This window comes from Punica granatum, chromosome 4, assembly GCF_007655135.1.
Source record: "Punica granatum isolate Tunisia-2019 chromosome 4, ASM765513v2, whole genome shotgun sequence".
Lineage (NCBI taxonomy): Eukaryota > Viridiplantae > Streptophyta > Magnoliopsida > Myrtales > Lythraceae > Punica > Punica granatum.
In genome coordinates, this window is record NC_045130.1 from 30,168,168 (window position 1) to 30,240,106 (window position 71,939).

Here is a 71,939-nt window from a genome sequence, read left to right on the forward strand (position 1 = left end):
ATTTTGTAATCTATTTTTCCTCTTCACCGATTAGTTAAAGTGGTTCGTCGTTTTGTTCTTTATAAGCAAGATATCGGGTTCAAGGCTGGTGGACGAAATAAAAAGTCCTTGATCTAGAGAGATTTGTCCTTTAATGGTGGCTGATTCAACTCAAATTAAGTTAGTGAAATGTTAATAAGCCGATTCGATTTGATTCGAATCGAATCAATTAGGGTATATACCTTAAAGAAGTTCTTCTTCTCGACCCGAGAGAAGTGATCACGCCCAAAATTCTTCCGCTCAAGTATGTCTCCGACTCTCACTGCTCGCTCTTCCCCTCTCGGTGCATCGTGAACCTTCTAGTTTTTGTAGCCACAAAAATTGAAAATAATAAAATCTCTAAAACTCTAGAAACTATAAAATATAAGATAGTTGCACTTGTTATAGAGGCTTTCGTCACTTTCTTTGAATGTCGTTCACGTCATATGTGGCTTCTGCAAGCAAAATTGGATCCTGGTACAGCTCTTCCTGACCCGAGAGAAGTTCACGCCTAACCCTGCGTAAAACCCCATGCTTACTGCTCTGTCCGAGAAAAAAAACTGTAATCTTAATGTAAAATACCCATTTGGGCCTACGCGGACATTGGGCCTGTAAAATACCTACTTGGGCCTACGCAGACATTGGGCCTACGCGGACTTGAGCCCATCTGCAATCCAAAAATTTAAGCTGATAGATTACTGGACCCAAACCTCATATAAGCTTGTGGTTTCTTTCTTAATTTTTCAATGTGGGACAACATCTTAACAAGGGCCCGAGCCGGACAATACCAAACTAGCCTCGAGCTCCACACTCGGGCCTAACTAGAGGTGCACCTTTAGCTACCTCAGAACTGAACCGGACCACTCTTGGGCCTGATTAACATGAGACACACTCTTGGCTACCTCGAAATCGAATCTGGCGTGTTGTGAGCCCACATGAGCACGCGGAAGCATAATCCGCTTTGATATCATGTAAAATACCCACTTGGGCCTACACGGACTTGAGCCCATCTGCAACCCAAAAGCTTAAGCTAATAGGTTACTGGACCCAAGCCTCATATAAGCTTGTGATTTCTTTTTCAATTTTTCGATGTGGGATAACATATCTCAACACTTAATCGAAAGAATAATTCTGTACTAGCAATAGCATAGCCTATGTTGTGGCTAGCTCGATATACACTGCTTAATCTCCACCACCGCAACAACATCTTCCAAAAGTGCAAGAGTTGATGTTTATCTAGTATACCCCTACGAGTGAAATCACAAGGATGATGACATCGACGTTATTTTCCTAACGATCACTCGGCGGAGAGAAGTTTATGTTTACGGCTAGCGAAATAGTAATTCGCTCATGACGAGAAATTCATTAGTCTGGGAATGTTGTTTATCGTTGTGGTAAGGGAAAATCAATTTGTGTTTGGATTTAATTGAACTTAATCGAGGCTCAATTGGGTTTTCAAATACTAAGATTAACACCGGAAGTGTCCTGAACTTGAACTTCAAAAGGGAAAATGTCTTTCTTCCCAAATCTTGTTTAGTGGGTATAAACGCATGCCGCTTGATGAAGATAGGATACCGGTCGAGGACAGTTCAATTGTCCATCCATCGACTGACACATGCATGTACGTTCCTCAAGCTTGGTGAATGTGATTTACATAAAAGTTGATCATATAATTGAATGCTTATTATTCGATAAAGATCTTTGCTAATCTCACTATGGCGATGAAAGATTTTCCACTAGATTTAGCTTTCATCCAAGTGACAGAATTGTTTTAAGTACTATCTTTAAAACGAATGTCCCAGTGCGCAACGCAGAGCGTCAAGACTGTTGCAGAAAAAATTTACGAGCTTAATCGAAGGAGATTCTACTTAATCGGTACCTTTTCAACTCAATTATTGCTATGTTAGACATGGTTCTAAAACTTATCTTGTTTGAAATCAGAGGACAAAAATGGTACTAAATTCATCTACCCGTGAGAGGGAAATATCCATAGAAACTTGACGAAACATTCAATTCGTTCACAAGGTTAGGCAAAACAAAGTATGGTTTCGTCTTCCTTCTTCAAGTAAAGATTCGTTGGACTCAATATCCAAAGTGAAATGTTCATTAATGTTCAAAATCAAGCATAAGGTATGTAGAATTAATGAATTCGACAAATGTTTGTCGACTATGAGTAATCTCATAACGATCGAACACGTTGATTTCTGTAAGGCCACCATGGTAGCTTGCGGCTGAGGACATTCCTTTTCTACTAGTGCTTATCTAATACTCGTCAATCGGATGAAAAACTAAAGCTAGACTACATGAGCTTCATTGTCATACTGAGTTTCTAAGTTTCATTTCGGATGGTAGAATGTAGGATCATATGCTCGTGTTCGTCTAAGTTCCGTTTTGGATCAAGTGAAACATCAAAAGAACCTTGGAATAGTTCATACAGTCGATTTTGCTACATTATCTGTGCTTCAAGACCTCAAGAATGATTTCTGATTAAATTTTGGACAGTTCAGAATCAACATTAGTAAAAAACAATCTGCATGCTTTACAGTACATACCGTTCAATTTTTGACAAAATCATCATTTTATCTGAATGTAATTTTTGTATCGGAATGATGGTTTTGGTTAAACCGAGTAAACTTGCATAGGTTAAATGCATCACGAATGGTCCCAACCTATTTCCAGCCCGACTCAAACCAATCTGAACTACCATTGTTGCTTGTACAGGTAAAATGGCCGAGTGATCTAAGGCGCCGAGCCCGAACTTTAGGAGCTCAAATTCAAATCTCACTTTCTGAGGCTTCAAGGATTTTTCCTTCCATCTTCCTCTTTCAGTTGGTTGATGTCATAAATTGTTCAAAGCTATCCTAATTTGTCAGCTAAGACCTTTGCAATGGCCCTTTTTCCCTTATAATTAATAAAACACAAAGAGAAGAAAAGAAGCATTACATGTACAACAGCAGAGCCCTCTTGGCTCTCTACTTGAGCAGCAGCATTTGTACATCAAAACCAGACGACCTTGTATGTTCAGTCACTCCGAGCTCGCTTTCTTCCTCTTCCTGTATTTACAGATCTCTGGCCTGGATTCCCACTCCTGCCCCTTCGCGTGCCTCCTGTTCGCCTCTTCCCTCCCGCTGTGGACCCTGCAGAAGGGGCAGGACGGGAATTGCCAGCCTTTCTGGTCCTCCTGCCTGTCCCTCTCCTTGGGGGTGATTTCTGGTTATTGAGGAGACTGCTATGAGATTTCACTTTCGGAGTGGTTTTCTCCGATATGATCTCGGTAGTAGTGGAATCTTTTTCGGTGGTGGTGGAATCTTTATTACATTCCCGCGATATTGTTCTGTTGATTGTGTGCCGCAGGAGAAGAGCGGACTTGTTTTCCCTGGTGTTCTTGGCGTAGAAGACCAAGGCATTGTTAGCAAGGAGCAGAAGGTCCCGAAAGAGCTCCATTGAGGATGTGGTTGAGTGGTTCGTTAACTTTGTTTTTATCCTCTCGAGATCTATGTGCCTTCGGATCAGTTTCTTGTACCTTCCCCTCTTCTGTCACAAAAAGTAATTTGCAATAAGAATAATTACTTAATGAATAGTGTAAATGAATCCAACTCCTATACATAGCAATACAGGCGAACCAAGCTATTAGTGCCGACAAGCTGACTGCCCAAATTTGGCACCATAGTTCGGTCAAGTAAGCCAAGCTTGAGATAAGCAGTTCTTCACTCAAGCCTAATTGAGAATGCATAAAGCGAAAAACCTTGATCAAGTTTGAGATGAGTTTCGAACTCATGACTCGAATCAAGCTCGCATTTTGCAAGTTGAGTGAAACTCAGTCCTTACCAGTCAGCTCTATGACATCTGTAGTCCATTCATCATAACACAAAACTAAGGTTGTCTATGGTACACGAAGTAGGAATAAAACCGAATAGTCATGACAATTGTGGTGTATGAACTATGAAGAGTTCCATAATTTAAAATTACCAAATTCTGCATCAGAGTCGAAAAACGTAAAGTAGCAATATAACATTAGCATAGTGAAGCTGAATAGACTGCTACCAGTTACCTGGCCATCAAGCCACTGGAGAAAGACACGGGCGCTCTTGTGCTCTACGACAGAGCTGAAGATCCTCATCAGATCATCAAGTCCCTCCTTCCTCAAACCTCTGCCAAGATCAACTTTATCACATTTAGCGGATCCATTATCGCTTGTTGAGGTCTCCTTGCTCTCGCGAGACTCAGCCACAACATCGATTGGACCGACGAATTCGCTCTCCCCAACACTACCTTCCTTAGCTTCTCGGCCACAATCTTTCCTCTTTCTCTTCCCCCTCTTCTTCCTAATGCACCCTGATACTTGTCCCAGATACAAGTCCCCGAGCATACCAATCCTCGGGTCCCTCCGTTGGTCAAATGACTCAGAAATATTTGGTTTTGTTTCCAATACCTCCTCAGCAGACCAATTCATCGAAGTCTCTTGGGTGAAGCTGCTTGAAGACAGTAAGCCATCCTTCAGTGAATCTCTCCGAAAAGATTCGACTTGGTTTGGTTTTTGAACTGGTTCCAGTGATACTGTCCTGCTCGAGTCATATTCTACCTGGTCGGACTCTTCTTTCTTGGCCATGAGAGTTTTGAGTTTCGACTGCAGAGATCTGATAGAGCCAAACTTTTTAACTACAACAGAAAATTCTATACAACTAATTAAGCTTGTCCTAGAGTATTGAAAAAGCTCTACCGAGCAAAAAATCGGGCTACTGACCCTATTGAGCTTTCTGATCGCTCCAGGGCTTGCCTCAACTCTTCCATTCGTTGCTTTCGTAACTCTTCAAACCAAGCTCTAGTAGTCAACCATAAAAAACAATGATCAGGAAAAATCTCTGTTCTGATAAAGACACTCCCAAATAAGATTCAAATTGCAACCAGATCAATTTAACCAGAAAACAGAACAAAGAAAATACTCGGTAAAAGAAGAAATTTCATCTGCCTTAGGAGATATTAAGCGAGTACTGGGGTCTTGAGTGAGTGATTGCTTGGTAAAACAATAGCATTCCATATCACAAGTACAGGTTTAAGATTCGAAACACGGGGATTGCAAATCATAAGTAGATCAAACCACCTTTTCAAGTATCTCGACTTGACATAACATAACATCTTACGAACTCTCTACGACAATGACCTAATACGAGAGAAAGCCAGACATGCAAAAAATGGTGAAGGAAAGAAAATCCAGTGGAACAACATAAATAGATGAACCCACCCTTTCAGTTTCATGTACCTAGACTCGATATAACATTTTGGTACAACATTTATCAACTCTTTATGACTATGACCTTATACGAGGGAAAGCTAGAAATGCAGAAAATGGTTAAGGAAAGAGAATCATGTGGCACTTACGAGCATCCCGAGAAACGATGTCGCAAATCTTCATACTTCGCTTTGCAGACCTGCTAAACAGCATCAATAGGCAATATTTCAGATTTGCAAACGAACACAGAAATGAACGGCTTACGTATAAGAACTCCACATCCTGGGAAGATTTTGGCATTAGTAGATGTCTTCAGAATAAGAAAAAGCACAATGTACTTCATCTATCAATTCTAGCAATCGCGCTTTGATCAAAGACGAGATTAACGGGCGAAAATCATTTTGAACATCCGTCCATCTCAACTCAAACTTGCCAAAACAACTTGAGTTTTCCTATAGCAAGACTCCTTTCCTTGCCAAAGCTTCTAGTTAGGAACTCTGATTATATATTTTCCTTTGCACTAAAATTGCCTCTTTCCGAGTCGAATTTTTTGCGAGAATTTCCGATACACGCGAATATCAATTATGCCTAAAACATTAGAACTTTGAATCAAATACGTATATCATGCATCAAAATACGAATATGGAAGGTCTCTCGGCGCTAATTCGGCCTACTTTATCGGAAAATAATTGCACAAGAACAATCTGGAGAGCTCCCATTGATACAATTAGGAAATCACAACCACCATGAAATTACGGTGATTTATTAAAATAATTACGACAACATAGAAAAATTAAATATTGATGATAAAATATAGAAGACGTGACCTCGGGGGTGAAATCGAAAGGGCAGAGAATCCGAGACCGGAGCTCAGACGCCACCATCTCCCAATCCCGCGTACCATGCCGAAGAACGGCACCGCCGAGGAGAAGCTCCTCCCACGTGCCCCACCGGCCCGGCGCCGACACCGTCACGCCCACCGCCTCTCCATCCATAAATCCCGGCTGTCGCACAGGTGGGCAGCCCCTAGACGGAAATATCCCCACGACCACCGGCAAAGTCTGCTGTCGGAAACCGGGGAAACAGAAATTATGGGTTGCCGAGAAAAACGGTCAGGAAACCGCAGGGGTGGTTTCAAATTTCTGATTAAGGTCAGTTTTTTGTTTTTTTGGGGATTTTTCGTTTGATTAAATTAATTTATCAATTATGGCTGGGAACTCTGCCATGCGTGAGAGATGGGGTTGACGGATTCCATAAGTTGGTTTGACAGAGAAATCAGAATCATCACAAACGACGAACAAGGAGGAGTAGGAAACGGAAGTTGCAGAAATAGAATGTTACCACATACAAAAGACAATTTCTTTTTTCTTTTTTTTTTCTGGGCAATTAATTTTTCATTTTTATTCGTTTTTTTATGTGCATGCATTTGAAAGTCTAATGATCCGTTTGTTTTCAGGGTTAAAATAACAAAAATTTTAACTTTAACTTTAATTCAACTCACTACACAATAAAATACATATTTTCCAAGTCAAAAATTTTAACTTTAACTTTAACTCAACACGCTACATAACATTTTGTCATTTTCCACAATCAAAAGCAAAGTTACTTTAACTCTGAAATCAAACGCACAATAACATACCCAACCAATCCAAGTTCGAGTCACTTAATTCACTAAATGATAAAACTCTTTTAAATTTTTTACATTTATTAAACTCAAATCGAGACCGTATTTAAAGAAAATAAGAAACGAGAACTAACTAGTCTCGATTCTTTTTATTCTTTTTAATTATTTAATTTTTTTACTCTCAGCTGATTTCCACGGCATACTTGTAGTTTTGACGTTTGTTTTGAATGTTTTCTTGACTGTCTTGAGGAAAAAGAAAAGAAGGAAAGTAATCATATTAGATAAATTAGGCATTCTATATCCCTAAAAGTAATTATTGACCTATCTATTATATTATCCACCAATATTTTGCCTCTGATAAGGAATCGGTTCTTTTTCTTATATATATATATATATATATATATATATATTTTCGATAAAACCGCGGGATGACATATTGTCGAAGACTGCCCCAGGTCCGCCATTGGTTTATTTATGACCATGAATTCCGTTTTATCCTCTGATAATTATATTTCTATTAAGGCTATCTTCGACATAAATTTAAAAAAAAAAAAAACTAAGGCTATCTTCTGGCGTGAATTTTTGGAGCAACTTTGTATCCGATTACCAGAGAAAGCCCACATGCCAAAGAAATAGAAACTAAAAAACATCCTCTAGCTTGTATTGTATCTAAAGACGCGAGGAAATAGCTATGCAGACATAGAACAATGTGATTCTAATGGACGTTCTTGATCTAGACAGTCATGGAAAAGTACCTCTATGTCGGTAACTCTCTCGGTCAGATTGATGCAAAGTTGATATATGCTCAATCCTGTCTCCGGCGGGGAGAGTTGATCATAAGAGACATGAAAACAAGAAGGGAATCTTATATGTATGATGCATTCATATATCAAATTCTAACGTTGATTACAAGTATATAATAATTACAACATATAAAGATGTACATCCCATGATACCATATGGAAATAAATTTTGATTCTATGGTATGTCCTAAACAAAATTGGCAACTAAGTCAGCTATCGTATGTACAGATAAATAATGCCAATTTTGGAAATGAATCCAACTAATTTAAAGTAGAATACCGCCAAGTATTTTTCAGGTCATTAAAATAATAAAATCACAATTTTGTTTTTTTCTTTTCTTTTTTATCTTTCCTTAAATGACAATTTTATCTTTTCTTTTTCACTTTCCTTAATTCTGACGTCAATACGGATATGGTTTTGTACTTTTGTTTGAGGTTTGGCTGAGTGATCAATTGCAGTATAAAATTGGAACAAAGCCACTACATAAACAAAATTGTCGCGTTGATTGTCGTCTATTGACTCCAAGTGGAAATTACCCTCTTCTCCTTTTCCACACTTCTTTTTTTTTCTTTTATGTGTACCATGGCTTTCGAAATCTAACGTGCTCCGACTAATCTAGTTCGAATTTAGTCGGTTCATACTTCTTTTTCTTTTCATTTTGTAAAAGGGTATACTTTTTATATCTAGTCTACTATTATAACATTCTTCTCCCATTTTTTCGATTACAAATGAGGTACAATGAAAAAGAAATCCTAAATAACTAATAGGGGCACAAGTAGTCCCACTAGGTATCGAACTTGTGACCTCCGGGTCAACAGGCGAGAGCGTCCTCCACTGCGCTATACTCTCTTTCAATAATAGGAAAAAAAAAGTAAAATAATATATTTTATAAATTCACCGAGCAAAACATCCAATGAAAAGATAATGCCCCAAACTAGTTACTTTCATAGGTAATAAATTAAGAAAATGCATGAACTTTTGGACAAATTCAGCGGCGAATGCTATAAAACTTAAAGTTATATAAAGAAGAACCAATGGCACATGAAAAGAAATTGGAAAAATTAGAATAAAGTAGAGAGGAACCTGATCAAATCTTGTGAAATGACCAAATTGGTGTAAGACGGGATATTGATACCAAATAAGCATGCACAGTGTGCATATATATATATATAGTCCGGAAAAGTTCTGCAAATTATTTCCTTAATGACTATATGAGGAAATTTCCTATTCATTAATTTTTTTACTACAATTATACTTATATAGTAGGCATAAGTCCCGCGCCTTCCTGCGGGGTAAGCGACTCATGCGATCAATAATTAGTTGAAAATATTAACTTAATTTTATAATAGTTTGTTCAACCGAAAAATATTAATTGTATGCAAATTTTAAGCAATTGTCCAAAAAAATGATCATATTCTAAAGCATGATTGATCTCAACAAAATATAAATAATCTATAACTAAAATTTTGATATCTATTGCACATAAATTGTGATGAAGAGTAATATGTAAGCAAAGAAAGATCCTAAGTCAGATTTCTAACTTCACCAATATATCATCTTTTAAAATATCATGTGCCTTTGTATTTAAAAAATTGAGGATCGTTTCCTTATGCTTGAAAATTATAACCGTTAATATGTATTATAAAATTTTTACTATCTATATGATTGGTAAGTTTACCATTTATTTTATTTATCTTATATCATACTTCATATGAGAAACTTTTTTTTGGTAAATTCATACGACAGACATTCATATTATTTAATGTTCAATAAATAAATAAATAAAAGAAATAATCATAAAAATATATTTTGATATAAATGATAAATTTAAATATCTTTATTGGAAATTGTGGATCTTCTGCCTAGTATTAAGTACCATACCTAATAGAACTATGGTCATTTGTAATATTATGGTTTTCCTTATTAGAATGCGAAAGAAAATTGAAGGTTGAAGGGTTAATTTAGATAATTATTGAAGATAAATATATCATTTATAACATAAAAACAGAAAAAAAAATGATGGTGGTAACTTTTGCATGTTAATATTGTGAAAATAATTTTATTTGGTTATTAAACAAAACTAACAATATTGTGTTTATATTTAGTAGGTAATATTTGAGTATAGGTTCTATTTATCTAAAATTTAATGTACTTTAATTTCATATAAGTATGTAAAATATCATGCACTAAAATAATGAAGAATGAAGTATCAGTATAGGTTGTATTTATCTAAAATTTAATCTATTTTAATTTTATATAAGTACGTAAAATGTCATGCATTAAAAAAAAAGAAGAAGAATGAAGTGATCAAGAGTGCAGGCTTTAGTTTACCCTTACTAGCCAAAAACAAAAGAGAGAAAGATAAGAAAGAGTACGAGCAATAAGAATCGATCTCACGATTTGACATTAAAGAGTCTCCCTCTATTTAAGAAAATGCAAAAATAATAAAGAAAGCGAGAAATTTGATGACATGACACGTGAAAAGGTTAAACAAGAGTTAGTTTATTAAGATCCTCCTATGTATATAGCCAAACAGTAACGCTGTCGGTTCCGTTAGTTAGTTCAAAGATTAAATTGATATAATGACTAGGCAAATTGATATAGTTTCAAAATTAAATGTTTTTCGTTACATTAGTTACATACTAAAAACTTGAGGGTATGTTTCAGCTCTCTTGAGACCAAAAAACCGGACAACTTCCATTTATTTCCAAAGATACGTTAAATACTTATATTTCCAGAAGAATCCAGAAAATTGCTAAAAATAGGAAATTGAAATACGAGTTATTAGGCAAAAAAATAGTAAAAATGGAGATCGGAGCGTGCCACGCGAGCCTCCCGAAGTTGCTGGGCGTCACAAGCACGAACAACACTGGACAGTCTATCGGGCCAACTTCGGAAGAGTGTTTCTATCTCCACAGGACTCGGATTTCTGTGTTCTAGGTGTTTGTGGAAACCTTAAACAATATGCTACAATTTAGAATCAAACGGAAGTAAAAAAATATGGAAAAAATGTCAAAAAACTAGCTCGAATCCTCTGTTCATCATGTTCATAACCGACTTTAGAATGCGATATTTTTCAAACGATTCAACAAAATTCGGTTATGTAAGATCTTGTAGCATCATACTGATTTAAGCAATGAAATTATATAGCAATTCCGGTCAAATAACATAGCTACGATAATCTGCCACTAATGAGCCTTCAAGCTTTCTCTCCTTAGAACCTAACGAGCTACACCTCAGCTTCCGAAGTTGAGGGTCACCCCATCTCCCAAAGCCCTAAAATCAGTCAGATTGAAAGCAGTCGCCCTCAGCCTCGAGAATGGCCGGGCCGTAACAGGGGCGGCCACACCAGCCCCGAGCCATTCGAACAGGGATCTTCTGGGGACATTGCGCTGCCACAAGAAAATCGACCTGAAGGCGACGACCTAGAGGATGGCGAAGAGGCCTTATGGGAGGAGAGGAAGGCAGATGCCCAGAACCTGCAAAGGCCATGGGCTTCAATCATTGCTATGTAGGTTTGGAGGAAAAGGGCAGAAGATTGGGATGAGGGTCTGTTTCCGTTGTGGTTGCTACCGGTGGGGATTTGGAATTGAATAGTGGGGGTGAGGGGATTTAAGCATTAACGAAAGGATCTGCTTTGGTTTGTGCCGAAGAAGAAGAATGAGAATGAGAGGAGGAAGAAGAAGAGTAAATAAAGACAAATGGGTTAAATATTTTGGTAGGACTAATTTGATGTAGCACGAGGACTAAATTGATGTAACAATTTGCACCATTCAACACTGTCAGTATTAATACTTAACGATATGACCAAATTGATGTGGCAGGGGACCAAATTGATGTCGCATTAGGACTTGATTGATACAACCACCCCACATAATGATCAAATTGATGCAACTGTAGCATAACTGATGTAACTGCATAAAGTCAGGGACTAAATTGATGTAACCGTGCAAAATCGAAGACCAATTTGATGCAAGAGTACAAAGTTAGGGACGAAATTGATGCAAAAGTGCAAAGTCGGTGACGTAAAAAATAAGTCTGGGACGAAATTGATATAACTTATGAAAATCATGACAAAATTGCCTACTTACTTTAAAAGAATACAAGTTGCTCTAATAAAAAATTTAGCCAAATCCTTTTTTCTTTTTTTGGTAATTGAACTAAAGCCCTCTTTAATCCCGGATGACACCTCACTTTGTCTTTCACCCAAAAAACCCCACTTAACCAACGTGGATTAGTTCAAGTGATTTGACGCTTATTTCTGTTAAGCAAGGTCTCGAGTTCGAATCTTATTAATGGAGAAAATCTACGTTGCAAGAACTTTACTCCTTAGTGAGCGACCCAGCTTGTCTTAATTAGTCGGGGTCTAATTGTGCTTCCAAATACTATGATTCACGCCAAAAAAAAACCTCACTTTCTCCATTGCTAGTTTCATTTAAGGCAATAATTGTGAAATCGTTTTTTTTATTTTCGTGTTTTCCCATCCACGTCCCTCTTGGAAAATGCACAAAAGAACTTTGTTTTCGGGAAAAAAAAATAGAAAGGAAAACAACACGGTGAAGAAATTTGTGACTTGTGTATCTCAATCAGCTGAACAAATGTCAATATACACATGAATTACACACATATTCCTAGGAATAACACAGACAAAACCGAACACCAAAAAAAGCACTTGGTCTTCCCTTACGATCTTCCCCGTCATGGACCGCAGGCTCCTTCCCAAACAACCTGACCAGAATGGGCATTCAACCACATGGCGTGCCGTGCGGAAAAGGTTGGGAAGCAAATTCTCGGTTCCAAACAGCCTGACCAGAATGGGCATTCAACCACATGGCGTGCCGTGCGGAAAAGGTTGGGAAGCAAATTCTCGGTTCCAAACATCGAATGTGACAGCTGCCATGCATATGTAATAAGGTATGGGTCGAGGAGAAACCAACCGAGCCACTGTTGCCCTCCAGGTGAAACTATAGCGTGCATTCAAAAACTGACCCAAGATTCCGATTAAGGGACGAACTCTTTGAGAGAAACATAAAATGATAATATTTTCGATTTAGGGGGTGACATAAAGATTTTCGTCAAAAATTGGATCATAATATATAAATTTTCTTATAATGTCAAAATTTTAACTGGGAGGAGGCGACTGTCCCCTCGGTCCATCCCCGCTTGCATTGACAAATTAATACATACATTACTTATGTGTGTGTGTTTCAGCACGGATGGTATACATCATGTACTCATCATGATCCGCCCGTTTACGGTGTTTTAATTAGGCCTACGAAATTATTAGTTAATATAATGTTTGATTGTCGCTGCCTCTACATCTATCGTCTCCTTTATTGTCTCCGCATTATTAAGCTGGGAGAGAGAAATTTTAACTGTTGTGCAATCTATTTAATTAATTATTTACCTTCGGTATCACACATGTATTATAATGGAGAAGCTATTGAATGATATTATCTCGGATAATTGTTATAATTATTCTTCATTAAAGAATTTTTATTGGTTTTTACTCATCACATCATTTGAAGTAGGATCATCTAAAATTTTCTCTTTATAATGAGATGAAATCCACTCAGTTAGGGGTCCAATGTAGTCATGAGAAGTTAGTTAGTAAATGGGCCGATAAACAGAAATATAACTAGTAATTTTTATTATGTATGCTGCAATTGCACATGTTCGTCAAATAAAAGCAAAATAGATGTCCGGGGGCTTAGTCCCAAGAATAAAAGTTCCATCACATAATGATCTGCTTAATCACAATTGAGCAAATGGATGAACCTCCAAATCTATGCTAAAAACCCTAACAAATAATCACAACAATTGAATGTAAACAGATGAACCTATAAATCGATCTATCTATAGCTAGAAACCCTAACCATTAATGGAAATATGTACCGTAGACTGTCACTTGGGGTTGATGTGCAGCGTGGAATTGGTTGAATGGTGGAGGCGGAAGACTAGCATTATTAGCATGCATCTGATTCTGAACAACATACCGATAAGGATTATCATTAGCTGCATACTGGAACAGAGTGGGCGGCAGCATTTGATCATTGCTGGGCTTCGAGTCGTGCCTGCAGTATAGTCCGGTTGCGGCGCCCGGTACATAGAAAGAGCGGGTCGGCATCGGCTGGTGGAATATTAATCCACGGCGATCAGACTCGCCGAGCTGTGATGATCCCACCATTAATGGGTTTGGGGCGATGTTGTTCGTCTGATCCTGCGGCAGCAGCAGGGCCGCTAATTCCTTCTCTGATTTCATGGCCTCGAGCCTCTTCTTTGCACTCTCTAGCCTGTGCCCTAGAAGGGTTTTGAGCGATATCACCTCCTCTTCCTCCGACAAGTGGGCGATCAGATCGTCGCAGGTCGACCTGCGGGCTTTCGCGAGCTCTGTGCCAAGCTTCCTCTGCCGGTCCAGAAAGTACTCATCGAGACCCACGACGGCGCCCCTGATCTTCGTACTGCGGCGGCCAGTGCCCACCTCGTTCTTGTAGCGATTGATGATCCGGGCAACCTCGTCGGGATTTGGGGGCCAGATTTCCGGCACATGAGGGCAGTCGCTGATCGCCGGAGTGCCGTAGATTATCACGCACGTGTCCACTCCGCACAGAATCGAGAATTCCTTGGCCTTCTTCAGCAGCCCGGTCTTCCTCTTCTCGAATGTTACCCTCCTCGACTTCTCCTTCCCGATTAGCTCGAGCGCCAATCTTCCCCGACCCATTGAATGATGTCGTTAATTTCACGATTAGTTTCTCTGACCGAACACCTTCTTAATTAGTGGACTGGAGCAGAATCAGATTTGGTAGGAAGGGGACGGTGGAGCGTGACTGTGTGTTCTTGCATATTATGAGTCTCTATATATAAGGAAGTGAAGTGAGCCAACGGTAATAATTTCTCTTGCCAGCTAATTAATTATGTTCATTTTAGGAAATAATATCATAGAGAGTATCTTAACCTATTCGTGCATAGTTTGTATTATTTCCCAAAATTGATGTACATATATATCACATTATATACGATTCTTTCATATACTAATATTTTCAAGATGATTTTTTTTTCCTTAACACTGATCGTTATTTTTTATATTGTGTCCATTGATTCTCACGCTAAGGAAAATCTTATCTTAGAAATTATATATGTTTACCTTAGCCAGTCCAACAGGTACAGATGAGATTCTTACTCCTGTATGCACATGACGTTTAATGGCCAAACTAAAGTTTTGGCTCGCAAAAACGTAAATGACGTTGAGATTTTTAAAATCAAGATTAAAACGTTTGGCTTTAGATGGGAAAAGCATCAAATGTGGTGATTTTATATTCAATTTAGCCTTAATTGATTAAAGTCTGATCGTGCAAGAAGCTCCCCAATTGTGGGCCAATTTATTTTGTCTGGCCGACTTCAGCATGCGTCCATTCTTGTGCGTCAAGGATCTCAGACAAAATCTCATCCAGGGAGTTCGATAGTCACCAGTTAGCCAAAAGAATAACGACTAAAGTCATATGTACCTCTTCGTTTAAACAAAGACAAAATATCATTAGATGATCCTATTTGAATCGTGGGTTAAGGAGAATCATGACCTTTCCTAACGTGAAATTCAAATTAAGGAATCAGCGGTGAATGAATAATCCGACAAGTTTAATCTCCTGCAAAATTGAACATCAGGAAAAAAAAAATCTTTTCGGCAAAACCTACTCTTTTCTTCGGCAAGAGCATAGGTATTACAAAGCCCTTCATAATAAAGATAAGGATAGTATACCAAGACTGAACATAAAAATAATTTATTGTTACATTCTTTACCTTCTTTAATATAGTTTTTTTAAACACTCCTTGCGAAACTCAGTATTTGTTGAGTCACATATAGGTGATGCTATATTACGTATAAAAAAATGCATATCTAATACTATATTATTATTTATTATAAATCTATATGTAATATATAATGGCGAAATAAAAAAGCATGTTCAACAGGATTGTATCATATGTTATCCCATGATTTATCAGATAGTGACATATTTCAAGCCCTTAACTCTCTATTGCATAGCTTCACCCACAATAAAGCTTCATTTTAATTAATAATAAAAACAGTCTCTAAAATATTAAATAACTCTTTAAAAAGTTTATATTTCTAAATTCATACACGGAAAATTAGAGAAGTTAGAGAAAATTAGAAAAGTGAAAATCTCTCCTCACATAGAATCTGTGACAATTCCCTCACTCTCTGTCTCTCAATTTTCTTTTCTTTTATAAATAATTTCCTCTCTCCGTCTCTCAGTTATTCATTCATTCATTCATCCATTAATCCACGATGGTCAGATTTGCCGAGTAGTGATCATCCCACCATTAATGGGTTTGGGGCGATGTTATTTGTTTGATCCTGCAGCAGCAGGGCCGCTAATTCCTTCTCTGATTTCATGGCCTCGAACCTCTTCTTTGCACTCTCTAGCCTGTGCCCTAAAAGGGTTTTGAGCGATATCAACTCCTCTTCCTCCGACAAGCGGGCAATCAGATCTTTGCAGGTCGACGTGCGGGCCTTCATGAGCTCTGTGCCAAGCTTCCACTGCGGTCCAGAAGTACTCATCGAGACCCAAAACGGCCCCCCTGATCTTCTTCGGACGGCGGCGGCCAGTGCCCGCCTCATTCTTGTAGCGATCGATGATCTAAGCAACCTCGTCGGGGTTTGGGGGCCAGATTTCCAGCACATCAAGGCGGTCACTGATCGCCGGAGTGCCGTAGATTAACACGCACGTGTCCACTCCGCACAGAATTGAGAATTCCTTGGCCTTCTTCAACAGGCTGCTCTTCCCCTTCTCGAATGTTACCCTCCTTGACTTCTCCTTCCCGATTAACTCGAGCGCCAATGTCCCCCGACCCATGTGGTGATCGATTAGAGTGCGTAGATGCGCGAGCAGCAAGAACTGTCAATACGTGCGCGAGTGGAGGACTGCTGGGCTTACTGTTTGAGACGGCTCTTTTCGCTCTTTGGCGCTGCTGCACGCTCGAGCTGCTTGCTCTGGCGTTGACTGCGACGCGTTTCTGCCGCGGTTGAGGCTTTCTCTGATACTTTAGGACGACTTTCTATAGAAGAAGATAGACCATAGAATTTCATAGCATAAGCCAAGAAATTTTCCGTTAGCTTTGTTGGACCAATAAAATGAAGTATCCAGGCTCGGTTTAGAAAAAACCCAATTGGCAGAAAACTTCCATAATCCCTTCCCGACCAAACATGAATCTTTCGATTCATTTGGCTCTCACGCTCAATTACTTCAACCATTTACTATCAAATTTCCCTATCGTTTTTTAATGTAATGAGTCTATCCAAGCGGTCTTCGTAATAGAAGAGACATTTGACGATAAACTCGTGCTTGTTTAGAGGGATAATCATAAATGATTAAAGTGTGTCGTTCATGGTACATAAAAATTTCAGCCAAAGCCCAATTGGAAAATCCCAATTCATTGGGCCTTTCAATACAATCAAATAGAAAGCTCCAAGGGTGCCGTAGTCTAGGAGCCCAAACTATGTGATTAAATAAGTCCTCCTCTATCTGATTATTCTGGTGTGGATGGCAGACATGCCTATACTTCTTGGTTTCAATAGGCCTCTTTTTTTTTTCCTGTAAAGTCGGGGGCATGGGTCAAATTACAGAGAAACAAGAATAAGGCGGGGCATGGTGGCCCCTACAATGTCACCTAACAACAGCAAAATAAGCCTCTTTACAAGCGTTATTTCTATCTACTATTATCTAAAAATAATAAAATTAAGCACTATCACGTTGAAAGGTTCTATACATCTATCCTTTCTCAACGCATTTCTTTAGACAAAGACTCTGTTTTTTTCCTTCTTTTGGATGGTAAATATTTCTCAAACCTGTTGGCGGGTTTCTTTGTATGTGTTATCCGGAAAGAGGAGGACTCAATGATTATTCATTCGCAGGAACCAGAAGTCAAAATTTTGGTAGATAGGGATCCCATAAAAACTTCTTTCGAGGAATGGGCCAAACCAGGTCATTTCTCAAGAACAATAGCTAAGGGCCCTGATCCATGCTTCATAATTGGAAAAACGAGCACCGTGGAAATACATGCCACTCAGCCAAAGAAAAATAATGGAATGTTGCCCGAAATGGGCACTAAATACTTTTCGGGAGATCTCCTCCAAATCACAGGGATCTTCTATAATTTCGCACGTGAGATGTTATTTCTTGGTTTCGTCCAATCATTAATAACTTGATTATTTTTAGATAATAGTAGATAGAAAAAACGCTCGTAAGGAGGCCTATTGAAACCAAGAAGTATAGACTTGCTTGCCATTCACACCAGAATAAATGGAGTTTTCCGAAAAAACTTGCTAGTGGAGGAAGACCTCCTAGGGATAAGAGACATAGGGCTAAAGAGAGAGCCAAAAAAGGATCTTGCTTCCTAGCTTCATATAATTCAGAAAACACTAGTTTTCTTGAAACCTCTTGCTCGTATCTCTCATCAAAAGGTGCTATTGCAAAGTGATACATTCTCGAAGAGCCGTATATTCTTCTTGCTGATCAACAATAATTACAATATCAGGCAAGCCTATCATATATTTAATCCCGCCCGAATATGTTTGCACAAGAATACCAATTACAGTACCTATTATCTAAAGAGGAATCCTTCCAGTAGAATTGGCCATTTATCCCGCTTCCGTCCACCATTTCATCAAGTTGTCATGCTAGCGACATAAACAATCATAGATAATTATGAGATGGATTTGCACGTTTCTGTTCTTTATTTCTATTCCTTGATGATTAAATTATATGCATTCATCAAAGAGAATATAGTGTGGTGGCACACGCCTTCGTCTAATGACCAAGAGGTCCCAGGTTCAATACTCATGTGGGATTACCCGTACACCTTTATTTAATATTTAGAATTTTTATTTCATTATATTAAGTTCATTGGCCTTCTTTGTAATCGAAAAAAATTATATGCATTCATCAACAAATTCTTAAATGGTCAAAATGTTAATATTCCTTGATAAGATAACTATGATGAGAAATCATTTTTCTTTTTTAAAAGCAGAAACTAAAAATTTTCATTTATATAATTTGAGCCTGTCCATTTGAATACCATTGGATTTGTGTAGGCTCTAAACCGTGTCCTTAATCTCGGTGATCTCGTATAATACTTTGAACCCTTCCTCAATCTATAAATGTCTTAGCGTTATTTAAAAGAATAAAGAAATAAAATGATACATGCCAATTATTAAAATTTCTTAAAATTTTAATAATTGGCACGTATCATTTTATTGGGACAAGAGAGCATTAGTCATCATTGTCCGATTAGTACCATTGCGACTGTTTTATTTTTTTTAAAATTCTCATTTTCTAATTTTCACTTTTAGCCCCTCTATTAGTATTTTCAATTCTCATGATCATGATAGTAGGTCATGCGGTTTTCCCATCCACGTACCTCTTGGAAAATGCACGAAGCAATTTTGTTTTCGGAGAAAAAAAAATAGAAAGAAAAACAACACGGTGAAGAAATTTGTGACTTGTATTTCACTCAGCTGAACAAATGTCAATATACACATGAATTACATACATATCCCAACGAATAACACGGATAAAACCGAACCGAACCGAACAAAAGCACTCAGTGGTCCCTTACGAATTTCCCCGTCATGGACCGCAGGCTCTGCTTGCTAAACAAGCTGACCTCATTGGGCATTCAACCACATGGGGTGCGGAAAAGGTTGGGAAGCAAGTTCTCGGATCCACGCATCAAATGTGACAGCTGCCATACGTAATAAGGTATGGGTCGAGAGAAACCAACCCAGCCACTGTTGCCCTCCAGGTGAAACTACGATTGTTGAAGGACGAGATTCAATTCCTGAGCGCACCTTGCAACAACACCGCCGCGTCTGGAATGAAGAATAATGATCAATTTTTTCCCTTACCTGAAATTCTCTACCACTCCGTTCTTATGAAGCGAAATTACATGCCAGCAATAAAATGAAGGTAACAACTAATGGTACTTCTAGTCCATGTTTTTGGAACTATGCTTCGAAATTACAGATCAAGCAGGGCGAAGTTTTATACCTTACAAGAAGAGGGAGAATCTTCTGGATCTTTTGGAGCTGGGCAAAGCACTGATTACAGCACTCTCTCCTGAAACCGATAACATTCGCAGAAGGGTAAGGTGAGACCACGGAGCCAGATAAACACAACAAACACAGACATGAATAAGAAGTAATGGACCAAACCTTTGCTCTGCATGAAGATCGACCCCAACAGTCGGGGGCGCTGAAACAGTGGCAAACACCAACGAGCCAAAAACTGCCACTAGCTTTAGTAGCATCTCCAAGGAAAGACTAGTGTGCCTGTTAATTGACCAACATGAGTCGATCAATAAAACTAAAATCCAGAAAGGCTGTGGAAAGGACTGCGTAACCTAATTCTAGGATATCGGTGAACTCTGTTGTTTTCCTTTTTAACATAGGAAAACATTATATTAGATCACCAGTAATAGACATGGATAATATATTCCCAAATGAAATGCATTCTAACACGTTTTTCATATATTCACAATCATTTTGAAGAAGAAAGAACGGAATTAGCAACCAAAAAAAAAAAAAAAAAAAAGACGATAATAAAGAAAAGACGGTAAAGAAAAAATTAAAAGCGTATTAAAAGCATAGAACATATGTCCGGAATCAAACATTTCATGATCACCGTCTCATGGAGAACTTTCATATAGGCCATCAAACATAATTCGAATTGTTTTCTGTTTTCAGAAAACAAGAACACAGGACTGGAATTTTGCCAAAAAATGAGCCAAATTTTCAAAGTTTGTGACGTTATGCTTATCAAGTCCCACAACTAAAACACCAAAGCAGACGACTTCTTCAGACTATGATTAAGAAAAGTTACCTTTCGATCTTGCTATCAAGCAGACTGACAAGCACGGGAAGCAAGGAAGAAAACAAATCCAAGTTGAGCATATCCATTTTCTCCATCAGAATCCCAACAACATCTGCCTGAACCTATAAAAATTGAAAAGAGTCTCGGAAAAGCCGGGCAAAATAATTTAAGAAGAAGAAGATGATGAGCCACCACAGGTCATAAAATTTTCTAGTAATTACTCACTGAATGATCCGGGAGCTTCCTCATTGCATTTATTGCACCTTTCATATCATTCCTCTCAAAGAAGTGTCGTATCACCTACAATAATGAAAATGAATTTCTTGACTAAATTTAAAATCATCATTTCTTGAAAAAGAAAAAGTATTAACACACACAAAATGAACTCACCTGTAACTTTGTCAAACGAGATCTAAGGGTGCTCAAGAAAACTTCATGGCTCTCCATTAAAACTTCGGCAACATCCCTATCATCTGCAGAGTCTGGTTCCCTCCCCAAAATTTGAGACTCACCCATCTGCAACTTGTAGCAGGCATCATTATAAACATGAACCTGATGTTTACTTGCTGAGATTTAACGAACATGACATGTAAACGACATAGTGTTACTTTTCCTAGCTAACATGATGCATGAGCAAAAATATCATTTTGCGCCTTTCTTAAAGATCTTGTGTTGTTAATCCGAATTTTCAAACTTATGCAAATGAGAAATTATAGCAGAGGTTCAGCCGCGTCGTGTTAAATCTCCGTTAGAATCACTGTGCATCAGCAGTTGTCTGTGCAATCCCATTCCATTCTCCTCTAATTCCTACATCTAAACATGGCCTTAGACCATGCCACTCTAAACCTCAAGTGATGCAAAATTACATTAAACCCTCCTGTTATGGGAAGGGGAGGAAGCCTTACCTGTGTAGTGGCCATCTTATCAATAACAGATACCGTACGAAGAGGGATATTACTCTCTTGATCCTCCATAGTAGAATTAAATCTCTCTCTTTCTTCAAAGCTTCCTGCGGCTGCAGTAGTTCTCTCCATCACAGGTAACACACGATTAGCCGCTTGATCTTCAGGAGAGCTTAATCTCTCTCTTCTCTGAATGCTTCCACCCAAACTTGGGGGCGTCCTCTCCCTTGAAGGCGCAATACGTGAAGAAATCCTAGTTGGTTGATCCTCCTTGCTATTAAATCTCTCTCTTCTTTCGAAACGACCAACTTGATTTGGGGGCACCTTGTCCCTTCCAAGAGCTACGTTAGGAGATATGATGCTCGCAGATTGATCTTCCTTGTTCAACCGTTGTCTCCGTTCAGAGCTACCAACTCGGCATGTAGGTGTTCTATCCTTTCCAAGTACAACATTAGGGACCGCTGTGGCTTCTCTATCTTCCTTGATACTGAGTCGTTCTCGTCTAACAAATGCATCCACCTGAGAACTCGGAGCTTTATCTCTTGCAAGCACAACCACATTATGAGATACAGCAGTCTCTTGGTCCTCCTTGCTATTATGTCGCTCTCTTTTATCAATGCTACTATTTGGAATTGGAGGCGTCTTGCTCCTTGAGGGCTCCATGCAAGGGATCAGCCGACTAGTTTCTTGATCTTCCGTGCTTTTAAGCATTTCTTCTCTGCTTTCAGAGCTACAAACTGAAGTTGCAGGAGTTTGACTGCGTGCTGAAATTAGGCTAGGGGAACTATCAGTTGATTGATTGCTACTGCTACTTACAGTTTCTTTCCTTTCGAAACTCATAGGAACAGATGTGTTCGCTTTATCTGTTGCAGGCAATTCTTGAGGGGGAGTGGCCGTTGTTTGTTCTTCAGCACTATTAAGTATTTCCCTCCTTTCAAACTTCTCGACCAAGGTTCGTGTTCGGCCCGGGACGACAGCAACTGCTCAAAAAATAAAAGCCGACAAAAAAATGAAAGAGAGATCAAAGAGATAGAAAGATAAGTCCTGCATCAGAGATTATAACAAGAGCATGTGTAATGAGTCAGAAGTGGCGAACCTCCATTGACGATCTTGACAGGTGTTATCCCTTGCCTGCTGCAAAGAGATTCATCGCCTGAAATATGGTAAGACAAGTTTAAGATTTCATTGCGACTAAAGTCACCAGAAAAAAAGAGGAAAAAAAAGAAGAAGAAAGAAATTAATGCAGGACTAACCACAAATCTGCATATCAAGAAATAAAGACACGTTTACATGCTAAATCTTAGGACAACTTTTTACAATTTGGAGATATCTCAAAATTTTTGCTAACAAGCTTTCGACTTGTCGCACATACAGTCAATTTCCTATATATTAACGATTAAAGCAAGTGGAATAGGAAATCAGAATCAGTAATCTAAAGAACTTGGCATCTTAAAACTTATGAATCAGATAAAACGAATGTCCAGGTAAGATTTCATTTGAGTTAGTAAGCATGTGCATCAGTTTTTCAAGAAACTTCATGAAAGTTTCTCCAAGTAAATACATCCGTAATTAACAGAACAAACAAAAGGAAAAACCACGACAAAAATAAGATGCAACCATATGGGCTCACTATTCGGATATAATCACTCACGATTTTCATCTTTGGGGGTTTGGGGCAATGTTTTGTCTATCTTCTCAGGCACGTTCTTGATATCAGAACAGTCTTCTTGAGGGGATTCTTTCGGAGTCCCGGGAGCAATCTTGATGCCAGTGTCTAAAGGACCATTGAAATCAACCTTTGTCTCACTAAAAGTTCTACTTTCAGAAGAATCTGATAAAGTCTCGACATCAAATCTGGTGCTCGACAGCCTCCGCCTGTGTGCAGTAAGCTTTGGTAACATGGGATCAGAACTATCAGAAATGCTCTTTGTTTCAGAGATATTTTTCATTTCGGCAGTTAAAGAAAGCCCCTCAGCATCGAGTTTTGTAGTTGAAGGCCTTCTTCTATGGGCAGGCTTAAGCAACATCCCTGGTTTCGTCCTTGAAAAGGTGATGGATTCTTTTCGAGGGACAGAGCTGTCTTTTCCTTCTGCGCTTTCCTGAAGAGCAACGTCAGGCACTGAAAAAGATTTGAGAAATGCTTGCTCCCTTGCTTTTTCAGGAGAACCTTTTGCAGAGGATGTATGCTTCTTTACCATCGGACTACCAATGTCAGGGGAATCCAATGGCAATATTATTTTTGGAGAGCTTAAGGAACCAACTCTCTCGGAACAAACAGGATTTCCATTGGCAGCTGTGCAATATACAAGATAGACTGACCACATCAGAAATGGCACTTGCTACAATCTAATTATGAACATATAATAGAAGTCCGAAGACAAGATCTTAGACTATATGGCACTTGCCTCTAGCTATATGGATGAAAAGATAACAATTAAAAACACCTTATGAATAAGATGAATCGAAGACTTACTGTCCACATATATGTTCTTTATCTCTTTCGTCTCATAATCAGGAGATGGACAGCGTAAACTTGAAATTGATCTCTCATCACTCCCTTTTTTCACTGAATGGCTTTTCTGGAGGTTAAATTCATGTTGCATGACATCCTTTTGTGGAGGCACTAGATTAGCTCCGTAAGGCTCAATGAGCTGATAAGAAGGCAAAATTGGAAAGCATCAAGCTTTAAATGTCGAAAACAGCAGGCACATAAAAGAAAAAGGAGTACTTTCCCTCCTCATATTTTGTCAGGTGATAGTTATAAATACCGATATATCTGAGACCCAAACTCCGACCGAATTTTGATAATAAGAGCAACCTAAAAGTTTTCCTTCATGGATGCAGAGATCACTGAGCGTGGACCATCCCATGTCAATGGAATCATGACAAATTACGGGCTCCCATGAATAAACCTACAATTCATAGATATGTAATAATGACTTAAGTTCTTCAAAATCAGATTACGTGAAAATTTCTAATATGGGAACATTTCAGACCTTCAAGCTATCATCCAATCCACAGAATAAGGTCCTCCCATCGGGATGAAAGGTGATTGAACGAACTCCTGTAGCCTGGAGAATCATTACTATATTGAGCCAGGAAGTGAACAGAATTTTAATACTTACGGTAAAGAAAACCAAGAATCTCTGGCATTATAGCATAAGGTACGACTGCTATTAAAATCAATTGCTATTGCAGAAAGGAGATGGCAGATTGTACAGACATACATAACTCCAATAATTACACTAAGGCAAGACAATAAATCATCAATTAGTTAACTTTTTTATTGGATGCACATGACCGAGCCTCTTAAAAAATTTATGCAGGTGGCCGCTTACCTCAGGCCTAGTCGATCCAATCAGTTCAAAGGTCTCCAAGTCCCAGAATTTCACAGTTCGGTCAGCTGATCCTGAGAAAATAGATCTTCTATTATATAAAATAAATTTTCAGGGTTTTGTCGAAGAAATTATTGACAAAGAATTGAACACACAAAAAAAAAAAAAAGAGCATTTGAACACTACAAGAGGAAATGCAGAACATTTCCATCGATGAATTCTTACAATTAACACATGAGAGACAGTTCAAAGGGAAAAGAAATATAGAAGCACTCAAATCACCTGTGGCAAGAAGAAACTCCAAAGGGTGGAAATCTATGGATCTGATGTGATTCTCATGGAACTTAAAATCGTGCAAAAGCTTTCCAGCTGTCAGATCCCACACCTTCTCAATAGAAACAACCCCATCCAGTTCAGAATGGAAGAAGAGAGGCTCAAGTTGAGAAAAAATTGAAGCAAGATTTGCCAGCTAATTCAATGAATTTGAGCTAAATATTTATTGTTTAACAAAATTCATGTGATGAACAAAAAACTTTACCTTGACAATATTATCGTATCCACCAGAAACCACCCAACGACCATCAGGAGTGAATCTAATAGTACTAATGCTTCGTGTATGACCCTTATATGTGTGTATGCAACCCTTCTTTCTGATATCCCATATCTTTAGATTAGTGTCCATGGAACCGGATGCGAAAAATTCTCCGAAAGGATGAAATTCCACAGACGTGCAATTCGATCTGTGCCCAGTAAGACCACGAACCACTACGCTTCAAGAGTAATAATAACAGATGAGACTAGAAGTTCACATCCAGAAAAATTAGTAGTTTGCATAATAATTATATGACGTGAGGAAATCAAATTCGGAATGCTGAGTTATCCCCAAAAACAGAAAGAAAAAGAAATATAGAAGGCTGGGTATTTATGGACTGAAGATTCTCTTTCCTTCTGAATAAGTGGAACTGCTGATCAAGCAATAAGAAGTTATGAACATACTCTTTGCTTCTTCTAAGTCCCATAGCTTTATGACCCCAGAGGAAGCTCCACCAAGCACCAAAGTTTCTGCTGAATCAAAAGCCACGGATTCTACTGGACTTGTGTGACCACAGAGGCTCTGTAGGATGAATAAAAGGAAATGACGTCACGCTACATTTTGGCCACTTGTTTGAGAGCCCAAAACCAATTTGGTTTCTGAAAATTATGGTTGGTTTCATCTCAGAGGATGTTGAAAAGGTGTTATATTTGATAACACGAACTTTCCATCTTTCCAGCAGCTTAGTCTACAACTCCGGGCAATAAGTACTTTTCATCGTGATCCAAGGGAAAATATAGTAACATAAAGCTACATCAAACTAACCATTAGAGAGTTTGGTTTCCCAATTGCCCATAGATTGACTTTGTTGTCCTCTCCACCGGTGAGAAAAAGCCGGCGTGCTTTCTTCCCGATACTGAGACAGTTGACATTGCCAGAATGCGCCACAAATTCCTCTAGGATTATTCTGTTAAGGAAATTAAATGCATACTCCCAGAAAATGAAACGAAGTGTAGAAATTCAAGCACTGCAAAAGCCAAGCTTTAACTGAGCTGGACACAGGCCAAGAGTCCCTTTTACGACCACACCCTCTAAATTTCAGCTCATTAAATCTGTCTCTTTCTAAGTAACAAAGTAAAAAATTGAACTCTCATGCTTTCACAAACTTCTGAGTATGTCAAAAGACCGCCCCAGCAATCTGAAATTCTCACATTCTCTAATCTAACATTCTCATGGCATCACAGATAAGATTGCGAGAATGTTACAAGTATTAAAAGTTGCTAATAACCTCTACTCACAAAGCAATGCGGGAGAGTAAATGCCTAAATTTGACAAAAGAGTCTGTTTCCAGTCAGATCCGAAGTCGCGAATTTGAACTAAATTCCTCAAAAATCGAACTTATCAAAGAAAAAATCAACTTTATAAACCCAATACGCCCACAAGAGTTAGCTCCAAGCTGCTCAAGATCCAGAAAAAGAGAAAAGCACACAACCCAACAAAGTGATTTGAGGGGAAAAAAAAAAACTTGGGCATGAAGCCAAGTCCGCCATTGATCTCCACAAGCAATTGCAACAAGCACAGCAGCAGCAAGGACCCCGGACTGGCCAAACATGTAAGCTTTAAGCCTGAGCTTAAAAATTCAAACAAAACACTCCCTAATCAAGGATACGCAGCTTATACCCACGCTTCGCCATTCCAGAGCAACCCCAGAACTGAGCTCCCCGAGCTCAACCAAAAATTCGGGGCACCTGAACTTCAACAACTCGCACAAAATCCAGACTCCACGACTCCCCGGGAGCAAGCAAGAAGCGAAATCCGAAGGGAAGGCTTCCTCTTCTTCACTCTGCCCGGCGGAAGCAAAATGCAGAAGGGGAAGAAATCCACTGTGAAAGACAGGAATTGGATTCACAGAAAAAGAGGAGGAGAACCCAAAAAAAAAAAAAATTTCTGGGTTCGGATTGTTTTGAGATTTCAACAGTGGGAAAGTTCTCAAAAGGCAGCCTTTCCTCCTCCTTCACCTTCCTTCTTGACGCGTCACTCTTGTTTGTTTTTCTTGAATTTCAGGCCATGATTGAGGCAGCTCTTGCTCTGGTGCTGGGTTTTCTCGCTTAGTTGACGAAAATGCCCTCAGAATATTACTTTTTTGCGTCGATTTACTGAATTGCCCCTGACGAGTCAAGGAAATTGTCGTCGGACTTCTGACTCGGCCTCTCAAATCTAGTGGCTTTGGATTTTCCCTGTCACCGATGCACGTTGCTGCCTCAAATAAACAATGTCCATAATTTTTTTGTTTAAATTTTATAATTCTAATCAATTTATTGTCTTCCAATTATAAAGGAAAGTCATAATTCTAACAAGGGAATAATAAAGTGAGAAAAAGAAAGAGTCACGAAAATTCCATCATTAAAAAATCAAATCTGGACAATTTTTGTTCCGGATGAAGGCACGTAGCGGTAAGCTACTCCATTCTCTTTTTTCATTTTTATTTTATTGAGTTGTCCCAATTGTGGTAAAATATACTCATACCATATCTATATCTACCTGTACCATCATAAAAGGGAAGAGGGAAATGTTTGGTTTCACATTCGCTTTCTCACGTTGTACGTGTTAGATATACTTCTTTTGGTGATTGCATGTTAGATATATTTCAATTATTAAAAATTGCTGATTTAGAGTTAATTTGAAAATTTACTCACAAAATAACTATCTATATCTATATCTATATCTATATACAATACTAAAAGTTCGGACGACACGTCAAGAATCACCATGTAAGACGAAAAGGGTTATTCCTTATATGACCCTTTGAGTGACAGCCAATATAAATGTGACCAATGACCTAATATTATATGATGACACCTTGCTTTCGAAATCGAAATGACCTGTAATGAATGAAAGACGAAAAGACTAATTTATAATGAATATATTTAATTGCCACAGTGAAATCCCATACGCCATTTTCATGAAAAGAGTGGTCGAGTGATGAGTAGAATGTTGTTGTTTTGCCCTAAAGAAATTTACCGATTTGCGGGAAACTATTGGGGAGCTTCACAAAAGAGCTTGTGAGATCTTTATATAAACTCTGATAAAGTAAAGATTTCATGCATCTCAACAAGTTCTTTTAATTCAAAGAAATTTTACGAATCTTTTTCTGTGTTCTAATAACTTTCCAGTTTGTTTTATTCCAAACTGGAACACGTGGGATTTGTTATGTTCCAGGTTTGCATTTGGGACTATTATGTTAGTCAGAAACATGCTTTGTTGAATGATTTGAATAAAATACTTGACTATGCCAATATTCATTTTGATCAGGATGCAAAATTTGCTCTTGAAATAAATCATAATAAATTAACATAACAAAGAGATTTCTCATTCGCTTAACTCCATTTGGAATTGAGTTAATATTTCTTATATAAGTTAGCATAGTATTTCTCCATTCACGATATTACAATTATGTTTCCTATATGCTTATTTAAAAACTATTAAAAGAAGAAAATGGTTGAGCTCGATAACTCTAACCCACGCATATGTGCGGGCCTTTCGTATGGTATCAACTAATTTCTCTTTCCCGCTCCTCGTCCCCTATGGCTCCTATCCTTTCACCTCCCCCATACTTCTACTTTGTTCGTCTCCTTCTTCGTTAAAAAATAAATAAAATAAAAAAAGCTTCTTCATATAGTATCAACTACTTTATTTTTTATATTTAATTATTAGTTATTTTTGTTGCTTTGATTAAGTTCTAATCAAAGTCGTCAATTACTTGGGATAACATAGCTATGTATGAAATTCTTAAGTTAACAGTTAAATGTAAATTCTTATCTATTGTTTCGAACCTTAGTGCGGATATGCCTCTAGCTTATTTTTGGATAAAAATATGCCTCTAGCTTTATGATCCCCAAGCTCGTTGTTAAGTTTCCAGATCTAATTTTTCCGTGTAATCAAGCATTTGCATGTTGTTATGAATTCCATCCAGCCATCTAGGACTTTAATTTCAAATATTTCGATATAATGGATAAAGAAAAAGAATGTTAGATAAGTTTTCTTTTTTAAATATGGGAAGAAAATGACACTATTTTGGCTATGAGTATGACAGCAAGAGAGATTCCTTTATAAACAATTTTCTCGATTATCATTTTTTCTTGGTAATAAATTAAGATCAAAGAAAAATGTAGTTGGTAATCGTCAACGCAAACCATCATTTTATATGAAACCATACATCAACTAATAATTATCATAAACAACTTCTCTTTTTTCTTTTGTTTTTCTTTGACACGACAATGTGCCAATCTTGGGTCGTAGATACAAAAGTAGAAACATCCTCAACGAAAGTGCGAAGTTCAAACGTCTATATCCTTACGTTATGTAATTTCGATCGCTGCAACAAAGTTATTATAGGACAGATATGTCGATAGGGAATTGAATTGAAGAAAAATAGGGTGGCAATTTTAATTATTTTTTATGTTTGGTTGAATTAACCGAACATGAATTATTAGAGTTGTAAGATTTGATTATAAATAACAGCTATGGGAGAGTTCATTTTATCAAACGAAAATCTGGAAAATTACAGTAAAAAGAATAAGGTCATTAGCCCTCGCGAGAACTAGTGTAGCTCAAACGAGGATGGTGGCCTTCGACCAGAGCAAGGCTCACCGTGGGCTCGCTAGCGTTGGACGAGACATATCTTAATATCCCTGATTTCGGATCCATGCAAAATGGTCATTGCACTTGATCGAAATTCCCATTCTCCATCTAGCTAGGAGGGATAGGAAAAAGAGTGAGATTCACTTGCTAACCCCATCCTTTACCCAATTTACAACAGTACAACTTTCATCCTTACACAATCTCCTCATCCATGGCGAAGCTGTCATTCGTGACAATTTCTCCTATCAATGCACCTCTCATCGTTTGCGACAATTTCGCCCCTAGCAATACACCTCCTCCACCATACCATACGAGGCTCCCCTGGCCGGTCCTTCGCAAGGAGAAGCCAAACCCGAGGAGATCGGATCTGGCTTCTCTATGTGGAGATCACCCATGGGAGCCCCAACGGTAGGATGGATTAGGCATCTCACATGTTGCTGTGAGTTATGATAGCGGTAATTCTGGAATTAAATTGCCATTGCCTCTTTTTTTCAGAATAAATCAATAACTTCAATATTTTTTTTTATTTTAATCATCAAGGATATATTTCCATCTTAATTTTGATATTAACACCTTATCAGTTTACTATCTATTTGTGTCAACCACAAATAGAAAATTTTGATTTCTAATTTTTATTATTCCATCCAGAACCAAAATTTCATTAGAATTGCAATTTTAATTCGTGCTAATTATTATTTTTTTCTTGTCAATGCTCTCTCACCTTAATTCCAGTCTAGCAAACTAAACGCAACATAAGGAATGGAGACCCCGGTCAGAATTGATCCGGAGCAGGATCCCATCATATCCAACCAAACGCACCCTTAGGGCTAGAGCAATTTGATCAATAACTCCTCCTATAATTAATTTATCTCTTCTTATTTCTGTTTCCTCTTTGATCCCAACAAATATTCCTCCTAATTGATGCTTCAGGTTTAACTAACTTTGGTTCGTCATGCTGTGATTATTGTAATTCTTGTTAGTCCTTGATATCATGTGTTTTACACCAAACCTTGCGTGACGTGGGACATGCAATTATAAAAAAAAAAACACTCATTTCAATCCAATAATTGCAATTTTGAAAACCTTTTCTTCCCAAATTAGTGATAATTTTGAAAATTATTATTTCATAAATTCGGAAATCCGTCCTTGATAAAAGAATACAGTAATAGCATCTGATTGTAAGAGTCATGCATGGTTGATGCTATTGTTGTGCAGCATAACAAACATATTTTTCTTTCTTATGTTTAGATACATAAGATATAACATGAATAAAATGAGTCTCAAGTATGTGTCCAAGCAAATGAAAGTAAGTAACTCGTTTTTGTCCGGGTTAGGATCATTGTTCCGAGAGTACACCAAAATCAGAGAAAATGATAAAGCACGTGAGGATTACCTGTATGAAGATGAATTATCGAGAATAAGCAAATAAGTCCTTGAGTACTGACTATCTAATTTAACTATTTGTGCCCATTTTACAAAAAAAATTGTACGAGTTTATTGGCAATATTGCTTTCTCCGAGGAAGCGTGTGTAAAAGCGAATTTTGAAACGTAACGCTTATTCTCCGGAGACATTGTTTTAAACTCAATTGCTCATATTTTTCACGTAGAAAGGTACGATAAATTTTTCCTGATCAAAACCCTTTGATTCATATATTTTATTCAATAGGATAGAAGTTTGAGACTGAGAAATAAATATTCTCACGTAGCAAAAATATTCATGTCAATGTGATTTCTAGTGAAAAATACTTTTCTAAACCCGAGGATAGTTTTTGATAGTTTTTCTTAGTTCAAATGTACTTTAAAATCTCGAAAAGAGTGAAAATGAAAGGTTTTTTGAAAGTTTGAGGGTGTATATGTCATTTTCACCTGACCAAACCAGTTCAGTTCAACTGGTTTAATTGAGTTCCCACCGAAGTAGAATTTTAGGACAGAGGCATTGTTTCCTCTTGTGTCCCTGTACGAAGGCCCGGTAAGTAACCACGCGGCGCGGTTGGTAACCGTGCTCGCAGGCCAACAGCTCCAAAGGACAGGTTCGGATAGCAAGCACCCTCCGAACCACTAAAATTTGAAAATATCCTTTCATTTTCGTCCCAGCAGTTTCGAAAATTGCAAAAGAATCACCGAGCCTTCTTCCTCTGTAAATAGCAAGTCATTTTTCAGATTATGAACTTTTGGCCAACTTCATGTGTTGAAGTGCTACCAAATTACCAACCCAAATCCCCTAATTAAGCCTAGGTTCGTTTAATTAGTAGGATAATTTAGAGCTTGTACCCTTATTTCGCCGAATTTGAGCTTGAAGATCCAAAAATTTATCGAAATCAAGGTAATGCGAGGCTTCAAGCCTCTGTCCAGAGCTGAAATCAAGCTATTTAGTTTGTATTTCGGTGGATACTTGCTTAATTAGAGTAATTATGCATAGATTAGATGCCTAGTTTGGTAGATTGTGTGAATTAGAGCTTAATTCGGATTAATTGAGTAGTATCTTGCTTAATTAGGGTCAAATTTGGCTAATTAATCTTGATGGTACTCGGAAAAGACTAATTGCATTATTAAATGGACTTGATTTGGTGTTAATTGAGTCAATTTGTGCATAATTAGTTATAATTAGTTGTAATTAGTCTATGTATGTTTTAATTAGGTTCCCATTGGGTTTAATCTTGCTTAATTGCTTGCGTTGAAATTCTGTTCGGGTAGTAATTAGGTCAAATTTGGGGACAATGAGGTGTAATTTGCTCAATTTGTGTATAATCGGACTAATTACGAACTTGACTACGCGTGATTATGTTTGAATTAGCCTAATTAGGAGAAATTAGCATGAAATAGGACTTTGTAACATTTTGGAATTTGTTGTAAAATAGGCTTAGATGAGTTATTTTGATGATTTGTTGCTTGATTGGGCCTAACCGTGTGTAATTAGCTTTTCATTGATTGAAACTTTATTTAATTAGGTCTAATTAGCTTTAATTAACTCAAAATTGACCTCTTAAGCATGCTGAAATTTTTTTGCTGAATTGATTGGGGATTTGATTAATTGAATTAGGGGTCGATTGGACCCAATTATGTGTTAATTATATTGATTATTCATTCCTTATGTGTAATAAGGCACAATTGTGACCATGTCTTTCAATTTATGCTTCAATTGATGTATGGAGATCATGAATGAATGAATGATATGTAGGGCCGAGTGGATTAAGGTTCGATTGAATCCGTCGCTTAATTAAAGTCTAATTAGGAGTAATTAGACCAATTTAGTGAAATTGACTTAAGTAATGTTTCGGCCTTAGGAATTAAAATCCAATTGAGTCTAATCGAGTGTCTTTAGGCTTGATTAATGTGGATAATCACCTTTGTGAGTGTCGGCCGAACTTGTATGTATCTAATTGAGTCAAAATCGATCAACCATGAAATTGACATGTTAATTTGTAATAATAATGTATATTTGACTTAATTTCACGGGCCTAGGGATAATTAGATACAATTAGGGTGTCTTAAACTCTTAGAAAGGTCTTTGTGACCTTAAGGGCGGGTCATTAAGACCCGAGCTCCCTAAACCAGATTAAAGTCCATCATTTGACTTAATTCGATTAATAATTTGACCTCTTGTGTGTAAATTGGCTAAAATGGATAATCATGTACATCGACACATGTCACGGGGATTAAGGATGATTAACCTATTAATTGAGTGTTATGATTCAAATTGCAGGTCACATTGACCTTGAGGGATTATGATCACTCCTTTTGTAGAATTTGGAGATTAATGGGCTAATTCATATAAATATGGCCATGATTAATAAAATCGAACAAAAATCATCAAATCGTGAATAAAATGTGCAAACATAGGGGATCAACTTAGAATTTTTCTAGGTTAAGGCCCTAGGCCGATTTTCCTCATTTTGGCCTTAGGCTATTTTGTGGGCCCACTCAGCCTATTGTGTGAATTTTTGCCTAAATGTATGGCCCATATATGTTGGCCTGAAGGTATGACATGTTTTGTCTTTTCTTGGCCCGAATGTGTGGCCCGTTGTTCAAAGAGTCGGACTATATAATTGTATAAGCACGTGTATCGTGCGAAATCTGTAATTCATTCATTAATTTCCTTATAAATTCGCGAATGTAGACTCGACCCTATGATCAAATAACTCGACTTTAACGAATAAAAAGTGTTAGAATTAATACGAGCTCAAGAGGGTACCGAAATGGCGAGTTATTGACTTGAGGGCCTCTAATCTCGTATCAAAGCTCTCAAACTCATTTCTCTGGCTCAAAAGACCGAGTCAAACTTAAATCCTTAGGCGTTAGTATTCTAACCCCATATGTGATTGCTAGTTTCACGGGGCGCAACGGAAGCGAAAAATGAACAGAAATTCAAAATTTTCTACCCGTGAAACTAATTCCAAGACATACTAGAAGAATAAGAGTAAATAAAAGCGTACCTGGAATTTTAAAACTGTCGACCAAGCGTCCCACGCGTGACGCCTCTACCGGTATCCACACCGACTTTGTCGACGAGTCTTCGAGATCGGCGGTGCTAGCGACCAACACTCGAAAGAAACACGGATGCGACACCCGAAATTTATTAAACTGATAAGATTAATTAAAGTTGAACAATTCAACTTTGACTTTTCCTACAATTATACACGTATACACTTATATGTATGTATATGCTTATGCATTCATATATATCACATATATATGCGTACTGTCACATATATATATAAGCATACATTCACACACATATACATAATACCTCACTGCCCCTTTTTATAAGCAGCTAAGGGGGGAGCAATTTAAAGTCCCACCGATGTGGGATTAAAATTAGATTGATCCTCACATGACATGTGTCCATACACATGTCTATTAACATAAAAGCCATGTGTCATCATATTAATCGTGCATCAATTTGGTCCATTTAATCTAATAAATCGGGTCTAATTAATCGGTAGATTTAATCTTATTAAATATCCGATTAATCGGTCGCACCATAAATCATCTAATCTATATTAGACGATTTTATTTGTTTCAAAATATCTCCTCAATTTAGTCGTAGTGTGTGACCCTGTAGGTTCCTAATTACGTTGACAGTAATATCGAAATCTCTATTTCAATATTACAAACAGTGAGCGGCATCTAGCAATGCATCACTGTTACTCAAGTAATCGGAAAGTCAATTTCTCGACGAACCTCGTGACTTATATTACCGTGTAATATAATCCATTGTCCTCTATATCTCTATTGAGCCCAAGGCATGGTCGATGACATCCTTGTATGGCTCAATATCTCTCTTTCTTGGTTTACCGGGTAAGTCTATCAGAACAAATGAGCTCGATATCGTTATATCGACTCATTTGGGTATGCATACACTTTTAGACTTAACCACCAAGTGGCCATGAGATATCGCTCCCGTTTCGTAGGAGGGACAAATCCTATCTTGGTCACTCACATTCTTTTCCATGCTTTGTGGCATACCCAATAACTATCTTTATAACCAGCCCGTTACGGTGGAGTTTGACAGTATCAAAATATACGACATTACATGTAGGAATCCATGGTGACCTCAAGTCAAAGGACCATTACACTATAGTCACTTTGAGATATGCTAATGACAGTCACGTAACAACCCATGTAGCAATCTCATGGCGGATCAGTCCAATACACATTACTCTTAATGTATACATGTGGTGTGATTTGATATCTCCATATCCATGACCTGTGAGACTTGGTCATCAATCAACACCCACACTAGTCTAACCGTATTATCGTTGTCCTAATTAACGATAATACTTTGACTATGGACGTTTAGGAATAATGTTCGGTAATTATATGATCTCACAATCAAGTCACACTTGATGCCTATTGAACATACTATTCCAAGGACATTATTGTGTAAAATCATATTTAGCGCAATCTACACAATAACAGAAATGTCTCGTTTTATAATGAAATAGATATCATATTACAGAACTGATTATAGATTGCCTCTAGGGCATACACCAATTCCCAACAATCTCCCACTTGCACTAGAGCCAATCTGGCATATGTCTTATGCCAATAGATCTAGTGTGAGCCTCGTGCTTGCGCTGCACAAGAGGCTTCGTAAGTGGATCTGCGAGATTCTCATCTGTTGGTATTCTGCATATCTTCACATCTCCTCTGTCGATGATCTTGCGAATGAGATGGAAGCGCCTGAGTATATGTTTGGATCGCTGGTGAGACCTGGGTTCCTTAGCTTGCGCAGTGGCTCCATTGTTGTCACAATAGAGATCCACTGGGTCTACGATGCTAGGAACCACAGCAAGTTCTGTCACGAACTTCTTGATCCAAACCGCCTCTTTTGCAGCGTTAGAGGCATCAATATACTCGGCCTCTGTGGTAGAGTCGGCTACTGTCTCCTGTTTGGAACTCTTCCAACTCACAGCACCTCCATTCAAGCAGAACACATACCCTGACTGCGATCTACTGTCGTCCTTATCGGTCTGGAAGCTAGCATCGGTGTAACCTCTTACAACGAGCTCTTCTTTGCCTCCATATACCAAAAACATCTCCTTAGTCCTTCGTAAGTACTTAAGGATGTTCTTTACTGCGATCCAGTGTCTCTCACCGGGATCTGATTGGTATCGACTCGTCATACTCAAAGCATACGAGACATCGGATCGAGTGCATAACATAACATACATGATGGATCCAATAGCCGACGCATATGGAATCCTATTCATGCGGTCCCTCTCCTCTCGAGTAGAAGGACTCTGAGCCTTCGAAAGGCTTATGCCATGTAACATAGGCAGCGACCCCTTCTTAGAATCCTGCATGCTAAAGCGCCGAAGCACTTTATCTATGTATGCACTCTGACTTAAGCCAAGCAGTCTCCTGGATCTATCTCTATAAATCCTGATACCTAGCACGTAGGTAGCTTCGCCTAAGTCCTTCATAGAGAAACACCTTCCCAACCAAGTCTTCACAGACTGTAAGGAAAGAATGTCATTCCCGATCAGAAGTATGTCGTCTACATACAACACCAGGAAGATCACTACGCTCCCACTAACCTTCTTGTAAACACAGGGTTCATCTTCATTCTTGATGAAACCAAACTCTTTGATTGCATCATCAAAACGAAGATTCCAGCTCCTAGAAGCTTGCTTCAGCCCATAAATAGACTGTTGTAGCTTACAAACCTTTCCGGCACTATGTGGATCGACAAAACCCTCAGGTTGTGTCATATACACATCCTCGAGGAGCTTCTCGTTCAGGAAAACAGTTTTGACATCCATTTGCCAGATCTCATAATCATAATAAGCTGCAATTGCAAGCAAGACCCTGATGGATTTAAGCATAACCACCGGGGAAAAGGTTTCGTCATAGTCAACACCATGAATTTGTCTAAAACCTTTTGCCACAAGTCGTCCCTTAAAGGTAATCACATTACCGTCCATGTCAGTCTTCTTCTTGAAGACCCACTTACACCCAATGGGTTTTGCCCCTTCAGGTGGATCAACCAAAGTCCATACTTGGTTAGTGTACATGGACTCCATCTCAGATCTCATGGCCTCCAGCCATTTCTCAGAGTCAGGGTCTATTACGGCTTCCGCATAGATTGTAGGCTCATCATTATCTATGAGCAATACGTCATTGTCTTGAGTCACGAGAAATCCATATCTCTCGGGCTCATGACGTATCCTACTAGACCTACGAGGCTCCTGTGTCACCTGTGCAGAAGATTGTGCCACAACACCTTGTGGTACTTGTTTTGCAACATTACCCGTCGATTGGTCAATGTCATTTTGTGGTAGAACTTCCCCAAGTTCTAATTTCCTCCCACTAGTTCCTTTGGAGAGAAACTCTTTCTCAAGGAATACCGCAGTTCGAGCGACAAACACTTTGCTCTCGATGGGATTATAGAAATAGTATCCTCGAGTTTCCTTAGGATACCCCACAAAGTAACATTTGTCCGATTTAGGGCTAAACTTATCCGAAGACAATCTCTTCACATAAGCTTCGCAACCCCATATCTTTAGAAAAGACATCTTGGGACGCTTCCCATACCACATCTCATATGGTGTCTTTTCAACTGATTTCGACGGAGCATTGTTTAATATGAGAGCAGTTGTCTGTAGAGCATATCCCCAGAAGGAGTCAGGTAAGTTTGCATGACTCATCAAAGATCGAACCATATCTAATAAAGTTCGATTCCTCCTCTCTGCTACACCATTCTACTGTGGTGTTCCAGGTGGAGTCAGTTGAGATAAAATCCCGCACTGTTTAAGATAGTCAGCGAACTCATAGCTCAAATATTCACCTCCTCGATCTGATCGAAGAACTTTAATATTCTTACCCAACTGATTCTCCACTTCATTCTTAAATTCTTTGAACTTTTCAAAGGATTCAGATTTGTGTTTCATCAAATACACATATCCAAATCTACTGAAATCATCAGTAAATGTAATGAAGTAGAGATACCCACCTCTAGCAAGCTTGTTCACTGGTCCACATACATCGGTATGTATGAGAGCCAGATGATCAGTAGCTCGCTCACCTTTTCCGGTAAAAGGGGCCTTAGTCATTTTCCCCATTAAGCAAGGTTCGCATGTCTCGATCGATTCTAAATCAAACGAGTCCAGTAATCCATCCTTATGGAGTCTAGAGATGCGATTCTCGCTAATATGGCCTAAACGACAATGCCAGAGGTAAGTCGGGTTCGAATCATTAGATTTGAGCCGTTTGGTTTCCACATTATAAATAGGCAAGTCGGGTTCGAATCATTAGATTTGAGCCGTTTGGTTTCCACATTATAAATAGGCGTATCTAGATCAAGAACATACAGACTATTACTAAAATGTGTACTGCCATAATATACATCATTCATGTACATAAAACAACACTTGTTCTTGATAGTGAAACAAAATCCCTTCTTGTCCAAACAAGAAACAGATATTATGTTTCTACTAATAGCAAGTACATAATAACAGTCGTTAAGATCTAATACTAGCCCAGTAGGCAAAGACAGGTGATAAGTCCCTACAGTTAATGCAGCAACTCTTGCTCCATTTCCAACTCGTAGGTCCACCTCGCCCTTTGCTAACAATCTACTGTCCCTTAGGTCCTGCATATTTCCACAAATATGAGCACCACACCCGGTATCTAATACCCAAGATGTAGAAGTAGTAGATACATTAATCTCTATAACATGGATACCTGAAGTGGAAGTCTCACTTCCCTTCTTCTTCTTCAACTCCTCTAAGTATACCTTACAATTCCGCTTCCAATGTCCAGTGTTGCCACAATGGAAGCAATAATCATCCTTCGCCACCTTGGCTTTAGGCTTCAACGCACCCAAGTCAAACTTGGATGCACCTTTAGCCTTCTTGCCTTTACTCTTGCCCTTGCCCTTTCTTTTGGTCCCATGGACCATTAGAACTGACATCCCCTTGCTGATATCATGCTCAGCTGTTCTCAACATGTTAAGCAGTTCAGGCAATGGTTTATTGTAGTCATTCATATTATAGCTCATAATGAACTGACTATAACTGCTGGGCAGCGACTGTAGGACTAAATCTGTGGCCAACTCTTGACCTAGAGGAAATCCCAGTCGTCCTAGAGTCTCGACGTACCCAATCATCTTGAGTACATGAAGACCCACCGGGCTACCCTCAGTCAACCTTGCCTGAAAAAGTGCTTTAGAGATCTCGAATCTCTCATGTCGGGCCTGCTCTTGATAGAGCTGCCTGAGATGCGCGATCATATCGTACGCCATCATGTTCTCGTGTTGCTTCTGAAGCTCCGAGTCCATGGTGATTAACATGAGACATCCGACGTTTACGGCATCATCATGATGCTTACTATAAGCATCTTTCTCAGCTTGGGGGGCATCGTCAGGTGGTGGCGCAAGAAGAGGTTGCTCTAAGACATATAGTTTCTTTTCTTGGGTGAGAACAATTCTCAAGTTTCGATACCAACCAAGGAAATTATTCCCTGACAGTTTGTCCTTATCAAGGACGGATCGCAAACAGAAAATACTAGAAGTGCTCCCTGCCATGGTAACTACCACAGAAATATGCAAAATAAGTATTATGACACTACAATATTTAATGAGGACTTTATTAAATATTGCTCCAACTATTTATATCAAATCAATGACCCTGAACATTGATTCAGAGAATATTATTCTCATAGTAGTTCAAGATCCATATCTCACCAAGTTCTGAGTCAGCGATGGCTGATTCACCCAAAACTAGCTATTTAGGTAGGGAACTCACTTTCCCAATTGCATCACATGCAACTCTTGATTAGTTGAGTGAATAACTCCTTATTCAAATCTATCTTATAGATCGATGCCCAACTACATGCCTCTGAACTCCTAATCCTATTAGGCTTGCTCAGTTAAGTCCGACCCACTGGTAAACACAACGTCTTACTAGGATAGATGAGGGCATCCTGCGAGGGCAATGTCTACGCACTCATCGATCTTGGTCTTGACGAGCGTTACACGGTGGAAGGATATGGACTTAATATTTTGAGGGATTTTATTAACATTTAATCGATCTCACCATACACTATTATGTAACCATTACATAATAGTCCACACGTATAACTATTATACTAACACAACTAGTGTTGGGAATTGGTGTATGCCCTAGAGGCAATCTATAATCAGTTCTGTAATATGATATCTATTTCATTATATTACGAGGCATATCTGTTATTGTGTAGATTGCGCTAAATATGATTTTACACAATAATGTCCTTGGAATAGTAGGTTCAATAGGCATCAAGTGTGACTTGATTGTGAGATCCTATAATTAATGAACATTATTCCTAAATGTCCATAGTCAAAGTATTATCGTTAATTAGGACAACGATAATACGGTTAGACTAGTGTGAGTGTTGATTGATGACCAAGTCTCATAGGTCATGGATATGGAGATATCAAATCACACCACATGTATACATTAAGAGTAATGTGTATTGGACTGACCCACCATGAGATTGCTACATGGGTTGTTACGTGACTGTCATTAGCATATCTCAAAGTGACTATAGTGTAATGGTCCTTTGACTTGAGGTCACCATAGATTCCTACGTGTAATGTCATATACTTTGATACTGTCAAACGCTACTGTAACAGGATGGTTATAAAGACAGTTATTGGGTATACCACAGAGCATGGAGAGGAATGTGAGTGATCAAAATAGAATTTGTCCCTCCTACGAAACGGGAGCGATATCTCACGGCCACTTGGTGGTTAAGTCTAAAAGTGTATGCATACCCAAATGAGTCGATATAACGATATCGAGCTCATTTGTTCTGATAGACTTAACCGGTAAACCAAGAAAGAGAAATATTGAGCCATACAAGGATGTCATCGACCATGCCTTGGGCTCAATAGAGATATAGGGGACAATGGATTATATTACACGGTAATATAGGTCACGAGGTTCGTCGAGAAATTGACTTTCCGATTACTTGAGTAACGGTGATGCATTGCTAGATGCCGCTCACTGTTTGTAATATTGAAATAGAGATTTTGATATTACTATCAACGTAATTGGGAACCTACAGGGTCACACACTACGACTAAATTGACGAGATATTTTGAAACAAATAAAATCGTCTAATAGAGATTAGATGATTTAGGATGTGACTAATTAATCGGATATTTAATGAGATTAAATTTGTCGATTAATTAGACCCGATTTATTAGATTAAATGGACTAAATTGATGCACGATTAATGCGGTGACACATGGGCCAATGGTTTAATGACATTTACTTGGACACATGTCACTTGGAGCTTTGATTTTCCTTATCCCACATCGGCCAGGGATTTAAATTGCTTCCTCCCCTGTTGCTTATAAAAGGGGGGGCAGAGTACATAGAATATAGATATATGATATATATAATGTGTGTATATGCATATACTTTTTATATATAAAAGCAACACATATTTATATGTGCTGATATATGTGTGCGTGCATATATATGCATATAAAGTATATATATAATTTGGGTTGAATTGTTCAACTCAAATTAGGTCCATTAGTCTTAAAATTTTCGGGTGTTGCATCGGTGTTTCTTTCGAGTGTTGGTCGCTAGCACCGCCGATCTCGAAGACTCGTCAACAAAGTCGGTGTGGACACCGGTAGAGGCGTCACGCGTGGGACGCTTGGTCGACAATTTTAAATATTCCAGGTACGCTTTTATTTACTCTTATTCTTCTAGTAGGTCTTGGAGTTAGTTTCACGGGTAGGAAATTTTGAATTTCTGTTCCTTTTTCGTTTCCGTTGCGCCCCGTGAAACTAGCAATTGGTATCAGAGCCTAGCTAGTTAGAATCTGAGTAGATAATAGCATAAAATATGATTTTATGCTTGGTACTGGTATGATTATGTTTGATATTTGCGGTGCATGACTGTTAGACATGGACAATGTCCTAGTTGTGTTAGTATAATAGTTATACGTGTGGACTATTATGTAATGGTTACATAATAATGTATGGTGAGATCGATTAAATGTTAATAAAATCCCTCAAAATATTAAGTCCATATCCTTCCACCGTGTAACGCTCGTCAAGACCAAGATCGATGAGTGTGTAGACCTTGCCTTCGCAGGATGCCCTCATCTATCCTAGTAAGACGTGGTGTTTACCAATGGGTCGGACTTAACTGAGCAAGCCTAATAGGATTAGGAGTTCAGAGGCATGTAATTGGGCATCGATCTACAAGATAAATTTGAATAAGGAGTTATTCACCCAACTAATCAAGAGTTGCATGTGATGCAATTGGGAAAGTGAGTTCCCTACCTAAATAGCCAGTTCTGGGTGAATCAGCCCTCGCTGACTCAGAGCTTGGTGAGATATGGATCTTGAGCTACTATGAGAATGATATTCTCTGAATCAATGGTGAGGGTCATTGATTTGATATAAATAGTGGGAGCAATATTTAATAAAGTCCTCATTAAATATTGTTGTGTCGTAATACTTATTTTGCATATTTCTGTGGTAGTTACCATGGCAGGGAGCACTTCTAGTATTTTCTGTTTGCGATCCGTCCTTGATAAGGACAAACTGTCAGGGAATAATTTCCTTGGTTGGTATCGAAACTTGAGAATTGTTCTCACCCAAGAAAAGAAACTATATGTCTTAGAGCAACCTTTTCTTGAGTCACCACCTGACGATGCCCCCCAAGCTGAGAAAGATGCTTATAGTAAGCATCATGATGATGCCGTAAACGTCGGATGTCTCATGTTAGTCACCATGGACTCGGAGCTTCAGAAGCAACACGAGAACATGATGGCGTACGATATGATCGTGCATCTCAGGCAACTCTATCAAGAGCAGGCCCGACATGAGAGATTTGAGATCTCTAAAGCACTTTTTCAGGCAAGGTTGACTGAGGGTAGCCCAGTGGGTCTTCATGTACTCAAGATGATTGGGTACGTCGAGACTCTGGGAAGACTGGGATTTCCTCTGGGTCAAGAGTTGGCCACAGATTTAGTCCTACAGTCACTGCCCAGCAGTTATAGTCAGTTCATTATGAGCTATAATATGAATGACTATAATAAACCATTGCCTGAATTGCTTAACATGTTGAGAACAGCTGAGCATGATATCAGTAAGGGGATGTCCGTTCTAATGGTCCAGGGGACCAAAAGAAAGGGCAAGGGCAAGAGTAAAGGCAAGAGGGCTAAAGGTGCATCCAAGTATGACTTGGGTACGTTGAAGCCTAAAGCCAAGGTGGCGAAGAATGATTACTGCTTCCATTGTGGCAACACTGGACATTGGAAGCGGAATTGTAAGGTATACCTAGAGGAGTTGAAGAAGAAGAAGGGAAGTGAGACTTCTACTTCAGGTATCCATGTTATAGAGATCAATGTATCTACTACTTCTACATCTTGGGTATTAGATACCGGGTGTGGTGCTCATATTTGTGGAAATATGCAGGACCTAAAGAACAGTAGATCGTTGGCAAAGGGCGAGGTGGACCTACGAGTTGGAAATGGAGCAAGAGTTGCAACATTAACTGTAGGGACTTATCACCTAGTTTTGCCTACTGGGCTAGTATTAGATCTTAACGACTGTTATTATGTACCTGCTATTAGTAGAAACATAATATCTGTTTCTTGTTTGGACAAGAAGGGATTTTGTTTCACTATCAAGAACAAGTGTTGTTCTATGTACATGAATGATGTATATTATGGCAGTGCACATTTAAGTAATGGTCTGTATGTTCTTGATCTAGATACGCCTATTTATAATGTGGAAACCAAACGGCTCAAATCTAATGATTCGAACCCGACTTACCTCTGGCATTGTCGTTTAGGCCATATTAGCGAGAATCGCATCTCTAGACTCCATAAGGATGGATTATTGGACTCGTTTGATTTAGAATCGATCGAGACATGCGAACCTTGCTTAATGGGGAAAATGACTAAGGCCCCTTTTACCGGAAAAGGTGAGCGAGCTAGTGATCATCTGGCTCTCATACATACTGATGTATGTGGACCAGTGAACAAGCTTGCTAGAGGTGGGTATCTCTACTTCATTACATTTACTGATGATTTCAGTAGATTTGGATATGTGTATTTGATGAAACACAAATCTGAATCCTTTGAAAAGTTCAAAGAATTTAAGAATGAAGTGGAGAATCAGTTGGGTAAGAGCATTAAAGTTATTCGATCAGATCGAGGAGGTGAATATTTGAGCTATGAGTTCGCTGACTATCTTAAACAGTGTGAGATTTTATCTCAACTGACTCCACCTGGAACACCACAGTGGAATGGTGTAGCTGAAAGGAGGAATCGAACTTTATTAGATATGGTTCGATCTTTGATGAGTCATGCAAACTTACCTGACTCCTTCTGGGGATATGCTCTACAGACAGCTGCTCTCATATTAAACAATGCTCCGTCGAAATCAGTTGAAAGGACACCATATGAGATGTGGTATGGGAAGCGTCCCAAGATGTCTTTTCTAAAGATATGGGGTTGCGAAACTTATGTGAAGAGATTGTCTTCGGATAAGCTTGGCCCTAAATCGGACAAATGTTACTTTGTGGGGTATCCTAAGGAAACTCGAGGATACTATTTCTATAATCCCATCGAGGGCAAAGTGTTTGTCGCTCGAACTGCGGTATTCCTTGAGAAAGAGTTTCTCTCCAAAGGAACTAGTGGGAGGAAATTAGAACTTGGGGAAGTTCTACCACAAAATGACATTGACCAATCGACGGGCGATGTTGCAGAACAAGTACCACAAGTTGTTGTGGCACAATCTTCTACACAAGTGACACAGGAGCCTCGTAGGTCTAGTAGGATACGTCATGAGCCCGAGAGATATGGATTTCTCGTGACTCAAGACAATGACGTATTGCTCATAGATAATGATGAGCCTACAACCTATGCGGAAGCCGTAATAGGCCATGACTCTGAGAAATGGCTGGAGGCCATGAGATCTGAGATGGAGTCCATGTACACTAACCAAGTATGGACTTTGGTTGATCCACCTGAAGGGGCAAAACCCATTGGGTGTAAGTGGGTCTTCAAGAAGAAGACTGATATGGACGGTAATGTGATTACCTCTAAGGGCCGACTTGTGGCAAAAGGTTTTAGACAAGTTCATGGTATTGACTATGACGAAACTTTTTCCCCGGTGGCTATGCTTAAATCCATAAGGATCTTGCTTGCAATTGCAGCTTATTATGATTATGAGATCTGGCAAATGGATGTCAAAACTGCTTTCCTAAACGGGAATCTCCTCGAGGATGTGTATATGACGCAACCTGAGGGTTTTGTCGATCCACATAGTGCCAGAAAAGTTTGTAAGCTACAACGGTCTATTTATGGGCTGAAGCAAGCTTCTAGGAGCTGGAATCTTCGTTTTGATGATGCAATCAAAGAGTTTGGTTTCATCAAGAATGAAGATGAACCCTGTGTTTACAAGAAGGTTAGTGGGAGCATAGTAATCTTCCTGGTGTTATATGTAGATGACATACTTCTGATCGGGAATGACATTCCTTCCTTACAGTCTATGAAGACTTGGTTGGGAAGGTGTTTCTCTATGAAGGACTTAGGCGAATCTACCTACGTGCTAGGTATCAGGATCTATAGAGATAGATCTAGGAGACTGCTTGGCTTAAGTCAGAGTGCATACATAGATAAAGTGCTTCGGCGATTTAGCATGCAGGATTCTAAGAAAGGGTCGCTGCCTATGTTACATGGCATAAGCCTTTCGAAGGCTCAGTGTCCTTCTACTCGAGAGGAGAGGGACGGCATGAATAGGATTCCATATGCGTCAGCTATTGGATCAATCATGTATGCTATGTTATGCACTCGATCAGATGTCTCGTATGCTTTGAGTATGACGAGTCGATACCAATCAGATCCAGGTGAAAGACACTGGATTGCAGTAAAGAACATCCTTAAGTACTTACGAAGGACTAAGGAGATGTTTTTGGTATATGGAGGCGAAGAAGAGCTCGTTGTAAGAGGTTACACCGATGCTAGTTTCCAGACCGATAAGGACGACAGTAGATCGCAGTCAGGGTATGTGTTCTGCCTGAATGGAGGTGCTGTGAGTTGGAAGAGTTCCAAACAGGAGACAGTAGCCGATTCTACCACAGAGGCCGAGTATATTGCTGCCTCTAACGCTGCAAAAGAGGCCGTTTGGATCAAGAAGTTCGTGACAGAACTTGCTGTGGTTCCTAGCATCGTAGACCCAGTGGATCTCTATTGTGACAACAATGGAGCCATTGCGCAAGCTAAGGAACCCAGGTCTCACCAGCGATCCAAACATATACTCAGACGCTTCCATCTCATTCGCGAGATCATCGACAGAGGAGATGTGAAGATATGCAGAATACCAACAGATGAGAATCTCGCAGATCCACTTACGAAGCCTCTTGTGCGGCGCAAGCACGAGGCTCACACTAGATCTATTGGCATTAGACAGATGCCAGATTGGCTCTAGTGCAAGTGGGAGATTGTTGGGAATTGGTGTATGCCCTAGAGGCAATCTATAATCAGTTCTGTAATATGATATCTATTTCATTATATTACGAGGCATATCTGTTATTGTGTAGATTGCGCTAAATATGATTTTACACAATAATGTCCTTGGAATAGTAGGTTCAATAGGCATCAAGTGTGACTTGATTGTGAGATCCTATAATTAATGAACATTATTCCTAAATGTCCATAGTCAAAGTATTATCGTTAATTAGGACAACGATAATACGGTTAGACTAGTGTGAGTGTTGATTGATGACCAAGTCTCATAGGTCATGGATATGGAGATATCAAATCACACCACATGTATACATTAAGAGTAATGTGTATTGGACTGACCCACCATGAGATTGCTACATGGGTTGTTACATGACTGTCATTAGCATATCTCAAAGTGACTATAGTGTAATGGTCCTTTGACTTGAGGTCACCATAGATTCCTACATGTAATGTCATATACTTTGATACTGTCAAACGCTACTGTAACAGGATGGTTATAAAGACAGTTATTGGGTATACCACAGAGCATGGAGAGGAATGTGAGTGATCAAAATAGAATTTGTCCCTCCTACGAAACGGGAGCGATATCTCACGGCCACTTGGTGGTTAAGTCTAAAAGTGTATGCATACCCAAATGAGTCGATATAACGATATCGAGCTCATTTGTTCTGATAGACTTAACCGGTAAACCAAGAAAGAGAAATATTGAGCCATACAAGGATGTCATCGACCATGCCTTGGGCTCAATAGAGATATAGGGGACAATGGATTATATTACACGGTAATATAGGTCACGAGGTTCGTCGAGAAATTGACTTTCCGATTACTTGAGTAACGGTGATGCATTGCTAGATGCCGCTCACTGTTTGTAATATTGAAATAGAGATTTTGATATTACTATCAACGTAATTGGGAACCTACAGGGTCACACACTACGACTAAATTGACGAGATATTTTGAAACAAATAAAATCGTCTAATAGAGATTAGATGATTTAGGATGTGACTAATTAATCGGATATTTAATGAGATTAAATTTGTCGATTAATTAGACCCGATTTATTAGATTAAATGGACTAAATTGATGCACGATTAATGCGGTGACACATGGGCCAATGGTTTAATGACATTTACTTGGACACATGTCACTTGGAGCTTTGATTTTCCTTATCCCACATCGGCCAGGGATTTAAATTGCTTCCTCCCCTGTTGCTTATAAAAGGGGGGGCAGAGTACATAGAATATAGATATATGATATATATAATGTGTGTATATGCATATACTTTTTATATATAAAAGCAACACATATTTATATGTGCTGATATATGTGTGCGTGCATATATATGCATATAAAGTATATATATAATTTGGGTTGAATTGTTCAACTCAAATTAGGTCCATTAGTCTTAAAATTTTCGGGTGTTGCATCGGTGTTTCTTTCGAGTGTTGGTCGCTAGCACCGCCGATCTCGAAGACTCGTCAACAAAGTCGGTGTGGACACCGGTAGAGGCGTCACGCGTGGGACGCTTGGTCGACAATTTTAAATATTCCAGGTACGCTTTTATTTACTCTTATTCTTCTAGTAGGTCTTGGAGTTAGTTTCACGGGTAGGAAATTTTGAATTTCTGTTCCTTTTTCGTTTCCGTTGCGCCCCGTGAAACTAGCAACTAGGACATAGTCCAAGTCTAACAGTCATGCACCGCAAATATCAAACATAATCACACCAGTACCAAGCATAAAATCATATTTTATGCTATTATCTACTCAGATTCTAACTAGCTAGGCTCTGATACCAATTGCTAGTTTCACGGGGCGCAACGGAAGCGAAAAAGGAACAGAAATTCAAAATTTCATACCCGTGAAACTAATTCCAAGACCTACTAGAAGAATAAGAGTAAATAAAAGCGTACCTGGAATTTTAAAACTGTCGACCAAGCGTCCCACGCGTGACGCCTCTACCGGTATCCACACCGACTTTGTCGACGAGTCTTCGAGATCGGCGGTGCTAGCGACCAACACTCGAAAGAAACACGGATGCGACACCCGAAATTTATTAAACTGATAAGATTAATTAAAGTTGAACAATTCAACTTTGACTTTTCCTACAATTATACACGTATACACTTATATGTATGTATATGCTTATGCATTCATATATATCACATATATATGCGTACTGTCACATATATATATATAAGCATACATTCACACACATATACATAATACCTCACTGCCCCTTTTTATAAGCAGCTAAGGGGGGAGCAATTTAAAGTCCCACCGATGTGGGATTAAAATTAGATTGATCCTCACATGACATGTGTTCATACACATGTCTATTAACATAAAAGCCATGTGTCATCATATTAATCGTGCATCAATTTGGTCCATTTAATCTAATAAATCGGGTCTAATTAATCGGTAGATTTAATCTTACTAAATATCCGATTAATCGGTCGCACCATAAATCATCTAATCTATATTAGACGATTTTATTTGTTTCAAAATATCTCCTCAATTTAGTCGTAGTGTGTGACCCTGTAGGTTCCTAATTACGTTGACAGTAATATCGAAATCTCTATTTCAATATTACAAACAGTGAGCGGCATCTAGCAATGCATCACTGTTACTCAAGTAATCGGAAAGTCAATTTCTCGACGAACCTCGTGACTTATATTACCGTGTAATATAATCCATTGTCCTCTATATCTCTATTGAGCCCAAGGCATGGTCGATGACATCCTTGTATGGCTCAATATCTCTCTTTCTTGGTTTACCGGGTAAGTCTATCAGAACAAATGAGCTCGATATCGTTATATCGACTCATTTGGGTATGCATACACTTTTAGACTTAACCACCAAATGGCCATGAGATATCGCTCCCGTTTCGTAGGAGGGACAAATCCTATCTTGGTCACTCACATTCTTTTCCATGCTTTGTGGCATACCCAATAACTATCTTTATAACCAGCCCGTTACGGTGGAGTTTGACAGTATCAAAATATACGACATTACATGTAGGAATCCATGGTGACCTCAAGTCAAAGGACCATTACACTATAGTCACTTTGAGATATGCTAATGACAGTCACGTAACAACCCATGTAGCAATCTCATGGCGGATCAGTCCAATACACATTACTCTTAATGTATACATGTGGTGTGATTTGATATCTCCATATCCATGACCTGTGAGACTTGGTCATCAATCAACACCCACACTAGTCTAACCGTATTATCGTTGTCCTAATTAACGATAATACTTTGACTATGGACGTTTAGGAATAATGTTCGGTAATTATATGATCTCACAATCAAGTCACACTTGATGCCTATTGAACATACTATTCCAAGGATATTATTGTGTAAAATCATATTTAGCGTAATCTACACAATAACAGAAATGCCTCGTTTTATAATGAAATAGATATCATATTACAGAACTGATTATAGATTGCCTCTAGGGCATACACCAATTCCCAACAGTGATTTGGCTCACCGGCCAAATTAAACGGTGTAATAGTGACTCTAATCCCGAATTGGATCCTAGACCACGTGAACTAACAGATCACCCCGAAGTCGGCAATGGAGGCCTAAAAACCACGCCCACAGTGACTATCAAGAGATTAATCGTCGGATGATATGAGTCATAGCTCGTGCTTTTTAACATTTCGTGGTTTATAAAGCTTATTTTCTTGGGTATAGGGTCTTCGACAAAATGGTAGAAGGATGTTAGGACCACTTTAGGTTATTATGCCCAAAATCACTTGGTAAAAGAATTAATTGTATTTTTCTCATAGTTGTATATTTCATTCATTATTTGAGTTTCCAAAGTACGATTATATCATAACATAAAAATTTTCAGTTAGAATTGGTTAATTTTGATAATATTTTAACACAAATTTGAGCAAAATCAACACTATCAAACACCCATGCATCAAATGGGAAAAATGTTAGTTTACAAAAGTAAAGGAGAATTGGTGCATTTAATGATGTAATTTAATAGAGACAATGAATTTGTAAATTAATTAGAATATATGGACAAACATATATCATATATAACTAATTATACAGTTCCAAAAGTATATAATAAAGAATTATTATACTTAGAAGTTATATAGCATTACAATTAGAATGTAAATAGAATAAAATATTATAATTGATATCGGTGATCCAAAGAGTCCTAATTAATAATTTTCCAAATTTATAACTTATGCGATGTTTTACTCTTTTTTTTATCCAAATACAACACTTTACTAAATAAAAATTCAAAAGTTTGCGACCAACTTGCTTATAAAATTACTGCTATACAATGAAACAAAAATTTACAAAAATAAAATAACATTTTTATTGGATTGAAGTATTAGATATTCTTATAATTATTTTTCAAATACTTTTATGTTTTATACTTATAAAAGTTAATATGATAATGAAACACAAAAATATGAAGATCAAAATGATTAAGTTAAGATACTTTTTTAAACATATTGTTAGATTTAACATTCAAAAATAAAATCCGTGTATCGTATGTGTCCAAGTTTACAGATTTTTCGAAAAAATTGTTATGTATTTACTAAAATAAATTGAGGATACTTTTGTTACATATATATAGATATATTAATTTGGACTCCTACGATGAGATTGCTCGATTTGCTCAAGAAAAGGCTTCCGCATAGACCATTTAGACTATCTCTCAGCTCGTGGTTGTCCATCTCTTTGTGTCTCATGATTAATAAATTTTTAGATTTTCTAAATAACTGTTACCAAAATATTTTCAAGTTATATTTCCTCATTAATGCGTACGTAGATTATTACAAAGTCCAATTGCTAAAATATATACGGCATAAATTATTTCTAGTATTTTCATAATCATTAAAATATATAAAAGTTAAGGCATGCGAGATAGACGCTCTATCTAAACTCAATCTTCAAACCTTAGCTCCATGACCACTATCCTTATAGTTCCATCAAATGTATTTGTTGCATTTTTGAGTTGGATCAAATTCAAAGAATCATTTTGAATTATTCCATATTATTAGTATATATTAATTAATAATTAAGATTCTTTCTTGAAAAAATAAAAAACATTACTCGATAATTGTAAAGGGTATTTCAAAGATACAAAAATCTTTTGAATTATTTATATACCCATAAAATTAATTTTGAGTACCATATATTTTAAATAAGTTATTTTTAAAAATTAAGTCTATCAATTTTAATTATAAGATAAAATAATATATTATCTTATTTAATCTTATTAATTTATAATTTATGAAAAAAAAAATTCGGCTTTATATTTCACCAAATTTTCCGTGTACTCCGGGTTATTGCCTAGTTTATCTAACTTAATGTGCGGGCATAACTTACTGCCACTGGTCTCTTTTTAATTGGAAAAGAAAGGGAGAAAAAGGGGGGAAAAAAGAAAAAAAGGAAAAATAGTTCAGCCCCGCCGACAGGGGTGCAGAGAGAAGGTGGCGCGTCCACTTCACTTCCGTCCGCTGCTAGCGCTCCTCTAGGACCACTAGAGGGATTCTGACCGTTTGAGATGACAAAAGCAAGCCTCCTTCTTTTGAAATCAAAATTTGAAATTAAATTGGATTGTGGGGTTCCCGTCACAAATCAAATTATGTTATCATCATTATAATAAAGAAAAAAAAACCTATGAGAGGTATGATTCAACTCAGTGGATTTAAAGTCGGGAGCTTGCCAGTAAGATACATAGGTGTTCGATTCGTTCCTGGAATGCTCACTGATAAAGAATGCAAATCTCTGATTGAGAAAATAACTCAGAAGATTACAAATTGGGCTGCAAAAAAACTTTCTTATACAGGGCACTTGTAGTTAATTCAGTCTGTTTTGCATTTCATGATTAATTTTTGATGTCGGGCCTTCATTCTCCCGAAAAAGGTTATAAAGATTGTGGAAGGAAAGTGCAGGGCATTTTTTTGGAAGGGGAAAGATATGGCTGCTATGGTGCTAAGGTCGATTGGAATACTGTTTGTTTACCAAAGAAGGAAGGAGGCTTGGGCATAAAACAGCTTGTTAGAATGGAATAAAGCCTCTATCATGAGGTTTATTTGGCTTTTGATTAGTGGAGCTAGGTCTTTGTGGGTTGCTTGAATTAAAGCATACATTATAAAAGATGGAAATTTCTGGTTCTTGAAGGTGCCAGGCAATAGTACCTATGCCTGGAGAAAACTGTTAAAACTTCGTCAAAAAGCCTATCCAATTGCTAAGATCAATATAGGCAATGGGAGGAACACTTGGTTTTGGTTCGATAACTGGCATCCTCTAAGTCCTCTGAATGTTTATGTGCAAAATGGTGGAATGATGAGTGCAGGTCTTCCTATTCAGGGCAAAGTTTCGGATGTTATAAAGGAGGAATGATGGAGATGGAGGAACAGATGTACTCGAAAGATGACAGTCATTAAAGAGCAAGCTAGCTATATTCAACTATGTGAAAGAGCAGACATAATCTTATGGTCTACTCATCCTAGAATTACCTGCGGACAGAATCTACACGGTGGCAAACACCTGGAATTACATTCGTGTGTAAGGTGAAGAGAAGAGTTGGTATAGATTTCTATGGTCAGCTACTTTGATTCCGAGGCATGACAGACTACCCGCTCTTGACATAATATCAAGATGAAAGAGGTCTATTGATACTACTTGTGTTTTATTGCAGCTTTTCTCCCACAATTTGGTCTGATATTATGCAGATAGTGGTGAGAATAGAAGGTGCCAGGGTTGGGAGAATGACCTTGATGAGGCTATTAGGAGATATTAGAGGAAAACTGTTGCAACTGCAAGTGGAAGATTTTTCTGGCTGGCTATGATATATCATATTTGGAAAGCTTGAAATGATTGTATTTTTGCTAATGTTTCTCCCCAAACAGGAAAAGTCCAGTCTTGTGTAATGAGGGATGTTAAATTCAGATTGCTTGGAGTTTTGGAATCTCTTAAGAAGCCGAATAATGTAGATCAAAGGAGCATGTTAACAGGTTGCGGGATTGACATCTGAGTTGTATTAGTGCTTTCGAGTTTGGTTTTAAACTCTCAGTTGATCTGTGTTGCTCATTACACTGGACTGTTTCTTATTCGAGCCTACGTGCCTCTTTTTTTCCTTGAGTCTATGTGCATATCTCTCTATGTAGCCCATGTTTGATGGACTATTGAGTATTTTTATTTAATAAAGAGCAACGCTTACGGATCGAAAAAGTAAAGAAAAGAAAGAGTAGTTCTATTTCTTTGATGTGAAATTCTTGTATTAAACTCATCAGAAAAAAAAAAAGTGAATGTTTTGGTTAATTCTATCGAACCCGACGCATTTCCCATTCAGTGCACCTCCTTACCATTATTGGATCACCCAATTGTTCGGCAGATGCTCGAATCAGAGATTATGGCTTGTTTGGTTTGCAAATGTGATTTTAAAATCACAACTTGAACCTAATTATACCCACAACAAAACAAAATAACTCATACAAAGTCAAAGAGTGGATCCCATTTATACCACTTTTTTTTTCACAACAAAACAAAATAACTTATACAAAGTTAAATAGTGGACCTCATTTATACCACTCTTTTTCAAAATCAAAATATGATTTTAAAATCTTACTTTGAAACCAAACACAACCTAAGCTTTGGACTAGCTGCAAAAAGACGTAAATTGTCAATAATTCCAATTTATTATTATTATTATTATTATTATTATTATTATTTGTCCTTTCCCAAGGAAGGAAGAAATGATCTTTCAAAAGAGAAATAAGACGAGGAAGAAACAAATCATAGGATGTTTCCATGGACGGTCTGCATCTGAAGGCATGTGCATGGAACATGGAGATTCCTTGTCACGGGCTTAAAGAAAGCAAGCCTCTTCTCTACTGCACTCCAAAGTCTCTTTCAAAACCTTTGAACGAAAGATAATTTCACATCCGATCCCCATGGATTTTCCGGATCCAATATCCCATCTTCCGTAAATAACCCGTCAATCCCATCCATCGAACTGTAGAGACTGGATAGCTGAATTTAGTTCCCCGACGAACACTGAGAACATTTTTTTTTTCCATGTTTTCTCCGACCATCTGCCTATGTCTCCTGATGGGCCAACGGGGAGAAAAAGAAAAATCATGACTTACCAACAAGTATGAGTGACAGCCATGAAACCAGTGTTTAGTTCTTTGTGGGCATCTCAGCATGCTTTCCATCATCAGGCAAAAGAGATGTCTAACGCACAATCAATAGAACCTTAATAGACACCTTTACAGATGTTCGGTACACTCGGATTTAGATATTCCACCAACCTAATAATGCGATCGGTGACGGAACCATAGAGTTGGGACTGGGATCGTAATGGGAAATAGTCGAGCTGAATCAAGTCAGTACAGCAATGTTCGAGTTTAAACTTAAGAAAACTGTCATTACGTAAACCTACAAGAATGAATCAAAACAAGAAAAAGTATGGAAACGCACACACAGATCAAAACAATTTCTTGACCCGAGCAAATATATTCACAAGAAACAATGACAAGCTAATTATACAAACCAGTTATCAGTTTTCTATTTCAGGGCATTAAGAATACTAAGATAAATATATATATATATTTATACAAATATGTTGGATGATGCCAAACCTGTGGATTTTTGGGAAAATTTGGTTCGACAAACTCTCGGTTCCTCTGGAACTCTAAGCAATTTTAAAGAGATAAGTCGAGAGACTTCTGCATCATCAAGTTCCGATTTCCACCTTGATCTATCAAACTTGTTCTTTCTAAACCACTTGCATCAGGTCCTGGACGACCTCAGACATTAACGGCCGAAACTCTGGTTCCCCCTGGAGAAGAAAAAGGAGATAAATTATAAGGTTGAACGTTCATGAACCTAGACTGCTTGTTTGCAGAACAGAAAATTCACCTGTATGCATCTAGAGATTATGTCGGCGAAACGTGACAAAGATTTGATGGGATAGAAGCCGTTCAACAAGGGATCAACCATCTTTGACAAGGCATCTATATCATGAAGACAAGATATTGCCCATCTAGCCAAATATTGTGTTCCTCGAGGCCGTGCTCTACCAATTTCCAAAAAAAATAAAGGTACAAAGAGAGACAGAGAGAGCTTCAGAACACATAGTAATACAAATCAATTTCTTCGAACTAAGGGATGGCAACTTAGAGGATCAGCAAAGATTTAATCTCGTGGCATTATCAAAAAACATTCCGACAGTGATTAAAAAAGAAAATTTAGTCTGCCTTGGAAGGCAGAAACTGGCAACCACAAAACTCCATTACAGAAGCAAATTTTGTATAATGCTCACATTTGTTTCCTTGACGGGAAAAATGAGTCGATAAAAATATATAAAGGAATGCATTTTGCTACCTCTCGTAAGGCCGCCTCCCAGTGAGAAGTTCTAACATCACGACTCCAAAGCTGTAGACATCACTCTGCCATGTGTATGCACCAGACTCCACTTCCGGCGCAGCATAGCCATTGGCAGCAAGGAAAAGATCCGATGACTGAAACAAAATTTGAAAACCGAAGTACCCATAAAGAGTCAATAAGTCAAAACTCCCAGACATACCGTAGCAAATCAACTGTTTCAACATTGTGGAGGTCATACTAGAGACAAGCTTTTGCAGGCAGATTACGCCCTTCTGCCATTAAGAACCAACAAAATCGTGGAGTCCTGACCAAATTACCTGACTTGAAGAGATGAATAGAGGTGCCAACCCACAATCAGAGACCTGAACTTCAAGCTCATCATTTAGGAGGACATTTGCAGACTTGAAATTCCGGTGCACGATTGGTGGCTGACAGGTCTCATGCAGGTACCTATGCCAAGAATTGAATTAGAACTGATAAAGACATGCATACGTAGAAGGCCGACTTGTTTCGCAGCAAGCTCTTGAGAAATTTTCTTCTTCCTGGCTCTCGCTTATTTCACAAATCATATTCAAATGGTTCATTGCCAGAAGACTGTTTTCTTAATGTATCATAGAATGGTGATCTGTGCACACCATATATCACCGGAAAGCTACATTATAGAAAATAAATTTTTCAAGAAAAAAAAAAAGAGATATTTGATAAATCTATTCCTCCAACCAAAAGAATTATTAGCTTGGGCATGACTTACTCCAAGGCTCTTGCAGCTCCTAGTGCAATTCGAATGCGCAGTTCCCATGAAAGTTTCCTGTGCATTTGTCCATCAATATGCAGTGCATCGTGAAGAGTCCCATTTTGGCAGAAATTGTAGATGAGTAGCCTTTGCCCATGCTCACAACAGTATCCCACTAGCTCTACAATATTTTGGTGCTGGATCATAGAGATACTAGACACAAGTCCTCGGAATTCCTCTTCACTTTGCCGCCAAGAAGCTGCGGTCTCTAGCTTTTTGATTGCCAATAGCTACAAGTAGTAAAACTTAATTTTAGATACTAAAATGTAAGATCACTGGCGGAAAAATAACACACAGATACAAGTAAAGAAAGAGGATGAGAAAGAAACAGAAAATGGGGCAGTTCAAACATATACATTGAATTTTAAAATAGTAGCATCCAGGACCGAATCAAATTAATACTGCCAGAACAGTCAATGAAGGACCTATTGCAATCAAGAATGTCATCAGCCAGATCTACTTGAGTAATTCCTAGATCCGCCATAGACAAATTTTTAGACAGAGGGAGAGATGCCTAATATAAGCAGTTGAGCTGAAGTATGATAGCTAAGTCTAACAATCTTTACAGCAATGGCCTTTCAGAATATCTGTTTTTTTTTTTTTGGATAAGTGAAATCTCACTCCCAACGTGTAATAGTCCATGAGAGTCGGGGAAAGAAAGAGTCTAACAAAACAAAATTATAGCTCCCAAACAAAGAATGGCGACTTAGACACTTAACAAATCCTTGCACCAACGTGGAGACTTGATAGAATTTTCACTATCAATAACTGTTGTCATGAATAGTGACTACATAGGTTAAATAGCAGCACTGGGAATTTTCATTTAAAGCAAGTTAAAGAAATGTAAAGGCACACCTTTCCGTTGGGAAGTTCGCCCCGGTAAACACTGCCAAGCGTGCCTTCTCCGATAAAATTTACTTGGGAAAAACTGTTTGTGACAAGCTGAAGGGACGCGATATCATAACGAGCTACAGTATTTGCGGGGTCCACTCTCTCAGCAGGATGTGTTCTCGAGGTTGATCCCCCAGAAGCAAGTGGGATGGTGGTAACTTTCTCAGCAGGAAGGCCAAGACGACAAGGACGAGGAGGATTTGCAGTTGAACCAAGGCCCATTCTATTTTTGTCTAACTTCAGTCGATCTGGTTTATGATCTGAGGCGCTTCTCTGATGATCGATCCTGTCTCGTGATCTAGTGACCCCAATTAGCTCTCTTGGACCAGCTGAAGAAAGTAAAAGAAGTCCTCTAAGATGGCATAAATTTACAAAAGCAGAATATGTTAGAACAAAAAAAATGAGAGAAATTGTATGAGACCTTGATACAATGTCAAGCTTATCATTTGTGCCAAGTGTGTGTAACATACATGCTTGAAACTCTATTCTATGACTTGACGAACCACAGTCTGCTGATCAGGTGATTAAAGGTGCAAATCTTGGGGCGTAACAAAGCAACTCAGATTCAACTCTTAGCACCCTTTCTTAGTCTCTTATGACCACCCAAATCAGCTTTTACAAAATGCACAAAATTTAACTACATTTAGTGGATTTGCAGGGTGATCTCGGCTCAGGTTGGCTCACCATAACAAAGACAAGAAATATTTAATGAATAAGAATGAATAATTTTTCACCTTTCTCCACATGATTATTAGGCCGCGGCAGGGACTCGCTGTATATCGGACTCCCATCATGCCTCTTGGAACTTTTACTAGCCTTGTCCTCTTTGGTGCATCTCCGCATACCAAGACACAGCCCACCAATAAGGATTAGTGCCAGAGCCCCTAATCCAGCTATCACAAGTACCATTTTAGAACTCATACTTCCGCCAGAACTGGGGGAATCAGGCGTCCCTGGAAATGGTCCACCAGCCTGCTTCCAAGGAAAAGCTGCGGGTGAAGGTGGCGCAGCTCTAGATGGAGAAGGTCCATCTGCTACGACTGGAGAAGGGGCGGGTGGTGATGGGAGCACGCTTGTGTTAAATGGATTTCCGTCTTTCCTGCATGATATATGCTACTTAACTAAAAGAAGCAAGATACTAGAATTATATAGCGTCGTGCATGAGATCGGAAGAAAATAACATATTTTTCTGGTATTAACATGAATAGGTGTGGCATAAGAGCTTGGTGTGAAGCAATCAATGACAATTTTCCCCCAGTTGTAGAGAAAATGTGTCGATCATCTTGGAAAAAGAATCACACTTCAGAATGCTCTTTGAAGTAATTGTTCATACAAACCAGACAATTAACCCCAAATCATATGCTTAGAAACCTTATACAACCTTTCAAAAAAGCAAATAAAATTTTCCATCCACTAAGCAGATCAGCACCTTTCACGCAAATATAAAACAATATAAATGAGATAAGCTTCTATATTTCTGGCAAGAATATGGAAGAACAAAATTGCAAGTTCAGGGAGGAAGAAAAGCCAATGATAGAACACTCACTTGAAGTTCGGGACTGTCAGTAACTTTTCAGGTATGGGCCCGGAGAATAAGTTCTTCTCTATGTTCCTGTCATAGAGGATATTTCCATCATTAAAATAAAAAATGCAGTTTTCCATTAAAGAGTAAGTATGAAAGATAGCTCGGACAGTACAGATCAGTGAAAGGCAGATCCTTGATGACATCAAGCAACCCAGTAAGTTTATTGTTCTGCATGTGCCTGCAAAGGAAAGAATGGTATTAGCACATACAAGATCAAACACGTATAATCAGAATTGTGAACTAATAATAAAGAAAGATACCCACAGTATGTTAAGAGATGATAAGTCTCCAAAAGACTGAGGCAATGGGCCAGTCAAATTGTTATCAGACAGATCCCTTCAAGCAAACATAGCATTAGGCCAGATAGCTTTGATTATCTTTCAACTTGAAGAAATTCAGTATATGAATAGATTAGAATTCTTACAGATCTATCAATGTTGACAATGGTTGAAATGCATCGGGAATGACTCCAGTTATACTGTTATTGCCCAATGACCTAAAGGCATGGCCCAAAAAAAAAAACCTGACTAATTCATGCTAAAATTACTGAAGATGCTCTGGTGAAAACTTATTAACTATAAGAAATCGACAGCAGAGAATCTGCTGAAATATAAGGAGGATAACACTCGTACAAAACCATACAATTGCGTGAGACTATGAGGCAAGCTGGACGGGATGCTCCCACCAATATGGTTGTTGCTAAGATCACTGCCATGATAAAAGAAAAATAATTAGAAGCCTGGAGGACCAACAATTTAACCGATATATAGGAAACTGAAAAATCCTTGCCAAGATCAAGTCCTCTCAAGAAAAGGTTCCTCTAGACAAAGCCAATCACGATTCTTGTATAATGTGGGTGCTATGATTCACCAGGTCCACTTTTGCAATCCTCCCTAAATTTGACAATCTCGACTTTCTCCCCATCTTACACACTGTTCTATGACTTAGATCCAATATTCTCCCTTACGCATCTGATGCAAATTTCCATATGATAATTGAAACCTCAGTCTTTCTTTCTCGCTGTAATCCAGTAGGGATTAATAATCACTATTTCAATTTAGTAGAACCCAAAAAAATGAAGACTTTGAAGAAGTCGGGATAACATAATAAGGCAACTTACATGGATACGATTGATGGGAAATCCCAAGTGGTGCCAAGCTCCCCTCCCAAGTTTGCATTAGTAAGGTTTCTGCCAGCTCAACTAGCTCAGAAACTCAACTCAGGAAATTTATCTGAACAAACCCGAAAAGACAACAAACATAAGACTTACAGTGCTGTGATGTTTGAGAAGACACATTCCACACCTTGCCAAAGGTCTCCACACGGGTCTCCTCCAACCAGAAGCCACCCTCGCAGTGGCGGGTACCCAAGTGAGACAAACAAGTTGTTCAACGCAGTTACTGGACAAAAGAAAAACAAATATTGGATAACAAGATGCAATGATGCAAAGTCAGCAAGTTCATTAGATTAGAATCAAAGAGCAATGTGATTAGTTGAAATTGCAAATTCATGACCAGGACGAACATTAACTCCAGAGAATTCAGACACAGCACTAGACACATCCAAATAACACTAGCAACTCTCTCATCTCCGTCAACGGTTTATACTGACACAAGTGAGATACTACATGTGGCTATTGATGCCGATGAGCCAAGAGGTTATACTTGGCAAATAATAAGGAATCTCGAGAGCAAATACTTGGGTAGTATCCGTAGTGGAAATCTTCCTGCTTGACCTTCTTGTTCTCCAATATTCAGAAAATAAGAAAAAACTCTGCCAACATATTCATTGAACGAAATAGCTGCTACCCAATACCTTTTTCTTCGACCCGAAGAAGAGAAACTTTATAAAAGATCGACAAAGCTGAGACATAGTGAGAGTAACACCAAACAAGAACACGAAAAACAGGACCCAGAACATGTTTGTCACTCAAAGAAAAAAACTTTCGACAATCTCTGGCCCTTTCACCGTCTCCTTCCAAATTCAAGAACCAAACAGGGCATTAGAGCGACAATGGGGCTCTGATAAGTCCGCCAACAATGAACAAGCAAGAGTTAAAGACTACGAGTGAGAGAGAGAGAGAGAGGGTCACTTGCCATCCCGCAGGTTAGTGAGTCCAGCACAGAACGGTGCCGTCAAGATGAAGAACAGAGCCACCAGCGGCCGCAAGCTCACCACTCCCTTCACAGAACCCATCACCCTGAAACTCCAAAAAGCCCAACTTTCGCCTGTTTTCGTAATCTTTTACAGCAAAACACCATATGCAGTCGGGACCAGTAAATATGAAGAAAGTATCAGAAGAGTGAAGTAAGAGAGGGCAGAAGGGTCAGTGTGAAGCTGTTGAGGAGACCAAAAGGAGTCAAAATTAAAAAATAAACAACCAAAAATAAATTCGTTGGCTTCAATCAACTGAGGAGAGAGATTTTTGAGAACAACGTTTGATGGGGAAAGAAAATCAGATGGAAATTAATTTGGATTCTCTCGTCATCTTTTTGTTTATTTATTTAATTTAATTTGGGGAGGACAATGTTGCACTTCACTTGACTGAGTGACAAAGGTTGTTTCTTTTCCTTCATGTTGATCTTTGATCCTCACCCGCTCTCCTCCTTAAAAGCAGAAACAGTGGGGACAGTAGCATCATCTGTCTTTTTAAAGTTGACACTTCTTTAATTTAATAATAATAATAATAATCAATCTATCGGAGCAAAAAAAAAATCCTACTTTAGTTTAAGTGGTTAGACGTATTTTTTTAAAATAAAATTTAAATGAGTCTTGTTAATAAAAAAATTCACATTAAGGGGATTTTATTTTCTAATTAATCGACCTGATTCGAATATAATTAATTGATATCTATTGAAATTTAGAATAAAAATATGCACGATGAAAAAAAAAGCATTTTCTTTCTTTTATCTCCTTCTTTTGGACTGGTCCTCTTTTTTATTTTGTATATATGTTTTTTTTTATTTCGTGTAAGTATATATTGTTTGTCCTCTAGGGAACTACTTGATAGCCCCTAAAATATGATAGGAAAGTTAGTTTATATTATGATAATTTGCTCTATTAAGTGAAGCCTCTTTTCATTGGAGCAAATTTCTCCCCGAGGGAATGCCAACATAATCTCATTATTTGGCTGGACAAAATGGCTCAACCCAATTAGCTAGAACATCGATTTTTTTTCCTTTACAAATGATACTCATGCTTAGTACATGAAAATAAAATAAAAAAAGTAAATAAATAAATATAGGAAGTCTCACTGATAAAATCGAACTCAAATCCTTTGAATTATAAAGTGAAGATTTATGTTACTGTACCACACCTCCTCTTAAAAGCCAACTTTAAATTTTAGGGGCCGTTTGGGTGGATGTAATTTTCGGATTTCCCTATGAGAATTCGAAGATTACGACCTATTTTACGTCGTTTGGACGTAAAGTAATTCCCCGTAATCACTTTCCTATGTTAAGATATTATTGGTGCGATTAAAAAAACTTTTACAGTCGAAATATTTGATATTCTTCGATTACGACCGTTGATCATATATCTTATATCTATAAAAATAAATCATACATTATATTATTATTCACATTTCCCATAATCTAATATATTTACCAAACACCATAATTTTACTTTTCGATCTTTAACTCATATAAAATGATTTCATAGTTAAATTTTTCTTGTAATCTTCACATTGCATATAATCTAACAATGGGCAAATTAAATGGCCCCAAGGAATTGCACCAACCACTAATATTATTAAGTTGTCACTATCAATACTTTGGCAATTGCCTTCTCTTCTCGCTGTTATCATCATAGAAGCCAAGTCACGGCCTACACTTGGGTTGGATTTGAAAACATATATGGGTTTCGTTACGTGAGGTTGAGCAAGAAGCCATCTTGAACGTAATGAACAAGAATCGAGGCCATCTTGAACGTAACGGTAGTCAAACTTTGTTAGTGTGTCAATCCAATCAATTGTACTCGTCCCACTTTCTCAAATTGGTTGCCGTCTTCAAGATCAAAAGTAATCGTGGAAAAGCAACCGTTCGCAACCTTGTGTTAGCTAGTCTGCATATGGCACATATTTAAGAAAATATACTGCTCCGATTAAAATAGTATAAACATTTTCCCCTAAGAATACTAAAGTAATATTTTTTCTACTTATAAATTTTTATTATTTAGAAATTATCGTCAATCTCTGTATTACGCGCTATATCATAAGTTCCAAGAAGCCAAATCAATATACATATATATATATATATGTATATATGTAAACATTATTTTAAATATTGGTTGATGATGTTTCGGCATAAATTTTATGATTGACGACAACAGCGAAATTTTTAGTGGGATTATCGATATTATGATTTTAGAAAAAAACAATCAACGAGGTAAGTCATGAAATTACAGAATGCTAAAATCAATTAAAATAATTGTGGTAAAGAAATTTAGAAAAGGTAGGGTGTTTACACCTATTTACCATATCTAGTGAGGATTGCGGAATTATGAAGTGTAATTGGAGATATTGATGTTTTTTTCCGGGTTTATGATGTATTGGTCCGAGCTTGACGAGCGGGCCACGATGATCATTGTATGGGTCGGGTTAGGTTAGAGTTCGAATAAAGGAAGTCGAGCCCATGTTTTTTAGGAGAAAAGCCTAGCTAAGAGGATGCCCATTATCAAGGTTATCAAAGGGTCGGATTCACTCGCATTGACTGGACTTCCTTCACTTTGAACTTAGCTTCTTGAGCTGAGTTATTGGCCGAATTCTATTGAGGGCTGCATAGCCGCTTGATTGATTTCAGACTGGGGTTCTTGTTCGAGTAGAAAGTTTAGTGAAGAACTCAAACGACTATCCCGAGTCATGTTATCATAATAAAATGCGGATTATTACTTGAAGTTAAACATAGCCGTCGATCAATCTTGCGGACATCTAGGTCGTTGTACACGCTTTGAATCGGTAGGGCCAGCTAGTGACACGTCTCATATCTTACAACTGCTTCTTGATACGCCTGGATCTCCCACGTATTACCAATTAGGTGGTCATGCGATTTTGACGTAAACATCTTTTTGGCACACTTGGTGGGACCACCGTTAAAGTTATCAAGATGGTGACTCATTCGCAAGCGGCTTTAGCTTAAGAAGAGGAAGAGAGACATTTGCGCAAAGAAGAAGCAAGGTGTTTGCTTCAAGAAGAGGAAGAAAATGGTTCGCTTGAAGAGAAGAAACAACTTCATCTCGGTCTGGATGACTTAGTGCTGACCAAAACACATGTCTGAATGGGCGCTTGCCATGATCGAAAGTTTTTAGGACAGGATGAAGCTTATGTCTCGAGAGATTGCAAAGAACCTCTACGTGGCTTTGCCCATGAATCAAGGCGGAGAGGTTGCACATGGAAAGGCCGCCGAAGAAAGGGCCAACAAGAAGTTGAATTTGATCATCCATAAAGGCTTCGATTTTGCCTCTACTTCTAATTATGGAGTCTCGAACATTACTGGATACTAGACCGGCATGTCGTACTCGCCGTAGCAACCTTCATCCTCAATATCGTATGGTTCACTCAACTCGATGAGTTGTGCGACAACAGTTTCGAGTTATACCAGAGTCGATTCCCATGCCCCAGTTACATTGGTCTTACTTTCGATACCGCAAGCCGCAAGCCGCAATTTAGCCCATGTCGTACAACGTGTCTTATATATAACAACAAAGTATGAAGACTTACCCACAATAATCACCATATGGGAAGGTACCCCAGGTAATCGACCTTTACACATCTTTGACTCAACATGGGCTGCTTTATTTTGCTCAAATTCCGACAAACATGACGTCTTTTGTTGTCGTTTAGCCCACAGCTGCAACTCAGCCTCCAATCGCAACTCAGCCTTCAACCACAACTCAGCCTCCGGTCGCAGCTCAGCCTCCTATTGCAGCTCAACCTCCTATTGTAGCTCAGCCTCCAGTTCAGATTTAGTCTCGGCAGGTACCACCACCACTAGCTCAGCCCGCAGCGGGCAATGCTCAACCGCCCTAGGGACAAACTCCTCATAATGTCCAACATCATCTATTTAATCATAATGACTTCCAACAAATGGTTCAAGAGATGTATGGCCGGCCTTGCTACATGTCGATAGGCCGCTCTATTAGAAATCATATCCCGATTGGATCGATAAAGTTCATGAGTTCCTAAGAGGCATCAAGATGCCCGACTTTAGACTATTATACTCTAAAGAGGATGAACAATCTTCTATAGAGCATATAGCTCGGTTCTCGAGCCAATGCAACATTGTGACAACAAATGATAATTTGAAGTTGCGTTTTTTTAGTAATTCCTTGACCGAAACTACCTTTGGTTAGTTCACAAACTTACCAATTGATTCGGTTAGAGATTGGCAAGAGATAGAGGCCAAATTTGATGCACAATTCTATAGTACTTAACCCAAGGTCACATTGGTCAACTTGGCAAGGTTCGTGCAAGGACCAGGCGAGAAAGTCAAGGACTATATCGCTCGTTTTAAGATCGCAAAGCAAAGATGCAAGACCTATCTTCTCGAAGATCAATTTGTTAAGTTATGCATCAACGAGCTTGAGTTCAAGTTGAAGAAGAAGTTCGAAGGCATAGGATTCCACGACTTCTTCGACTTAGTCTCCAAGATGTTTAGCTACGAGAGGCTTTTGAGGGAGGAAGCTAACCGAAAGCGAGGTAATCGAGGGCATATACATGCTGTCTTCGATGAGCATGATGAGGATCTTGAAGTGGGGGTGGCTGAGATTATTGCGGACAAGCCCGTGAATTGTCCACCGCTTGTACGGGCGAAATCGGGCAAGAATGATAAGCCGAATGCTTTAGACCAGGTAAAATATTACACATTTGATGTTTCATGGAGTCATGAAATCTATGATTTCCTTGTTAAATCAAGATTGGTCAAGTTCAAGCCCGATCACATGTACCCGTCGGCCGAAGATTATCTTAATCGTGACTTTTGCCGATTTCATGGCTCTTGAAGACATAGTAATGCGGCAGATGTAGCGGCAAATCGATACCTGGAGAAAAATAGGTTCTGATAACTCTATCTCAAGGAAAACGGCCTCCGGAGCAAAACTCACTACTTTGCTGTGATTTTTCGATATTTAAAGCAAATTCCATCGTTTAGAACCTCAAACGGGCATTTTATCGTTTTTATGGTGTTTTTGCAATTTTAGGAAAGTTTATTTCTTTTCGTGCAATTTAGGTTTTTTTTAATCCCTATTTAAGCTTTATAAACCCTATGGCTAAAACTGTTGTCTTTTTTATCAGTGAATAAAATTTGGAGCTTTCGTGCTCTTTGTCCAATCTCGGAGTCAATTCGAGTTTGATGCATATTTCCTGGTATTCGTAGAATCAACAGGTAGTAGAAGGTCGTAGTTCCGGTATTCGTGGACAAATAAATGGGTCTATGATGGGTTATTTGCGTGTACAATGCGCCACGTAGCATGAAGGATTGTGTCATCATAAGAAGCATAATCCAAGACAAGATAGATCGAGGCATCCTTACGATGGGTGAGAAGCCAATGAAAGTTGACATTGATCGTTTTTCGATTATCACATCCATTTTAGAGGGTTCGACTGACTTACGACCAATTCTCTCCAAGTAGAAGCTGGATGAGGATTTCTCTTTAGAAGCTATCGAGGAGGTTACGAGACTTGTACACAAGCTTCATGAAGAACACAAGTTTTGCTCGACTTGTACAAAGGTGGTCATTCCAGAAAAAATCATGCCATTTACCTCACCTCGGCCTACTCGAGAGAGTAAGTCCCAATGTCTTGACCAACCTCGATCTGAGGAAAAGTGTGTTCCTAAGGGTACTTTACATAGTAGCGGCATGGGGAGAAGTTGTGATGATGAGAGGCAAGTCGAGGCTATGGTGGCTCCAAGGACTTCGAGTTCGAGAGACAAGAGTGGAGGACTAGAAATTGAACTTATCAAGGACTCCTCAAGTTGCTTAAAAGCTCGAGGGGTTGAGTCTTCAGTTCAACCCATCTCCAAAGAAGCACTATACGTTGGTTCGAGCTCACAAAAGGAAATGTCCAATTCTAGCCCAGAGGTTCGAGAGCTAAAGCAAAGCGACCACAAGCCCAAAAGTAGTCTGTGCAAGGCTGAGATAGTATCTCCAAGCAATGCTCGAGGGGTGGGCATGAATTTGGCAACACACGAGGAGAAGCCAGAGCTTCTCAAAAGGTTTACTCCAAAGATAAGCCCCCGAGTAGATCTGCAAGCCGCAAAGAAGTCTCTCCATCTAGAGTTGGGATGCTTAATCGAAGTATGGCTCAAAGGCCGAGTTACGCGGAAGAGAAATTGGGGAGGTTTTGGACTATCACTCATCATGTTCCGACCAAGGAGAGGCTCATTGTACCACCAATAGACGTCCCCAAGAATAATTAGCAGAGGCTCCAACATCCCAAGGATCCTCAACTTCTAACTCAACTAGAAAAACTCGTGAACAATGACGATGACAAATGAAGAGGCTTGGGGCCGACTAACAAGGCCGTCCCGAGAAAAGAGAAGACCAAAAAGAGAGCCTTCCCATGAGGGGAAAACTTAACTTTGACCAACAGTTGAACGATCATATGATGGAAGACGACGAGTGTACCTTAAGCGAGGGTCGAAGTTCGATGATGGAGACGCCGAAAACACTATTCAATCGAGTACTTTAGTGGTAAGTTTGGATGTTTTGATGCTCACTCTACCGACTACAATTATGGCAAAAGAGCCGGTCCCAAAGGTCAACGAAGTGCCACAAGCTGCGGTTATTCACGCCTCGAAACCAAATGAGGAAGAAACGGCCCCCGTTAGAAGAGCATCCTAGACTCAGGAGTTAAATAAGAGGAATGTCTAGAACTTTGTCTTCAGTCGAGTTCCAGAGGTAACGTCTTGGCATTTTCGCCCTCCATTCATCACTGTTCATATGTTTGGTGTGCCGGTGTCGAAGGTTATGGTTGACAACGACGCGGTGGTGAATGTCATGCCCACTAGCACTATGACCAAGCTCAACCGCACAAAAGAGGATCTCGTGAAGAAGGGAGTGATGATCATGGACTTCAAAGGAGTTATGACCAATGCTCGGGTGGTTCTTTCCGTTGACATTCAAGTAAGTTCAACGGTTATCACATCGACTTTCATTGTTGTGGATGCCTCGGCTAGTTACAATGCGCTCTTGGGCTGAGATTGGATTCATGTGGCCAAGATTGTCAGAATCGCGATTCTACCTAGAATCAGTCGAGGGTCGTAAAATTGTGAATCTTAGAATCGAATCATGAATTGTAAGATTTCACTCTTAATTTAAAAAAAACATATATATATATATATGTGTGTGTGTGTGTGTATCATACTTTCCATTATATGAAATAAAGCAATCCTCATAAGTCGTTACAACATCTCATGACTTGATATTAGCTATTTACTAGTATCGAAACAAGAATGTCAGCAAAAGCGGGATTTTAGGGCAAACTATGAAACTCAGGGTTGGAACTTTGCTTGTCGAAACCTCGTCGTAGTTTCATAGAACTAGTGTTTGACCAATTATGTCTTATGAACTATTAATAATATCCTATTATAGGTTTGAGCTAACTGTATTAACATTTATAGTATTAAAATTATTGCGCATAAATATAGGTTATAAATGCATATCAATTATTATTTTTATGTTTAATTTCTTATAAAATTTTCTTTTACAAAATCCAATTATTTCAAATCCCATCAATTTTAAAAGATAATACAATTATTTTAAATCCCATTTCTTTTGGGAAAATTAACTGACGAGAGAGAAAACTTGGGGGGAAGGGGGAAGGTTGGGCTCAGGAATGGGCTAAGGGGAAGGGAGGGGAAAAAATGGTTTGGCTCAAGAATGGGTTGGGCTTCGGCCCGACAGTGGGCTTAACCCGGAATCGCCGAATTTGGCCGATTCTGCGATTCTCGGCCCAATTCACAACCGATTCTACCTTTTAGATTCTTCCCGTGAAATCAAAATCGGTGCCCTCCATTCGAATCGTAGAATCATACGATTTTACAATTCGAATCGTGATTCTGACAACCATGCATGTGGCTGAATGTGTGTCTTCTTCGTTGCATAAAAATCTAATCCTATGGAATGGTAAGGCTCCCGACACTTGAACTAAAATATTAAATGCTTGAACTAAAAGTATCAAATTTGTTACATTGACCTAATGTCATGCTAAAAAGATCCAAAGAAAAATGAAGCACGAGGTGACTCTCTATGCAAGAGTTCTGCATGGTGTTGTGCTTTCGCTCATCGCAAGGCAAACATGCAAAGATGACTTATCTACCTTACATTTATGAGATAAATTTTCAAAAATTACGGGACACATTGCTCCCCTCATTCTCGAGAGATCATGTATAAAAAAATATTTTTTCTCTCAACAAGTATGCTTCTCGAAATTCGAACTTAAGTTCTTCTCCTTACGGGAATTAAAGTTGTGATTAGAGTTGCTTACCACTTAACCGACACTTTGTTAATTATGCCAGCAAAACTTTAATAAGGAGTTATTAATTAATAGATCATTTTCATTTTCAAAGTAGAATGTTCAAACAAAAAAATATACACACGTTTTTTTTTTACCAAAAAAAGAATGGTGATGAAATACAAAGAGACGTCCCTATAACTCTCCCGCTATCTCTAGATCCTAGTTTTGATTTCATTAATGATAAGGACGAACCTAGGATTTTGATCCGGTGGCCGGAGTCTTTTAGGCGTTAATGGGACGGCAAATTTTGTCCAATTTAAGGGACGAGTATTTTAGTAATTTTGTCAAAAGCTGAATTATAATATATAAATTTTCATAGAATGTAAAGATTTTAGGTCAAGTCTTGCTTGATTAATGGAGCTTCTCTAGTATCTTGAAGTCTTAAATTTAACTCAACAAATTGATTTTTTTTTAATGTTACATCCGACCAGTAGGTCTAATATAAAATCAAAAATTTAAATAAAGGAATATAGATAATTTTACATTTCACTATAAAATTTGGATTTCTTAATTCCTAGCACACGCCCTGTTTTACCCTTGGTAATCTTTAATACATAGGTCAGATAGGCCATAACTTGAAAAAAGACTTACCCAAAAAAGAAAGTGTTTCGGAACAAAAAAATGAGCGAAAAATAACATATATATATTTTTTTGGAAAAAAGTTAGACTGAGGAAAATTCACTTCAAATTTAAAAGTTTTTCTAGACTTAATTATTCAATTCAATTGACATCTAATACAATATATATATATATATATAATGTCATATGAACGAGATATTCATGAAGATCTACTATGTATATTTAATCAAATTAAGAAGGAATAAATTTTAAGCACCATTAGTCATTAAAAAATATATTATGGTTGCTACGAAGCTTTCATTGTTGAGGAAGTGAGGAGCAGCATTCTCCATTAATCTTCAGAAAATATTTCACTCATACGAGAGTACCAAAATAATTTCCCACAAGCAAACCCAAAAATAACTTATCCAGAACAGCCATAATTAAATAATCATATGTAAATGCACGGACTTAACTAATGGTTGTCCTATCAAAAGAGAGTAGTGCAGTAGCATATGTCTTCACTGATAATTAAAAGGTTCATATTTTGATACTTGATGGAATTATCGTTACTCTTTATTAGTCATTATAATATCTATTTGAGTGTACTTGTATCCAAAAAAAAAAAAATGAAGGTTGTCCTAACTATCTATCGGACCGGCTAAGCCGACAAGAACGGAGAACATGTCATGTTGCTTTTACTTCTGAAAATCATCTTACGGTTCCCAATAATAATTTCTCGATGTCCAGTTTGTGTTGTTATAGAAGTCATATTTCTTTTATATGGATCACATCAATGCGTGCAAGGCCATAATGTAGTCTGCGGAAGTCTTTTAAGTTGCCCCCAATTTCTTAACTTGGAAGATTCTATTGTCCGTTTCAAATTACATTGGTTATCTTAAGTACAAGTAACCAGTCTGTGAAGCTCGCCCATTATGCGGGTTCTACTGGTCGTTAGGATTTTAACATCCACACTGAAGCAGAATTTCAATTTTTGTATGAGAGAAGAGGATTTTCATAGATAAATGTAAAATTGAAATTGATGAAATAATTGTGAAAATTCATGTCCATATTAAATAAAACGGACTTGAAGAGTAAATTGATGGGAATGTCTGAAAAATCATATGTGGAGGGCTCTTGTGGATTGAATGGAGGACTCTCATTTGCTTGAGGCTAATAAATTTCTTTTCCCATAAAAGCAGACATATGAAGAATCGAAAAAAGTAATTATTTAACAATTTGAGGAATTAGTTGAGAAATATATTT

General features: G+C 38.3%; 5 protein-coding genes across 8 annotated transcripts; all 5 read right to left on the bottom strand.

Annotated features, from left to right (window-relative positions):
- Positions 1-2,758: 2,758 nt before the first annotated feature.
- On the bottom strand, positions 2,759-6,578 carry LOC116202426. Of its 3 annotated transcripts, none has more exons than XM_031533970.1 (5): positions 6,076-6,578; positions 5,398-5,450; positions 4,763-4,840; positions 4,070-4,655; positions 2,759-3,549 (listed from the first exon to the last, which is right to left on the bottom strand). In XM_031533970.1, exons 1-5 carry the CDS (start codon positions 6,241-6,243, stop codon positions 3,040-3,042), a joined length of 1,395 nt encoding a protein of 464 aa, XP_031389830.1. In that variant the 5' UTR covers positions 6,244-6,578; the 3' UTR covers positions 2,759-3,039. The 3 variants fall into 3 exon arrangements, with proteins under 3 accessions (XP_031389830.1, XP_031389828.1, XP_031389829.1); XM_031533968.1 differs by having other exon boundaries at positions 2,759-3,552; positions 6,076-6,572; XM_031533969.1 differs by having other exon boundaries at positions 2,759-3,552; positions 5,398-5,447; positions 6,076-6,570.
- Positions 6,579-13,303: 6,725 nt separating this feature from the next.
- Positions 13,304-14,517, bottom strand: LOC116202953 (agamous-like MADS-box protein AGL11). Its single transcript, XM_031534592.1, has one exon. It carries the CDS (start codon positions 14,394-14,396, stop codon positions 13,554-13,556), a length of 843 nt encoding a protein of 280 aa, XP_031390452.1. The 5' UTR covers positions 14,397-14,517; the 3' UTR covers positions 13,304-13,553.
- A 1,487-nt stretch (positions 14,518-16,004) lies between these two features.
- Positions 16,005-16,548, bottom strand: LOC116204308 (agamous-like MADS-box protein AGL90). Its single transcript, XM_031536398.1, has 2 exons — positions 16,342-16,548; positions 16,005-16,232 (listed from the first exon to the last, which is right to left on the bottom strand). Exons 1-2 carry the CDS (start codon positions 16,546-16,548, stop codon positions 16,005-16,007), a joined length of 435 nt encoding a protein of 144 aa, XP_031392258.1.
- A 2,629-nt stretch (positions 16,549-19,177) lies between these two features.
- LOC116204350 (katanin p80 WD40 repeat-containing subunit B1 homolog) lies at positions 19,178-27,387 on the bottom strand. 2 transcript variants are annotated; one of them, XM_031536436.1, is made up of 18 exons: positions 27,001-27,387; positions 26,157-26,287; positions 25,796-25,913; positions 25,338-25,564; positions 25,082-25,184; positions 24,803-24,873; positions 24,461-24,535; positions 24,233-24,376; positions 23,938-24,115; positions 23,116-23,757; positions 22,561-22,617; positions 21,468-22,444; positions 20,953-21,078; positions 20,788-20,862; positions 20,572-20,684; positions 19,905-20,021; positions 19,741-19,809; positions 19,178-19,562 (listed from the first exon to the last, which is right to left on the bottom strand). In XM_031536436.1, the coding sequence occupies exons 1-18, from the start codon at positions 27,023-27,025 to the stop codon at positions 19,502-19,504; spliced, it is 3,309 nt and encodes a 1,102-aa protein (XP_031392296.1). In that variant the 5' UTR covers positions 27,026-27,387; the 3' UTR covers positions 19,178-19,501. The 2 variants fall into 2 exon arrangements, with proteins under 2 accessions (XP_031392296.1, XP_031392297.1); XM_031536437.1 differs by lacking the exon at positions 27,001-27,387 and having other exon boundaries at positions 25,338-25,569.
- Positions 27,388-55,321: 27,934 nt separating this feature from the next.
- On the bottom strand, positions 55,322-62,098 carry LOC116206093 (protein STRUBBELIG-RECEPTOR FAMILY 3-like). Its single transcript, XM_031538858.1, has 15 exons — positions 61,699-62,098; positions 60,873-61,002; positions 60,723-60,791; positions 60,245-60,310; positions 60,027-60,098; positions 59,867-59,938; positions 59,715-59,780; positions 59,564-59,629; positions 58,752-59,116; positions 57,982-58,346; positions 57,085-57,356; positions 56,651-56,783; positions 56,331-56,467; positions 55,866-56,022; positions 55,322-55,785 (listed from the first exon to the last, which is right to left on the bottom strand). Exons 1-15 carry the CDS (start codon positions 61,796-61,798, stop codon positions 55,723-55,725), a joined length of 2,133 nt encoding a protein of 710 aa, XP_031394718.1. The 5' UTR covers positions 61,799-62,098; the 3' UTR covers positions 55,322-55,722.
- Between the last annotated feature and the right edge of the window lie 9,841 nt (positions 62,099-71,939).

Excerpts from the sequence above, each read along its gene's own strand:
- LOC116202426 (XM_031533968.1), bottom strand. The coding sequence starts at position 6,243 with ATGGATGGAGAGGCGGTGGGCGTGACGGTGTCGGCGCCGGGCCGGTGG. Across the intron at positions 5,451-6,075 it reads CTTTCGATTTCACCCCCGAG|CAGGTCTGCAAAGCGAAGTA; the intron begins GTCACGTCTTCT and ends GATGCTGTTTAG. Across the intron at positions 3,553-4,069 it reads TCCAGTGGCTTGATGGCCAG|AAGAGGGGAAGGTACAAGAA; the intron begins GTAACTGGTAGC and ends TTTTTGTGACAG.
- LOC116202953 (XM_031534592.1), bottom strand. The coding sequence starts at position 14,396 with ATGGGTCGGGGAAGATTGGCGCTCGAGCTAATCGGGAAGGAGAAGTCG.
- LOC116204308 (XM_031536398.1), bottom strand. The coding sequence starts at position 16,548 with ATGGGTCGGGGGACATTGGCGCTCGAGTTAATCGGGAAGGAGAAGTCA. Across the intron at positions 16,233-16,341 it reads GGCCCCCAAACCCCGACGAG|TGGAAGCTTGGCACAGAGCT; the intron begins GTTGCTTAGATC and ends TCTGGACCGCAG.
- LOC116204350 (XM_031536436.1), bottom strand. The coding sequence starts at position 27,025 with ATGGCGAAGCGTGGGTATAAGCTGC. Across the intron at positions 20,685-20,787 it reads GGAAGCTCCCGGATCATTCA|GTTCAGGCAGATGTTGTTGG; the intron begins GTGAGTAATTAC and ends CAATTTTTATAG. Across the intron at positions 19,810-19,904 it reads GATCTTCATGCAGAGCAAAG|GAGAGAGTGCTGTAATCAGT; the intron begins GTTTGGTCCATT and ends TATCGGTTTCAG.
- LOC116206093 (XM_031538858.1), bottom strand. The coding sequence starts at position 61,798 with ATGGGTTCTGTGAAGGGAGTGGTGAGCTTGCGGCCGCTGGTGGCTCTG. Across the intron at positions 60,792-60,872 it reads TTCTCAAACATCACAGCACT|AAACCTTACTAATGCAAACT; the intron begins GTAAGTCTTATG and ends TTGAGCTGGCAG. Across the intron at positions 57,357-57,981 it reads GCGAACTTCCCAACGGAAAG|CTATTGGCAATCAAAAAGCT; the intron begins GTGTGCCTTTAC and ends TACTACTTGTAG.